This window comes from Dasypus novemcinctus, chromosome 14, assembly GCF_030445035.2.
Source record: "Dasypus novemcinctus isolate mDasNov1 chromosome 14, mDasNov1.1.hap2, whole genome shotgun sequence".
Taxonomy (NCBI): domain Eukaryota; kingdom Metazoa; phylum Chordata; class Mammalia; order Cingulata; family Dasypodidae; genus Dasypus; species Dasypus novemcinctus.
This window is the reverse complement of record NC_080686.1, coordinates 10,173,584-10,245,672: the sequence shown is the minus strand read 5'-3', so window position 1 is coordinate 10,245,672 and position 72,089 is coordinate 10,173,584. Positions and strand designations below refer to the sequence as shown.

At 37.2% G+C, this 72,089-nt stretch overlaps 1 protein-coding gene across 1 annotated transcript; it reads right to left on the bottom strand.

Annotated features, from left to right (window-relative positions):
• Positions 1-18,471: 18,471 nt before the first annotated feature.
• Positions 18,472-71,810, bottom strand: UBE2V2 (ubiquitin conjugating enzyme E2 V2). Its single transcript, XM_004454033.4, has 4 exons — positions 71,735-71,810; positions 47,364-47,512; positions 41,367-41,492; positions 18,472-23,069 (listed from the first exon to the last, which is right to left on the bottom strand). The coding sequence occupies exons 1-4, from the start codon at positions 71,748-71,750 to the stop codon at positions 22,923-22,925; spliced, it is 438 nt and encodes a 145-aa protein (XP_004454090.1). The 5' UTR covers positions 71,751-71,810; the 3' UTR covers positions 18,472-22,922.
• Positions 71,811-72,089: the final 279 nt, after the last annotated feature.

The window sequence follows — 72,089 nt, the reverse complement described above, 5'->3', positions numbered from 1 at the left end:
TAACAGCATTATTCATGATTGCCAAAAGTTGGAAACAACCCAGGTGTCCATCAACCAATGAATGGATAAAGAAAAACTGTGGTGTATTCACACAATAGAATATTATACAGCTGTAAGAAGAAATGAAGTCATAAAGCATATGACAACATGGATGAACCTGGAGGACATTATGTTGAGTAAAGAAAGCGAGACACAAGGACACATACTGTATGATTGCATTACTATGAACCAAATATATTATGTAACATACTGTATGATTCAAAAAAATTATATGTGTACAGTATTTGAGAAATGTTTTTATTCAACTGTTTTATTTTTATTTTTTAATTACTGTTTATATTTTCAATTAAATGTACAAAGTTTTAAAATGTAAAAAAAAAGTATTTCCCTAGTTTTAAATGATGTTATTAATACATTGAGTTATCTTAAACAACACCAAGGGTAGGTAAATTGTTTTTATTCCCATTCAAGGTCACAGACCACAGCAAAGTAAGCATTACTATAATTCTTCATAATTGAGGATTTAAGACCATTGTGATGTAAAAGTATAATAAAACTCAGGATTTTGTTATCTGCAAGAGTATCTCATGTTTCCATTTAACCAAATAAATAAATGTATTTGTGTGTGTGTATTTTTCTAGATCAGCTGAATAAACATCTTAATCTCAAAAGTCCAGGAAATTTCAGTACCTATGTGTTTGATATTGAAACAAGGCCAAAGCAGTACTTTTAAATTCTCTGGCTAAGAAAAAATAACAGTGGTAGGCTTTATACATAACTGTATTTGTACCAAATTCATAGTAGTTTGGCAAGAGAAAGGGGGTGGGAAAGTTTGAGAGGTCCAGCAGCAAACAGTAGTATAGACATAACAACAACCAAAAAGCCAAAGGGAAAGAGGATTGTGGGAATATGGGAGAAGTAGGAATCCCCAGGATTGAGTCCTTTAATAGAAAAACTATTAAACAGGTAGGAACCATCTGAAACCACTATTTTCAAATTCTGGAGTCCAATATAACACAGTACAGTACCCAGGGAACAGGGAGAAAGAGGCTGGTAAAGAACAGTAAATTGTCTATTGGCTGATAGTTACCCAGTGCCCAGACCCCACTCTTCCAGCAGCCACCATAGGATGAAGGCCCTGGATAGCTCACTGGCCTAAGAAAGGGACATAAAAATCCTCTTCTCCAAGATTAGGAGTCGGCCCAGCTGATCACTGATCATAGCTATTGAATAGCAACTTCAGATCACTGGAGTCCAGCTCTGAGACCTGCCATTGTTCAAACCAGTCCCTGACACAGGTGGTGTCAGAGGAAATGTAGATGCTATGCTTCCTTGGGGCTGCATTTGGGGGATAGATCAAGAAAGTGCAGCTTTGAGGAACTGTGGAAGAGGCCCCTGATACCCTCCCTGATACCATCCCCCAGGGTTTGGAGCCAGGCTGTGCCCTCTTTGTAGATTCCTGGCCTTGTTCTGCCTGGGAAAGACTGACTTGAGAAATTCCTTTCCATAGTACACTTGCTCTGAGAATTTGCCTTCCAGGTGAAAGAGGCTTGAGACAATGAAGGAATATAAGAAACTTGAGATGGACAGCCTGGGACAAAGGATTGTGTTGGTTCAACTCCCAGGAGAGCAAGGTCTGTCTCCAGAGGGAGCATCTGACCTCTTGTAATCAGGGGAACTACAACTAACTGAAACAAGCACAGGACACAACACAGGCCCAGAAAAGACAGGGAGGACCCTGCACACTGCACTCCCTTGAGCAGACTTCCCGATAGGAGAGATGACACCCACGAAAATCTCTGTCTTATCACAAGCTGGTTACAAACTCAAGAAATAGGTATCTCAGGGAATAAATCCCAGAGTTAAAATTTTAAAATATTAAAACGTACAATGTGCAAAAAGGGTACAAAAAAAAGAAACAGGAAGAAGATAAAAATCCAGAAAACACCAATGAAGGAAGACGAGAATGTGGACAGAGTGAACAGGACCTTTAAAAAACTAATCTTGAAAATGCTTGAGGAAATGAAGGAAAATACAGAGAAAGAACTAAAGGGTATCAGGAAAGCAATGAATGACTAATATGAGAATCTTAGTAAAGAGAGAGAAAATTTTAAAAGGAACCAATCAGCACTGTGGCTGAAGACCACAATATTTGGAATGAAATTTCTCTAAGAGGATATCAACAGCAGATTGGAGCTGGCAGAAGAATCAGTCAACACAATACAAATATAAGACAATGGAAATGAGTAAGGCTGGGAGCTGAAAGAAAAAATAATTATAAAAAGTAAAAATAGCATAAGAAAGTCCTCTGGGACACCATCAAGAATACCGATATACGCATTATGAGATTCCAAGAAGGAGAAGGAAGAGAAAGGGACAGTAGGAATATTAAAAGAAATAATGACAGAGAACTTCACAAACTTAGCAGATGTGAATATGCATACCCAAGAAGCCCAGAGAACACCAAAGAGGACAAAAATGAAAAGCAATATACCCTACCATATAGTGATCACACTACCAAATGCAAAAAGATAAGAAGAGTTCCAAAAATTGCAACAGAAAATGGAGTTCCAATTATATTGAGTGCCAATTTCTCATCAGAAACCATGGAGGTAAGAAAGCAGTGGGTTGAAACACATAAAATGCTGAAAGAAAACAATTGTCAATCAAAAATTTTATCTGATGAGTCTTTCAAAGATGAGAGAGAGAGCACATGTGGATCAAGCAGTTGAGCACCTGCATCCTACACAGGAGGTCCTGGGTTCAGTCCCCAGTACCTCCTAAAAAAAATAAAATAAAAAAATAACAAGAGAACAAACAAAATTTTTTAAAAAGCCAACTCAGGGGAGCCAATGTGGCTCAGTGGTTGAGTGCTGGCTTCCCACATATGAAGTCTAGGCTGGTACCTCAAAAAATAAATAGGGGAGCTGATATGGCTCAAGCAGTTGGGCGCCCACTTCCCACATGGGAGGTCCTGGGTCCGGTTCTCAGTGCCTCCCAAAGATGAGCTGACACAAGAAGATGACTCAATGAGCTGACGCAACAAGGAGACACAATGAGGAGACACAGCAACCAGGGAGCAGATGTGGCTCAAACAACTGGGTGCCCACCTCACACATGGGAGGTCCCAGGTTTGGTTTCCTCTGCATCCTAAAGATGAGCAGACACAGCAAGCGCAATGAGCAGACAGACAAGGGAGTTGGCTCAGGGAGGGGGGGAATAAATACATCTTTTAAAAAAATAGTTAATTTTTTAAATGAGGGAGAGATTAAGACATTCCCGGATAAACAAAACTGAGGAAGTTCATCACCACTACACAAACCCAACACGAAATGCTAAAGGGAGTTCTCACTGAAAGGACAGGGTAATAGAGAGTGATTCAAAGTGGCATAAAGAAATAAAGACATCAGGTAAAGATAATCATTTGGGTAATTATAAATGCCAGTACTATTGTGCCGTATTTTTGGTATGCAATACCATTTCTTACTATATGTGATGAAATACAATTGCATAAAACGTTATGTGGGAAATGGATGTGGCTTAGCTGATAGTGTCCACCTACCACACAGGAGGGTCCAGGGCTCCATTCCCAAGCCCTCCTGACCTGTGTGGTGAGCTGGTCCACGCGCAGAGCGGCCACGGGCAAGGAGTGCTGTGCCATGCTGGGGCGCCCCCGTGTGGGTCCCAAGGAGTGCGCCCTGCAAGGAGAGCTGCCCTGCATGAAAAAAGCACAGCCTGTCCAGGAGTGGCACTGCACAGACGGAGAGCTGACGCAGCAAGATGGCGCAACAAAAAAGAAATGCAGTTTCCCAGTGCCACCGAGGGTGCAAGCAGGCACAGAAGAACACACAGCAAGTTGACACAGAGAGCAGACAACACGGGGGGGTGGAGGGGTGGGAGAGGATGGGAAGGTGGGGAGAGAGAGAAATAAAATTAAATCTTTTTTAAAAAGTTATGTTAAATATATGGTTTTGGACATGCAGTGTACAAAAAAATGATTGATAACAAGTACAGAAAAGGTGGGAGGATAGAGAAGAATAAAAAAAGTGTATATGTGCTATTGAAGCTAAGTTGGTATCAAACCAAATATAACTGTTTTATATATATATATGAATGTTAAATTTTAACAAGATGGCAACCACAAGGAAAACATAAAAACTACATACATATAGAAATGAAAAGGCTCAAACTATGATAAAATATGTAAAAATCAAACATAAAAGTAGGCATTAATGGAAGAACTGAGGTACAAAAATAGATAAGACTTACAAAAACTAAGTAGCAAAATGTCAGAAGAAAGTCCTGGATTATCAGTACTAACTTGCAATGTAAATGGATTAAGCTCTACAGTCTAAAGTAAGAGATTGACAAAATGGATAAAAAAGCATGACCCAACCATATGCTATCTTTGAGACTCACCTTCAGTTCAAAGACACAAGCAGGTTGAAAATGAAAGGATAGAAAAAATAGATCATGCAAGTAATAACCAAATAAGAGCTGGGGTAGCTATACTAATGTCTAATAAAATAGACTTAGAGTCAAAAAATTACAACAGAAATGGACAGACATTATATGTTGATAATTTACAGATTCACTGCAATCCCAGTCATAAGGCAAACAAGCTTCTTTGCAGAAATGGAAAAGTCAGTCACCAAATTTATACGGAAGGGTAAGGGGCCCTGAACAACTAAAGTCATCTTGAGAAATAATGAACTGAAGGATTCAAACTTCTTGATCTTAAAACTTATTACAAAGCCACAGTAATCAAAACAACATGGTACTGGCACAAGATCAGATATATAGACCAATGGAATTGAGTTGAGAGCTCAGAAATCAAGCCTCATTTATGGCCAACTGTTTTTGTAAGGCAACGAAGACCACTCAACTTGGAAAGAATAATCTCTTCAACAACTGGTGTTGGGAAATTTTGCAAAAGGAAGAGAACCCCTACTTCATACCATATACAGAAATCAACTCAAAATGGATCAAAGATTTAAATATAAGAGCCAGAAATATAAAACTCCTAGGAGGAAACATAGGGAAACATGTTCAGGACTTTGAGTTAGGCAAGAGCCTCTCAGACTTTAGAACCAAAGCACAAGCAATAAAAGAAAAAACAGACAAATACAACTTCATCAAAATTAAAATCTTTTGTGCCTCAAAGAACTTTATCATGAAAGTAAAATGACAACCTACAGAACAGGAGAAAATACTTAGAAAGCACATATAAGAGAAAAGCATAATATCCAGCATAAAAAGAAATTCTACATCTCAACAAAAAATAGACAGCACAATGAAAAAAAAAAAAAAACAGGCAAAAGACTTGAATAGGCATCTCTCTAATGAAGATATGCAAATAGCGAAAAGCACATGAAACACTGCTCAACATCATTAGCCATCAGGAAAATGCAAATCAAAGCCATTTGAAAAGATACCAAAATTGAAACTTAGCTAGCAATATATAGTACCTAAATGTCACCTCCTGAAAGCATCTTTGTTGCTCAAATGTGGCCTCTCTCTAAGCCAAACTCAGCACATAAATTCACTACCTTCCCCCGCCCCCCCCAATGTGGGACATGAGTCTTGGGGATAGGCCCACATGGCACCAAGGGATTAATAACAAGCACCAACTAACAGTGTACTTGAAGAAAGACTCAGGGGAAAATATTAAATACAAATGAGTTTTTATGGCTATAAAGTTTCAAAGTGAGTTGGGAGGTCATCCCAGTGGTTACGCTTATGCACATCTCATGAGGATTTCACTGACTGTCCCAATAAACAGTGCTTCAGGTAGGAGTGCTCCTGAGGGCTCTAGAGACATCTAGACACTACAGATAGGGCAAATGATCCCAGGAAATTGGTATCCCATCAGTGGGCCTTATCTTGGAATATATGATAACCCATCTCCCCAGTGTATCACAGTTAGACTCATTTATAATTTTCCTATACATGGTTCTTCTGTCCCATTTATTTGAGCCTATAATTAGTCCTCTACCATTAAATATATGTCCCAGAGACTTAAATCTTCTAGCTGTTCATATGCTGGGTGAGCCCCGATTCTCAACAGAGTTGAAGTCAACACCTGCTCTCCAGTTCATTGGACTCACCCAGGACAACTAACAAAAAGGATAATGGAAAACACCCATTCCAAAAAACAGAGTATCTACAACAGCAAGCAAAACAGTTCAATCCTTCTGCATGGGATCTAAGTCCCCTCTCAACTGGAAGCAAATTGGGCATCACCACCCAAAATCCTCAAGATAGAGGAACAAACAATATAAAGGGGGAATGCAACTATGGACTTATTATTATAGTAATATTATATAAAGATGGTGGTCAGCAAGAGTGGGAGGGAGCACAAGAGTGGGAGGGAGCATGAGAGTGGGAGCCGCTGGCGTGCGGTTAGTGCCTGTCCTCAGGGCCAGCAAGGGAACTCTACCGTTTACAGTGAGCCAGGCCGCTAGGAGCAGGGACTCCCACCCTGCAGTCCCCCGCAGCCCCAGGAGTGCATGTGCGAGCTGGACACAGGGCCTACCAAGGTCCTGCCGGCTGACTAAAAGGCATCCACACAGCTCTCCACGAAAGACCACGTGGACCCCAGGACCAGCCAAGGGTGATGAGATCCTACCGGAGCTGTTTCAGGAAATTACAAAGTGTCTGGATGTTGATCTGGAGAGACTGCGACAAAATTAGTGCTTCCTCAAGGTAAAACTGTGGGTTTCTAACACTGAACTCGGAAGCTGTGGAAAGGTGAATCCCTTTCCCCAGGGCAAAGGGCTGCAGCTTTCCCTGAGAACTACCGGCCACAAGGCAGATTTCCCAAGCCCTGTGTTCCCCTAAACACTTGAGCCCTAAGCCCATGTTCCTGAACCCCCACAACCCACATCTCACAGACCCATGTACCCCGAGTCCACAGTCTTCCAGGGCTCTGTTTCTCAAACCCAGTACTCCTGGAAATCCAGCATTGCCATAGCCCACTGGGCTAACTCCGAGAGTGGGAAGGTTTAGGGGGGAGGTACAGAAAGGCCCAAGGAGTGCAGGTTCAATTTTCTGGTGCCCTCCTTTTACTGAGTGTGGAGGAGCTTACCAGCTGATGTGGGGAAAGGTGTATCTGCTGAGGGAGCCCAATTTTCCTAAACGCCCTGGGGTAGGAAGCTTGGTCTGGGAGAAGGTGGAGTCAGAAAATTAACCAGCCCTCCAGTAGCACATCTAAGGGAGAGGGACAGTAGGACATGCTTTGCAGGCTTCCAATAGCATATTTAGGGTTCCTGGCAAGGGGTGGGTGCTCTCTCTCAAGAAATTAAAAGACTACTCTCTGAGGAGAGTTGGTTCACCAGGGACCCATTTGAATCTCTTCCAGGAGCCTTCACACAGCCTTCCTCCTGCCCTGGGAAAGAGGAAAGCGAGGAAGGGAGAAAGTGGGAAGGTCAGATTCCTAAGCAGTTTATTCAATTGCAAAGAGGATTCCTTCCTTGAGGACTTGTCTGGCCTTTATTGTTGGCTTCTTTTCTTGTTTCTCCTTCCTCTTTATTCCCCACAACCCTTTTATTTCTTTTTTTCCTTTCTCTTTCTCTTGTTTGCTTTTTTCCCCTTCTTTTCTCTTTCTTTTAATATTAGGTGCTGCAGGCAACAACTCTTATTTGCTGTGCTTCCTCATCCTTAATTTCCTACTTTCTGTGTGTACTGATTTTGGCAACCAACTCTATCCTCTTTCCTGTACACATTTCTATCCTCCATCATTTATTGTTTTTCTTACATTCCACCTCTTTTCATTTAGCCCCCAATATTTCTGACTTTTTATCTCTAATATCTCTATTCTGTTTTCTATCTATTATTCACTCTTTATATTATTGTCCTTTATTTTCTCTATACTTCTCTCCAGACCACACTGGCCTTTTAATTCATACTATATTCTTCCCCATATTGTTTACTATCCCATTAAATGTGCTCCACACATTTAACCCCACACAGCTTACATGAGTTCAATATCCATTCTCCTAGATCTCACATTGTTCTTCTGCTAACATCCACTATCAATACTACTACTATCTTTTCCTTTTCTTACCCCTTTTGCTGTCCCTGGCCCTAATATTTTCCTTCAAGGGAACTTAGGCAACAACAAGGAAATAGAATAATAAGAATAAAGTGACAAAGGGAAGACTTAACATGCATGCAAAAACAACTAATAATTGAGCCCTGACAAGAAAAAACTGATCAACTGAATAAACCCATCAAGAGACAATGATGACCAGACAAAAACAAAAAACTGCAAACCATACCAAAAATCAGGAAAACATAACCAATCCAATGAAAAAATTAAAAACAAGGAAGAGGAGTGGAACACCAAACAAGTAATTAAAGCTCTCGAAACATGTATCATGGGCCAATTTAATGAAATGAAGGAAGAGGTTAAGGATATTAAGAAAACACTTGGGGAGCACACGGAAGAAATTGTAATCATGCACAAAAAGATCATAGATATGATGGGGATGAACAGCACAATCCAAGAAATCAAAAATACACTCTCAGTCAATAACAGCAGATTTTAAGAGGCAGAGGAAAAAATTAGTGATTTGGAAGACAGCACATCTGAAATCAAACAGATAGTAGAATTGATTGATAATAAGATAGAAAAACTCCAGCAGGGCTTCAGGACCTGAATGATAATGCAAAATGTGCAAACATATGCATTATAGGCATCCCAGAAGGAGAAGAGAAGGGAAAGGGAACAAAAGGGATATTGGAGAAAATAATGGCTGAAAACTTCCCCAATCTACTGAGGGAGATAAATGTACATGTCCAGGAAGCACAATGCATCCCAAATAGCATAAATCCCAACAGGTCTACCCCAAGACATATACTTGTCAAATTATCCAATGCACAAGACAAAGAGAAAATACTAAAAGTAGCAAGAGAAAAGAGAACCATCACATACAAAGGAGTCTCCATAAGATTAAGTGCTGATTTCTCATCTGAAACCATGGAGGCAAGAAGGCAGTAGTGGGAAGTGGACTTGAACCAGTGGTTAGGGCATCTGTCTACCACATGAGAGGTCTGCAGTACAAACCCTGGGCCTCCTTGACCTGTGTGGAACTGGCCCATGTGCAGCACTGATGCACGAAAGGAGTGCCGTGCCAACGCAGAGGTGTCCCTCACGAAGGGGAGCCACACACGCAAGGAGTGCACCCTATAAGGAGAGCTGCCCAGCACAAAAGAAAATGCAGCCTGCCCAGGAATGGCACTGCACACACAGAGAGCTGACACAACAAGATGACGCAGCAAAAAGAAACACAGATTCCCATGCCGCTGACAACAACAGAAGCGGACAAAGAAGAACATGCAGCAAATAGACACAGAGAACAGACAACTGGGGCAGGGGGAAGGGGAGAGAAATAAATAAATAAAAGAAAACAAAAATAAAAAAGAAGGCAGTGGTATGCCATAGTCAAGGTACTAAAAGAAAAGAAATTCCAACCAAGAATACTCTATCCAGCAAAACTAGCATTCAAAAGTGATGGAGAGTTGAAAATATTCACAGGTAAACAGAAATTGAGAGAGTATGCCAAGAAGAAACCTACCCTTTGAGAAATACTAAAGGGGGTTCTGCAGGAAGAAAGAAAAAAACAGAAGAGACAGAGTTGGAGGAGAGTGTAAGAACAACTAAAACAAACAAAAGAGATTTTTAAAAAATCAAACAAATCCAAAGAAAATATGGCTGATATAAGTAATTCTTTGAAAGTAATAAAACTGAATATAAATGAATTAAACTCATCTGTTAAGAGACACAGATTGGAAGATTGGATAAGGAAATATGACCCATGTATATGCTATCTACAAGAAACACATCTTGGACACAGGGACTCAAGGAGATTGAAAGTGAATGGCTGGGACACAATCTTACAGGCAAAAAAGGGCAGGATTAGCTACATTAATATCAAACAAAATAGACTTTAAATGCAAAACTATTGAGAGAGACAAAGATGGACACTACATATTAGTGAAAGGGATAATCTTTCAAGAAAAGAACAATCACATTTATGTGCCTAACAAGGGCACTTCCACATATGTGAGGCAAACACTGCAAAAACTAAGGGAATGAACAGATGCCTCAACAATTATACTGGGGGACTTTAACACACCGTCACCATTGGACAGAACATCTCAAAAGAGAATCAATAAAGAAACAAAGACTTTGAACAATGTGTTAGAGGATCTGGACATCATAGACATATATAGAATATTACACCCAAATACAACAGGATATACATTCTTCTCAAGTGCACATGGATCGTTCTCCAAGATAGACCACATGCTAGGCCACAGAGAAAGTCTCAATGAATTCAGAAAGATTGAAATTATACAAAACAATTTCTCTGATCACAGTAGAATGAAGCTGGAAATCTGCAAGGGCCAGAGGCCCAGATTTGGAACCAAAATATAGAAGGTAAACACCACATTCTTAGAAAAACAATGGGTCAAAGAAAAAATCTCAACAGAAATCAATAACTACCTTGAAACTCATGAAAATGATAACACTATACACCAAAACTTATGGGATGCAGCAAAAGCTGTATTGTGAGGGAAATTCATAGCCATAAATTCATACCTCAAAAAAGAAGACCTAAAATTGGAGAATTAACTGCACAATTGGAGGAATTCATAAAATAAATAAATAACCCCAAGAAAGAAGAAAGAAATAACAAAGATCAGAGCAAAACTAAATGAAATAGAAAATAAGAAAGCACTTGTAAAAATAAACAAAAGAAAGAGCTCATTCTTTGAGAAGATCAATAAAATTGACAAATCCTTAGCTAAACTAACACAGAAAAAAAGAGAAAATGCAAATACACAAAATAAGAACTGAACAGAGGATATCACCACTGGCCCCACTGAAATAAAGACTATCATCAGAGAATAGTTTGATAAACTATATTCCAACTAGAAAGAAAATTTAGAGGAAATGGACAAATACCTAGAAACACATAAGCAGCCTATATTGGTGAAAGAAGAAATCAATGATCTCAACAAACCAATCACAAGTCAAGAGATAGAATCAGTCATTAAAAATTTCCCAACAAAAAAGAGCTCTGGGCCAGATGGTTTCACATGTGAATTCTACCAAACATTCTGGAAAGAACTAACACCAATCTTGTTTAAACTTTTCCAAAAAATAGAAATAGAAGGAATATTGCCTAACTCATTTTATGATGCCAACACTACCCTAATACCAAAGCCAAACAAAGACTCCACAAGAAAGGAAAATTACAGACAAATCTCTCTAATGCACCTAGATGAGAAAATCCTCAACAAAATACTTGCTAAGTGCATTCAACAACACATTAAACACACTATACACCATGATGAAGTGGGTTTCATTTCTGGTATGCAAGGTGGTTCAACATAAGAAAATCAATTAATGTAATACACCACATAAACAGACAGAAGGAAAAAAAAAACATGATCATATCTATAAATGCAGAAAAAGCATTTGAGAAAATACAGCACCCTTTTTTCATAAAACCACTGCAAAAGATGGAAATAGAAGGAAACTTTCTGAACATGATAAAGAATATATATGAAAAACCCACAGCTAATATCATTCACAATGGTGAAATCCTAAAATCTTTCCCTCTAAAATCAGGAACAAGATAAGAATGCTCACCATCACCTCTTCTATTTAATATTGTGTTAGAAATACTTGTTTGAGCACTGGGGCAAGAACCAGATATAAAAGGGATCCAAATAGGAAAGGAAGAAGTCAAAATTTCACTATTTGCAGATGACATGATCCTATACATAGAAAGCCCTGAGAAATCTACAACAAAGCTTCTAGAACTTATATATGAGTTCAGTAAGGTCACAGGTTATAAGATCAATGCACAAAAATCAGTAGCATTTCTGTACACTGATGACGAGCAATCTGAGGAGGAAATCAAGAAACAAATACCATTTACAATAGTAAATTAAAAAATCAAATACCTAGGAATAAATTTAACTAAATATGTAAAGGACTTATACACAGAAAACTACACAATACTGTTCAAGGAAATCAAAGAAGACCTACATAAATGGAAGAATATTCCCTGTTCATAGATAGGAAGACTAAGTATTATTAAGATGTCTATCCTACCAAAATTGATCTATACATTCAATGCAATTCCAATAAAAATCAACAGAGTATTTTTTAATGAACTAGAAAAACTAACTATGAAATTTATTTGGAAAGGAAAGAAGCCCTGAATAGCCAAAGACATATTGAAAAAGAAAAATGAAATCGGAGGAATCACACTACCTGACTTCAAAACATATTTCAGTAGTGAAAACAGCATGGTATTGGCACAAGGATAGACAAACTGACGAATGGAACCAAATTGAGAGTTCTGATATAGATCCTCATATATACAGTCATCTGATATTTGACAAAGCCATCAAACCCACTCAACTGGGAGAGAATGGCCTCTTCAACAAATGTTGCCTAGAGAATTGGATATCCATTTGCAAAAGAAGGAAAGAGAATTACCATCTCACACCTTATACAAAAATCAACTCAAGATGGCTGAAAGACCTAAATATAAGAGCCAAGACCATAAAAACCTTGGAAAACAATGTACAGAAGCATCTACAGGACCTTGTTATAGGAAATGGCTTCATGAACTTCACACCCAAAGCCTGAGCAGCAAAAGAACAAATAGATAAATGGGACTTCCTCAAAATTAAAGCCTTTTGCACCTCAAAGGAATTTGTCAAGAAAGTGAAAAGAGAGCCTACCCAAAGGGAGAAAATATTTGATAACCATATATCTGATAGGAGACTTATATTCTGCATATATAAACAACTCCTATACCTTGAAAATGAAAAGACAAAAACCCACTTGAAAAAGGGCAAAAGACCTGAACAGATGCTTCTTCTCCAAAGAAGAAATACAAATGGCTAAAAAGCACATGAAAAAATGCTCAAAATTACTAGCTATTACAGAAATGAAAATTAAAACTACAATGAGATACCATCGTACTCCCGTAAGACTGGCAGCTATCAAAAAACAGAAGACTACAAGTGCTGGAGAGGATGTGGAGGAATGGGAACACTAGACTACTGCTGGTGGGAATGCAGAAGGATCCAGCCATTCTGGAGGACGGTTTGGTGGTTTCTCAAAAAATTAGCTATAGATTTGCCATATCACCCAGCAATTCCACTGCTGGGTACATACCCAGAGGAACTGAAAATAAGGACAGAAACCAATATATACACACCAATATTCATAGCAGCATTATTCACTATTGCCAAAAATTGGAATCAAACCCAAATGTCCATCAACAGATGAATGGATAAATAAAATGTGGAATATACATACAATGGAATTCTACTCAGCTCTAAGAAGGATTACAGTACAAACACACTTGATAACATGGATGAATCTTGAGGACCTTATGTTGAGTGAAACAAACCAGGCATTGAAGGACAAATACTGCATGACCTCTCTGATATGAAACAAGCAAACCAAGCTGTCTCAGAGAGCTAGAGACTAGAAGATAGGCTTAAAGGAACTTTGTTGGGGGAGAGGAAGGTTGCGAGCTGATGCCTACAGGGTGAAGACTATGATAAGCTGGAGGTAAGTATTTGTACAGGGAAGAGATAAGATGGGGGCGTAGGGATACCACTGGGTGGAGCTTTGTGGGCTTGAGGGGGACTAGGGCTGGAGGGATGGGTCAGATGATCTAAGGAATTGGGGGAAGGCTGGGGGGAACAGTTGAATATGGGAGAATTTCAGGTATATGGTTGAAACTATAAAGTTGAGAAAATTCTTTAGAAAATACAATAAAGAAGGATTACATGTTTAAGGTCCTTACGGGGGAGAGGGCATCTGGCACAGGGGCAGGCTGCTAGGGAGTGTGTGAGTGCTCAGTTTGTCATAATGTGTTAAAGCATTGAGTGGATACCATACAATGAGTGTGAAGATATGCCCACACCCTGGGGAGACCTGATGTTCTCAAACGGAGAGAATTGTGTCCCTCAAGAGAACTGGTGGCTCCCGACGGGTTAGGGCAGTCTAGTGTGTCAAGTCCTCAACATTGTTGCAAGTATCTATAAATCTGGTCCCTCAAGTAGTGAAGATTGATTGTCACTGTGGGCCCTGAGGGGAGGGGGAAAGAGGAAAAGAACAGATGGAAGCAGGGCAACTGGAGGGCAATGGAAGTGTTCCACAACATCATGTAACAATGGATATAGGACATGTTAATGTACACCAAAAAGGTATACAAGTCTATAAGCTAAAATGTAAACCATAATGTAATACATCAGGAAACTAAAAATTTAGAAAATTGTAATGTCTAAATAAAATATAAACCATAATCTAAACCAAAATGGAACCATATTTGAAAGCTATGTTTCAAAATCTGTACATCAGCTGCAGCAAATGTAACATGGACATGTAAAAAGATCATTGCTGGGGAAGGGGAAAAAGGTTTGATATTGGATATATGGGAGTCCCATATATTGTATATGTGAATTACTGTGATCTAAAACTTTTTTGAAGACAAAATTTAAAATTAGAAAACAAAATTTTAAAAAAGGAATGGATGTAGACACTGAGGATGAAATGAAAGAAAGTGCCTTGCCACTGTACATCCAGGGCAACACCTATTACAGTGATGAAAGGCAAAACGTTAAAAACAAATCTATATAATATTGTTCATTCTCATTAATACATCAATTTATTTTTATTTTAACATATCTAAATTTGTATACTTCTAATCTTTAAACCCATCACTATATTTCATTTTCCTATTAATTGAATTTGGCAATATATTAGGCTTCATTGTTGAAGAAGTTTTGGGCCACAGAGAGGTTCAACTATGGCAGGGGAGGAACACTGGTGTGGGGTGTTATTGATGGGGGGGCACATGGTTGGGAGGGAGTTCTCCAGGGCATGAATATAGGGGACATAAAAATGTTTGGATAACAATTACAAATGACAACTGAGGGAGTGCTGAGTTCCTAGTCAGGGGAGCTCTCACATTCCTCAATGAAAAAGCAATGATCTCCCAAGTGCAATGGCAAAGACCAACAAAGAAGGATTTTCCAACAATGAGTCCTTGATACTGAAGAGTATGCTTATGAATCTGTGTGCCTGAAATATGAAATAGGCCTAGAGCAGCAGGGTGCCTAAGAATTACCTCCTGAGAGCCTCCATGTTGCTCACATGTGGCCACTCTCTATGACAAACACAGCATGTAAATGCATTACATTCCCCCCAGCATGGGACATGACTCCTGGGGATGAGCCTTCTGGGCACCAAGGAATTACTACCATGCACCAGCTAGTGGTGTAAATAGAAAATGACCTTAAATAAAAGGGTCAACTTAGAATATCTCAGCCCACATGTAGGATCATGTGTTAAAAACTGCTTTTTGACCTTGAACAAAAGGGGGAAATGGCAAAGACAACTGAGTTTATACAGCTAAGAGTCTTCAAAAAAGAGGAGGTCATCAGAGGGTTTATGCTTATGCATTCCTCAGGAGGACCCAGAAACAGCCAAAGTGAATACAACCCCAGGTACTGGTTCTCCCGAGGGCTACAGAGTCCCACAGGGATATGGTCATGGCAGATAGCTCTGGAGCTCAGTACCATATCAGTGGGCCCTACTTTGGAATTTGTGTCCCTGAGTGTGATGGAGTTGTACTCAGATGTGACCTTTCTACACATGCCTCTTCTGTCACTTCTACTGTAACTTTGGTTGGTGCTAGCATTGGTATATACTCAGGAGACTTGAATCTCTGGACTGTCTGGAGCCTCAGCAGAGTTCTAACTCCTACTCTCTGGTTTGCTGGACTTACGCAGCTCAGCTAACAGGGAAGTGAAGATGGTCAATCGCCACATCAGGGAACTGAGAGTGCCTACAACTGCAAGCAGAATTGCAACCATCATCCATGTGGAATCTAAGGCCCCTCTCGATATAGAGGTGGAGGGGACATCACCATCCCAGGGCCCACAGAATGGAGGAATAAAATATGGATTAGAGTGGACTTACTGATACTCTATTAAAAACTTTTGTGGCTACTAATAGAAGAAAGTGTATCATTGACGGGGACAATGTGGCCACAGTAGTTGCTAAGGGCAGGGAGTGGGAAGAAGAGATGTGATGAGCGGGCATTTTTGGGACTATGGAGTTGTCCTAGATGATATTGCGGGTTCAGGTGCTGGACATTATATACCCTGCCATAACCCACTGAATGTACTAGGGGACAGTGTGATCAGGGTAAACTGTTATCCACATGGTACAGCAGTGCCCCAAAATATGTTCAGTGTGATGAGTGTGCCATAATGATGGGGGAGGTTGTTAGTGTGGGAGGGATGAGGTGGGGGATAGGGGGTATACGAGAACTCTTATGTTTTTTATAATGTTACCTTTTTTGTGATGTATGTATCTTCACAAAAATACAATTTACAAAAATAATGGGAGTGGGGGATGGGGGGTTCGTTATATGGAAACCTCTTATATATGTTTTTAATGTAACATTCTTTGTGATCTATTAACTTTAGCAAAAATTTAAAAATAAATTTAAAAACTGAAGAAAAAATAGTGGTCACCGGAGTTTCTGAGGGAGAGGGAAGAATCGATGTAAAATGGGTCATTTTTGAGATATTGGAATTGTCCTGCATGATACTGCAATGACAGATACAAGCCATTTTACATTTTGTCAAAACCTAAAGTCCAGTGGAAAGTGTAAACCATAATGTAGACCATACTTAGTAGCAATACTTTAATACATATTCATCAATTTTAACAAATGTATTGCACTAATGAAAGTATGTTGTTAATATGGGAAAGGATAGGGTATATGGAACCCCCCCCCCCCCCCATATTTTCTACGTAACATTTATGTACTCTAAAGCTCCTTCAAAATAAAATAATCAGTGAGAATCATTTCACCCTCACTAGAATGGCTACTATGAGAAAAAAGTTACAAGTGTTGAGGAAGATGTGGAAGAAATAGATCATTCAGTCATTACTCGTGGGAAGGTAAAATGGTGCAGCTGCTGGAGACATCTTGGCGGTTCCCAGTTACATATGACCCAACAATCCCAGAACTAGATATATACCCAAAAGATTTGAAGCAGGGACTTTCAACTTGTACACCAATAATTCCAGTGGCATTATTCACAATTGCCAAGAGGTAGAAGTAACTCAAGTGTCCAACTAATGAATGGATAAACAAAATGTGGTATATACACACAATGGAATATTATTCAGCCACTAAAATGAAGTTCTGACACATCGTCACATAGATAAACCTTGAAGGCATCATGTTGAGTGAAATACCAGACACAAAAGGACGAATATGTATGATTTGGAACAATTAGAATAAATAAGCAAACTCATAGAGCCAGAACCTAGAATATAGGTTTCCAGGGAACAGGTTGGGGATAGGGAATGAGAAGTTAAGGTTTAAAATGTACAGGGTTCCTACTTGGAAAGGTGGAAATGTCTTGGTAATGGATGGTGGTTATGGAAGTACATTGTGAATATAATTAACATCATTGAAACATATCTTAATGTGGTTAAAAGGGGGAAATGTTAAGCTGTATATATGTGATGGAATAATTTTTTTAAATTCCTGGAACTGTACTAAACAGTGAACCTTAAATTAAACCAGAGTATATTTAATAGCACAATCATAAAAATGTGCTTTCACCAGTTGTAACAAATGTACCACACCAATGCAAGATGTTAATAATAGAATGTTATATGAGAATCATGTATTTTATGCACTTGTTCTGTACACCCTCAACTTCTCTAACAAAACATTTTTCAACAGAAAAGCCAAGAGGGGATAGCAGCAATATTTACATTCGAGCAGATTAATGCAGTAAAACATCCTCAATAATAAATAATTTTTAATTTAATCTAGCTATGTATAATTTATAATTCTGTAAGGGCTAAGGACCTAAGTTTATATAGCTTATGCATTAATATAGTTTTATTCATTAATAAAATCATAACAAAAATAGTTCAATATTGAGAGTCCAGAAGAATTGCTTTTCTCCATAAAGAGATCCATATAAGAAACTCAGATAATTAGATCTATTTTCCTTTTCCTGTAAGTTCAATTTTCACTGGAGTATTAGGATAATTGTAGAACTATCACCCACTTTAAATTTTCCTGAATTATACCATTCCTAGTACTCAGAATTTTAAAATTATAGCAATGGAAAGATGATTTACAATAATAGACATAATCTGGACAACTTCCCACCATTACTTACTGACCAACTATTTTGAGAAAGAATAAAATTACACAATTTTTGGTTAGTTATCAATAGTGAAGAAAATCAACTTTTTTCTACCTCAAATTAAGGGCTGAAAAACCTCATAGGTTATATACCCCACACTGTAATAAAACATTTACAATCATTAATGCTTGTAAACATAAAAGGATGAATCTTAGAACAACCCAAAAAAGACATTAAACATTATAACTAAATTTACATTTTAATGCGAGAAGGTCCTGTTAAAATCTCATTTCACATTACACTGATAATTTTCCAGATTACTTTGAAAAGTTAGCTCTTGTTAAATCTGCTTAAAAAAAAAAAAAACTAATACATTAGAGGTAGGAAGATACACTCCACTGTTAAGTTTCCTCATCTTTGAATATTTTTTAAATTGCTCAACTAATGTGCTCAGCAAGAGACTGAAGGTTTTCACTATCAATAAACTCAATAATATTTCTTTACTGACCACAGGTTTCCTATTACTGACTACTATTTTCTTAGTACCAACAATTAGTCCTCATTTGTAGGCAGAATATTAACTTTGCTTTTGTACTGCCAAAATTTCTAGGTAAACTTAAAGTAGCTGATCAAGGACAAGAGTAACAGATACAGGCCACTGTATATTTTGTTGTAACCTACAAAACTGTATGGGACAGAGTGTAAAACTATAATGTAAACTGTAATCCATGGTTAGTATCAATGCTTCAGTGGGTGTTTGTCAACTCTTAACAATGTACCACACTAACAAGGGGTATTGTTGATGTGGGAAAGTGTGGGGGGAGGGAGTGGGGTATATGGAAATCCCTTATTTTTTTTATGTAACATGTACATAACCTAAAGCTACTTTAATAATTTAAAATTTTTAATTGAAAAAAAATCTGTTTAAGTCAACATTTGGCAGCAAATGCATCATTGCACAACACTCACATATTTATGGTCAGTTATTCACTTGAAAAAATGATCCCTGGAAACTTTCCAGGTTAAGAAAGTGAGCACTATATAGCTATTATCACTGATTTCATAAATAAACTTGAAAAAATCTTGGCTCAGCCTTGTGGACTATATGTAAAAATGAAATGAAGAAGACTGCTTTGAATTTTTTTAGATGAGACTATCCTCCTAAAGATATAAAAACCATATCTAATGATTTTTTAATCATGTATTGATTCCATTAGTCTCCAAAACTCCAGTATTTCAAAAAACAATGGGTTTGACTTCATTGTCATCTATTTTCTGTATCAAGTGATTCATATTAAATTTCTCTTTAGAAAACTTTCAAGAGTACCTTTCAACACACAATACTTTTAAATAACCTAAAATTTTCAATAAGAGTATGCTCATTGCCATATTCTTTAGCAATTTCTGTATTAATTATAGCATAAAAGGTATTGCATTCCCATCAATTCTATAATACATAGTATCCATTCTTTTTTATGATGTTTCTAGTTTATATACAATATAGATACACTTTTCCAAAACCTTCAGAGTTGGAATCTTTTTGTGAAAATAATCATAAGTCAATTAAGTTGGTATTGGCAAATTAAATGGATACTTATCAGAAAAGTAAAATCTATACTTTTATATCCCTCCCAGAAATAAATACTATGACTCTATACATGTTTCTAAACAGTACACTTATAAAAGTACTTATATTCTTTAAATTATACATAAGAACAAAGCCATGTAGTAATTAAAAGGGTTAATATGGTTTTGACCAAACTATGTCTGTAAATTTATTGCTTTAAGCCTTTCCATGCTGCACCCAACAAGAGCCACCCAAAGCTATACAGGTCAAACCTCTTAAGAAAAAGAGCATTAGCATTTTCCATTTGAGCCCTTTAAATTTTCTAAAATTAATTTTACGTGTATTTATCAATAACTGTATATATTTAGTGGGCAGATGACATTAAAAATGCCTTGGTATTAAGTAATCCAGACTTTTTTTCTTATGAATTGCCTAATAAAACATGTGAACCACAGAATTTCACTCTGCAGTTACTCAAATTTGAAGAATGATAAATTATTTTAAAAGGATAATTTTACCTCATAAATTTTCTCTATTTTTACACTGAAAAGATTTAAATACCATTGACTACCCTTACAAATATTCCATGTTCCAAAATACTATAAAGCCAGCCCATATAACAAATGCCATTACTTTAAAATACTAGAAAAATATTTTTACTTTTCAATTCTGAAAATGAAGTAGGCAATTAAAACCATTAAAGCATAACACTGACCTAATAGGACAATAATTTTATTTTTGTAAGCTTTTATTAATAGATGATCATCCTCAAGGGTCTCACCTGTTAGCCTTTTAAACCAATATCTAAGGCAATTTTACAATTCATTTAAAAGCTAACACCACACACTCCTACAACCTTAACCACTTTACAAAACAGTTGGAAGGAAAAATTGCTTCAGAACTGCTCCATCTTAAATGTTACTATAATTAGTTCTATTTTAGCCCCCTTATAATCAATCACTGTGTCCTATATTGCCAGAAACATCTTGATTGTGACATGCAAAATGGATTCTGCTTTGAAAATTGGCTAACTGGCATGCAGATCTCTGCAGAGTTCTGTAATCTCAAAAGCAAAACAGGGGAATTTAACACTATAGGGCCAACTCAGACAACATATACTTGAGGGGATTAAAACAAAAAAAAATTCTCAATGGTGGATAAGGGGGAAAAGGAACAAGAGGTTAATGTACTCCAATTCTCAGCCCACCCATACACAGCTCATTTAACAGTGTTCAAATGTTACTAGACTCCCTGTATGACCAGATAGGTTTTTAAGGTGGAAAAGAAGTCATCAGGAGACTAATTCAGACCATCCATTACCATCGGACTCTTACAGTGTGAAAGTAATTCAACTTTATCTCCTTCAACCATTTAATATTTTGTATTTCAATTTTAATAAATTACACGTTTTGTCATTTTAAAGCACTTTCAAACATCGCTGATAATCTAAAATAGAATAGCCATGTTTAAATTCTTAAGATTAGACTAAATGTCACTGACTTTAATGTACTATTAACTAAGAAAAGGTAGCTGAAAGCTTTAACTTTGAATGAGCTTGATAAAAGTATGTCGGGGGTATATTTGAGATATTTGTCTTTATAGTGCTATAAAAGCAACTAAAACATTTCCACATATATCTAAGGTTTATCTTTTTCCCCCACTTTATATGTAAAATATCAGAGTATCTATTTTGATATTTTGACTATCCTGGTTTTGGTTTTCATATATTGGGGGTAAAATATGAGACAAATAATTAAGCTTTCAAAAATTAAAGGAGACTTTACTGATCACCTATTTTTATCAGTGAATATATTATAAACCAGTATTTTCTACAAAGTAGTATACTCAGTCCTTTGAAGTGAAAAACAGTGGCCTAAAGCCTCAAGTCACTTTGGTAAAAATGTAAACATAACAAACTTTCAACTTCATAATGATATATTTGCTAAAGCAGAAGTTGAGTGGTATTGATAAAATTAATCCTGGCTAGTGTTAAAAACATTAACTAGGGGGAAATGTGACCAATCAGTTCAATCTATTAACTTCCTGTAACTTCACAAAAAAATAAAGATGTTGTAAGAAAAAAGTGGAATTTATATGTGGATAATTTGTAAACTATAATTTTATAATAATTGCAAAAACAAACATCTTTTTAATATTACTGGTTAAGTCAAACTCAAAATATAATACCTGGGATTCCACCTCCTCCAAATAAACTAATTAGGTAATTTTTTCTGTGAAATACTCCACAAAATTCTAGGTGACAAAAGTATACAAAATAGGTTAAATAATAAAAGGTTTGTATAGGTGGAAAGCTACAATAATTCTGATTTTGCTACCTCTGCAATGTACTATACATATATTACATTAATATAATAGAAATGGCACAGTCTCTGAGGACACTTTCCACATTTTATTTACATTTTAAGACTAACTTTTATCTCAAAATCACATATCCATACACCTATTTCCTTTTTGTTGGTTTCACTTAAACTTAAATGCATGGTTAAACAAAGACTGTAAACAAATATTTACCATGTCTGTTACATGTAACACACAAACGGCTTTTAACAGAAATTCATCGACACCCCCCAACTTTTTTTATTATAAATACAGGTATCAAAACAATCCTGAACATATTTTTGATACTACTAGTAGTCAGCACCCACACTGCTTCAAAAATTAACACAATTTGCAACAATATTCATTGTACCTGCTACTTTAAACAATTTAAACTGCAGCTCTTTCCCTAAGCAAGTGGATAAAGCATGCCATTTATGTTTTTTTCCTTCTTGAAATTAGTTTTCAGACACACATATTCTTCCACAGTAATGTGACACTTCTTGTCATTTCATCTTGCAAACCTGAATTCTACTTTGAGTACTCGAGGTTTATGCTTAAATGACAGTGCCGTGATAAGAAAAAAGAATTGTGCTGCATTTTTCTTCCTTTTACCTGAAAACATAATGGGTGTACATATATTAAATATATTCTTATAAATGTCCAGGTCATATTTACCAGCTGGAATTCTTTTACTTAATGTGTGGGTATTTTGCGTTGTGATACTTAATCAAGACATTAACATGAGTAGAAGGTTGATTTAAGACAAATTTGAAATCCACTAAAATTAATTATTGTATGTTTGTCCTTCTGGTGGCTGTGGAAGCTTCATATTTTCTTTGGACATCATTAGACGCCTTAGCTCTTGAAGTACAACTTTAATGCTATATGAATTTTGCCACTTTGCTAACACCGGTATGCTCCGTGCATCCACCTGAAAGGGGGAGGAAAAAAGAGTAAAATTAAATACCATGTTTAAAGTACTGTGGCATCCATTTTTAAAACTATTTTAATAAAAGGGCTTTTAAAATTTAATAACCTGTATGAACATTGGTCTGCAGATGTCTGTTCGTGTCACTGTTCTCAGTTCTTCTGGGTTATATACCCAGTAGTGGTCTTACTGGGTCACATGGCAAGTCTATATTCAACTTCTTTAGGAACTGCCAAACAGTCCTCCACAGTGGCTGTACCACCTACATTCCTACCAACAGTGAATAAGCATTCCTACCTTTCCACATCCTCTCCAACACTTGTAGTTCTTTGTCTTTTTAGTAGTGGCTATTCTAATAACTGTGAAAGGATATCTCATTATAGTTTTGATTTGCATTTCCCTAATCACGAGTGATGTTGAACATTTTTTCATGTATTTTTGCACCATTTGATTTCATCTTTGGAAAAATGTCTACTCAAGTCTTTTGTGCATTTTTTAATCAGGTGGTTTACCTTTTTATTGTTGAGTTGTAGCATCTCTTTATATATTATGGATATTAAATGCTTATCGGACAAGTGATTTCCAAATATTTTCTCGCATTGAGTCTGCTACCTTTTCACCATTTTGACAAAGTCCTTTGAGGTGCAAAAGTGTTTAACTGTTATTCAGGACTGTCAAAAGATGGGAGCAACAAAGGTGCCCAGACGGAATACGCAGGTATAAGAAGAAATGAAGTCATGAAGCATATGACAACATGGATGAATCTGGAGGACATTATGTTGGATGAAGCAAGCCAGGCACAAAAGGACAAATATGGTATGCGTGTGCTAAATCATACTATATTGTGTAATCCTGCGTAATTAATAACTTGAACATGGATCACCAGAAAATAGAATGAGGTGAGAGAATGGAAAGCTGAGGGTTAACTTATGCAGAACTGGTTTTTAAAAAGGGGGTGTGTGTTTATCTTTGGAAATGAATAGAAAATGCAAAAGCAAAACACAATGTTTATAATTTATAACTAGCAATGCTATTATTATATGGATATGACAGTGGTTGAAAGGGAAAGTCTAAGGTCATGTAGATTACTAAAAGGAAAACTAAAAAATATAACATGGGCATGTAGAGCATAGTAAAACCTTACGTGAAATATGAATACGGGTAGTACTGCATATATAAGACTTTTTCTTTGAAACTGAACAAATTTTTGTTAATGTTACAAGATGTTAATATCAGACAAAAAAATAACACTATGCTAAGTGAAATAAACCAGACACAAAGAACTACATATTGTATGATGCCATTTATATAAAATGTAAATATAAATTTATAAATTTGAAATTAAATTAGTGGTTATGCATAGCTGGGGAAGGATACAGCTTGAGATGTGGTATCTAAGGGACGTGGAGTTTTTCTTTTTGGAATAATGAAATTGATCTAAAATTTTTTGTGGTGACGAATGTACACTGTGACTATACTAAAAGTCATTGAGTAAACACTTTGGATAGACTGCATAGTATGTGAATATATCTCAATAAAAATGCTTTAAAATAAATAAATATGCAAGAATAGCCAGAAATAGCAGCTATGTACAGCAGGGAAAGCAGTGATAAATCTTTTTTTTTTGTTGTTTATTATTACTGAAATAATGAAAATGCTCTAATGATGACTGAAGTGATGTATGTACAACTATGTGATTATACCAAATACCACTAACTATACACTTTGGATGGATTGTATGCTTTATTAATATGTATCAATAAAACTGATTTGTTTTTTAAAAAATTCATAGCCTTGCCCTTTTCACAAAAAGTACTTTATGAAACTAAGACATTCATAGTAAGAATAATATTTAAGGAAAATATTCCTCTTTTAAAAGGTATTTACTAAAAATTTGGGATTTTTATCTTTTTGTGCTTTTCAATATTTTGCAATAAACATGCAAAGAACTCTCATCATCAGAAAAAATAAGTTATATTAAATAAGCATTTTGTAACCATATTCTTAATGAGATCAAGTCAGAAGGTTCCTCTCCATTTCCAATGCCACTACTCCAAGTTTAAGCAATTATCTCAGTGAGATTTAGATAAAAGCCTCAAATAAACCTGATGTCCCTGCTTTCAGATGTTTCTCTCCAATGTATTCTAGGCCCTACACCAAATTAATCTTCCACTCTATTCATGCTATACTTCAGTTTAAAAATCCATGCTGGCTCACTGCTTGTGAAATACAAATGCTTCACCCAGGGTTCCAGGCACTGTATTAACCGGCTTCACCTTTCTTAGCCAAATACATTAATCCCACTACTCGTCAGTACAAACCCTCGGTTTTGATAAGGCCCATTTCTTCATACTCCCTAATAACAGCCACTGTTTCTCCTGTTCATCAATTACTAGAACTCAACACAATGGAGACATGTTTAGAAAATTATATCTCAAAAAGAAAATATGACATTCAGAAATCCATTTATTTTTCCTAACCCCTTTCTAATTATCTTAAAATAAGTTCTTCCTTGCCCAGATCTATTCAAATATCTTAAAAATCCTCTATTCTTTCCTCCCTGAATCTTTATACCAGTGAGAGGTAAAGGTCTGACAGAGAATTGACAGAGAAAAAATAAAAATAGTAAGTTCACCTCCACATATTTCTATAAATGAAGATGAAATAACAGAACAGCCTCTAACTGGGAACACAAATAGAGGGGATGAGATACAAAACTAAGCCCCTCTTGGATACTCCAGGATTCACAGCTAAATTCTACTAAAGAAACCCTTCTCTAGAAGCAGAGTAATATTTTTAAATGCAAATATTTTTACATCACTCCCCTGCTCAAAATAGTTAAATGGTTTTTAAGGCTTTAAAACAGTGCTGTCCAACAGAAATATTAAGCAAGCCACCTATGTAATTTTTAATGATCTGGTAGCCACATTAAACATATTTTTAAAAAGAGGTAAAACTAATTTTAACAGTACATTTATTCAACTTAAATCCAAAAGTTATTATTTCAACATGCAATCAATGTTTTTTAAAAAGTCAGCAGAAAGACTGGAGTAAAGACCTCTGAGAATGCTATCTTCCATAAAATCAACAGGAACAATGGTAAACACTGTCAAAACTCAACTTTTTCAGAACTCTAGAAATTAAACAAAAACTTGCAACAAACTGGGAATCATCTACTCAAGAAAAATGACTGAATCCTGACAACAGGGAGCTATGAGACCTTCTAACTTTCTGTTCCTTCCCCGCCTCTTACGAGCCCTGAGGCAGCAGCCTTTAAACAACCCTCTTCATCCCTGAAAACCAGCCACCTGGCGACTACTAGAGGCACCAGAAAGAAGCTGTAGCTGCTTCAAAGCCCCATTACCAGGTATTTGTTATTTTCTGGCCTGTATTGTGCTTCCTAGAAAATCCCACTCTATAAACGTTTTCTTTAACTGACCTCAGAGCTCAAACTCACCAAATAGGTACAGCCTTTTCCTCTAGGTGATTTGTCAAAAATAACGTGTCAGACAACTAGCAAGATGGCAGTGGAGTAAGGAGCTCCAAGAGTCAGCTCCTGCTACAGGGCAGTTAGCAAACACCCAGATTTCTCTGGAGCTAGCTGAAGCACCTGTTTGGGGGCTACAGAAGACCAGAAGAGCATCCTGCAACATCCTTGAAGGATTAGAAGGAGGAGACTACCCATCTACAGAGAAGACTCGTAAGTAGAGAGCTCCACGCCCCAGACGCCAGTGCCCATCCTCCACTGGAGACACAAGCCGCCTCCGGAGCTGTTTCGCGGATGGAACTGAAAGCTCCACTTCTCCAAAAATGGGGGAGGACGAGACAGTTGGGCACTAACTTCAGCTACTGATGAGTAAATTCCACGGGCTAAAATATAATCCTGAGAACAGCTAAAGCTTGAGCCTGTCCAAGTGAAAAAGAGGCCAGGAACCACCACCTTAACTCCATGCCTGGCACAGGGGAAGCAGGGCCAACTGAGAATCCCAGTGCTGGTGGGACACGCTTCTTTCCATCCAGGTCAGATTGCAGGTCAAGCCTAAAACCCAGTGCCACCTCCAGCAGGGAGGAAGCTGCGGGGACCTGAGACAACCTCCCCTGGAAATTACCAGCCAAGCCATGGAGGCCGGTGATCATCCTACTCTGGTGGCACGAGCAGCCCCAGGAGCTATTCTGTGGCTGGAATTGGAAGCTCCATTTCCCAAAAACAGAGGAGGAGACTGTTGACTGCAGAATTCAGCTAATGATTGGTAGACTCGGCTGGTTAAGATATAACCCTGGGAACAGCTGGCGTATGAATCTGCCCAAGTCAGAAGGAGGCCGGTGACTGCCATTTTCACTCCACCCCCAGTCTGAGGGGAAGCTGGGCTGACCAAAAATCACAGTGACAGTAGGAACCAGTTCCTTTTACCCAGATCAGCCTGCAGCCCTAGACTAGGCTTCAGCCTTGCCTCTGGCAGGGAGGAGTCTGAGGAGTCCTGCACCAGCCTACCCAGGTAACTGCAGATACCTTTGTCTGGCACAGACTGAAAACTGGAAGACTCCCGGGGCAACTGTGATCATCTTGGAACTGCACAGCATAGATTGCTGCCCACACCTGCAGCTCCAGCCCCGCCCCAAGCAGGGGAAAAAAGGGCATGAAGCTTCATAAGTCTCTCTGGGCAACTACAGTCTAGGCCTGCACAACTTGGATTATTCCACACAGCTATGACTCTGTCCCTACCCCTGGCAAAGGAGAAAGTTGAAAGAAGCTTCACTGGTCCCTGGAGCAATGAGGGCAGCTTGAGCCTCTACATCATAGAGCACCAATTACAACCTTGGCTCATTCTGCACAATCAGCAAGGGAGAAAGGGCAGGAAGCCCTAAACTAAAAAGAAAAACTGCACCCAGAATAAATACTCTAGCAATCCAGATACCAAGACACCAACCAAAAATTACAATCCACACTAAGAAACAGGGAGCTGTGGCCCAGTTAAAGGAACAAGATAAGCCTCCAGATGACATAAAGGAGTTGATCATAGATGCTCAAACAAATCTCCTTAATAAATTCAATGAGATGGCTAAATAGATTAAGCATATTAAGACAACACTGGATGAGCACAAAGAAGAATTGAAAGTATATAAGAAAAATAGCAGATCTTATAGGAATGAAAGGCGCGATAAATTAAATTTTAAAAACATTGGAATCATGTAACAGCAGATTTGAGGAGGCAAAAGAACGAACTGGTGAGCTTGAAGAAATGGCCTCTGAAAGTGAACATACAAAAGAACCGACTAAAAGAATGGAAAAAATTGAACAAGGTCTCAGGGAACTAAATGACAGCAAAAGGCATGCAAACATACATGTCATGGTGTCCCAGAAGGAGAAGAGAAGGGAAAAGGGGCAGAAGGAATATTTGAAGAAATAATGGTAGAAAATTTCCCAAACCTACATAGATATCCATGTCCAAGAAGCCCAACATACTCCCATCCGGAAAAATCCAAATAGATCAACTCTGAGACAAATACTCATCAGAATGTCAAATGCCAAAGACAAAATGAGAATTCTGAGAACAGCAAGAAAAAAGCAATGCATAATATATAAGGGATACCCAGTAAGATTAAGTGCTGATTTCTCACCAGAGACCACGGAAACAAAATGACAATGGTCTGAGATATTTAAGATACTATAAGAGAAAAACTTTCATTCAAGAACCTTATATCCAGCAAGACTGCCTGTCAAAAATGAGGGCAATGCAAGTGCCACAGAGTGCCACCCAGGCTGCAAGCACCACGAGTGCCACAAGCACCACCGGCCAGCAAGCACCACAGAGAACCAACTCAGCAAGGTGATGCAACAAAAAGAGAGACAAGTAAAAACACAGAAGAGCATGCAGCAAATGGACATAGAGAGCTGACGACAAGCAAGCTGCAAGGGGGAGAGGGAAAAAATAAAAATAAATACAGACACACAGAAGAACGCACAGCAAATGGACATAGAGAGCAGACAGCAAGTAAGCCATGGTGGGGGGGGCGGGGGGGATAAAAAAAAATGAGGGCAATATTAGAATATTCACAGATAAACAGAAACTGAGAGAATTTCTAAGCAAGAGAACAGATTTCCAGGAACTACAAAAGGGTGTGCTAGAACATGAAAAGAAAAGATGGGAGAGAGAGGCCAGGGGAGAGTCTAGAAATGAAGATTATATCAATAAAAGTAACAAGTGTCAAAAGAGTGGTGAGAATATTCTGTGGACAGAATATCCCTGTCTACATATAATAACATGACTTTAAAATGCTGTTTGACATAATGTAAGGGGGAAATGGAAAGGAGAAATGAGTTTATATGGCTACGAGTCTCTAAAAAAGAGTCTGGAGGCTTTCAGAAGGATTGCCCTTAAGCACAACTGAGCAGAGTCTAAGAGACAGATAAAGTAGATACAACCCCAGGTAATCGTTCCTTTGAGGGCTAAAGAGACCCACGGGTTCTATGGTCATGGCAGATGGGGTTTACTGCCATATCAGATGGCCCTTCTTTGGAGCTGGTGTTTCTGCGTGATGGAGCTGGACTCAGATGGGATCTCTCTGCACAAGACTTTTCATGCTACTTTACTGGAATTGTAGTTGGTGTTGGGGTTTAAGATATATTTAGGGGATTTGAATCTCTGGACTGACAATATGATAGCCAGGCCCTGAGCCCCAACAGACTTCAGCTCCTACAATCTGATTTATTGGACTCACCTCACTCAGCTAAGATGGAGTTGAAGAAGGACAACCACCACACCATGGAGTCTAGAGGGCCTACAACTGAAAGCAAGAGGATTGCATCCAGTATCCATGTGGAATCTGAGCCTCCTCTTGACATAGAGGTGCAACGGACACAACCAATCCAAGGTCCACAGAGAAAAGGTGGCATTGGAGTGGGAAAAGTGGACATGGTGGCTGATGGGTATGGGGAATGGCAGGAAGAGATGAGAGGTGGAGGCGCCTTTGGGACTTAGAGTTGCCCTGGATGGTGCTTCAGGGGCAATCACCGGACATTGTAAATCCTCCCAGGGCCCACTGGATGGAATGTGGGAGAGTATGGGCCATGATGTGGACCATTGACCATGGGGTGCAGAGATGCCCAGAGATGTACTTACCAGGTGCAATGGATGTGTCATGATGATGGGAGTGAGGGTTGCTGGGGGGGAGTGGTGGGGTGGGGGTGGTAGGGTTGAATGGGACCTCATATTTTTTTAATGTAATATTTTTACAAAATCAATTAAAAAAATAAATAAATAAATAAAAGAGTGATGAGAATAAATAATGACAGATAAAACTCAAATAATCAGGTATAAACTTAAGCAATGATGTAAAGCACTTGTATTCAGAAAACTCCAACTCAATGTTAAAAGTAATCAAAAAATGCCTAAATAGAGAAATGGTTGTGGCTCAACTAATGGAGCATCCGCATACCATATGGAGAGTTCAATACCCAGGGCCTCCTGACCCGTGTGGCAAGCTGGCCCATGCATGCAAGAGTGTCATGCCATGCAGGGGTGTCCCAGCATAGGGGTGCCCCATGCACACGGAGCACACCCCGCAAGGAAAGCCACCCCGCACGAACAAAGCACAGCCCGCCCAGAAGTGGTGCCGCACATACGGAGAGCTGATGCAGCAAGACGACCCAACAAAAAAAAAGCAGTTTCCTATGCCACATGACAAGAATGCAAGCAGACACAGAAGAACTCACACCAAATGGACAGAGAGAGCAGACAACAGGAGGGAAGGGGAGAGAAATAAATAAAATAAATCTTTAAAAAAATAAAATGCCTAAATAACTGGAAGAACATTCCATACTCACGGATTGGAAGACTAAATATCATTAAGATGTCAATCCTACTCAAATTGATACAGAGATACAATGCAATCCTGATAAAAATTCCACCAGCATTAAAAAAAATAAAATTAAAAACACAATCATCAAGTTTATTTGGAAGAGTAAGTGGTCCTGAATAGCCAGAAATATCATAAAAAGGAAAGGCAAACCCTCATCTCCAGACTTAAAATCGTATTACCTAGCTATAGTGGTAAAAACAGCATGGTACTGTCATAAAGACAGACACACAGGCCAATGGAACCAAATTTATGGTTCAGAAACAGACCCTCACATGTATGGTCAAGTGATTTTTGACTAGCCTGTCAAACCCACACCGCTCAGGCAGAACAGTCCATTCAACAAATGGTGCTGAAAGAATTGGATCTCCATAGCCGAAAGAAGGAGGACCCCTATTTCACACCTTATCCAAAAATTAACTCAAAATGGACCAAAAACCTAAAAATAAAAGAACCATAAAACTTCTAGAAGAAATTATAGGAAAAGACCTGGTGGTAGGTGGTGGATTCTTAAAGGAGATAGGAGGACTGAGATAGATTAACTGATGTTTAATAAATGCAGAAGTTTTAATTAGCTTTACTGTAAAAGTGTGGAAATGTATAGACTGGACAGTAACATATAGTGAGTAATAGCTAGTTTATAAGTGGGGATGTGGCTGAAAATGGTAGTCTAGGTATATAAATGCCAACTGAAAGAATGCTAGAGAATAATCTAGGAACTGAATAGCAAAATAAACCAAGAGGTTGATGAGAATTGTGGTTGATAAATGTGGAGAAGCATGAGAAAAATATGGCTGGAGTGACCTATGGACTGTGGTTAGCAATAATAATATAATAGTCTTGCATCTATGCAAAAGAGGTACTATGTTGATCCTGAGGCAGTATGGAAAATGTGAGCCAAATGTACACTATGGACATGGTAACAATCAGATGATATGTATGGGACCCCTGTATGATGTTATGCATGTTTGCTTTGTAAGTTCACAACTTTAACTATATACTTAATTGTTTATGTATATATAAATGATATAAAGATAATAATAATAGGGTTGGTTGGGGAAAAAAATACTTTGGATAGTAGAAATATTTTGACAATGCTCTTTAAAAAGGTTTAATAACAATGCAAGTTATTGGTGGTGGGGTGAGTTGTGAGAGTCCTATATGATGTTATATATGTTTGTTTTGTAAGTTCACAACTATTACTATACACTTATTGTTTATATATGTTTATGTATGAATACATCAATAAATTAATATAAAAAGTCATAATAATCAGTGTTGATTTTTAACATCTCAGCTGCCATAGGTGGTAATAACATTTGGGGCAAATAGAAACCTGACCAGAATACTTAAAGAGTAAAAGTTAGGGAATGAGATATCCACAGAGGTTTTGAAAAGTTCTGATATATTCCTGGGAATCCAGAAGGCCACATACATGCACAGCACTGTCACACTGCTGAGCAACACATAAAAAGGATTATACACCATAACCAAGTGAATTTATCCCAGAAATGCAAGCTGACTCAACACACAAAAATAAATATAATAAACCATATTAAAAGAACAAAATAGAACAAAAACCACATGATCATCTCAAAAGAGGCAGAAAAAGCATTTGACAAAATCCAACTCCTTTTCATGGTAAAAGCACTCAACAATCTAGGAATAGAAGAGAATTTCCTCAACCTGCTCTATAAAAATCCCACATGTACTATCATATCATAAATAATGGTGAAAGAAGATCAGATGAAAGACAAGGATATCTGTTTCTGCCACTTCTATTTAATATTGTACTCAGGGATCTAGCCAGGGCAATTAGGCAAGAAGAAGAAATTTTAACAACCATCCAGGGAGCAGATATGGCTCAAACAGTTAAGTGCCCGCTTCCCACATGGGAGGTCCTGGGTTCAGTCCTGGGTGCCTCCTTAAAAAAAAACAAAAACAAGCTAACAAAAAACCCAACTCAAGGAATTGGCTCCACGGCTGAGCACTAACTTCCCACATACGAGGTTCCAGGTTCAATCCCTGGCCCCAGTACATAAAAAATAAAATAAAAAAATAAAAATCCCTCCCAACTGAAAGGAATAAGTAAAACTATCTCTATTTGCTAACAACATGATTTTGTAGATAGAAAATCCTAAAGAATCCACTAAAGATATTTCAAGAATAAACAGTTCAGCAAGGGCGTAGGATACAAGATCAATATACAAAAGTCAATTATATTTCTATATAATACCAATGAGCATTCCGAAAATAAATTAAGGCATCTACACCTGCAATAGCATCAACAAGAATAAAATACAGCAGTATAATTTAATCAAAGAAGTACAAGGCTTGCACACTGAAAACTACAAAATATTGTTGAAAGAAATTAAAGACAAGCTAAATAGAAAGACATTGTAATGTTTATGGATCAGAAAGCTTAACATTAAGATGGGAATACTACCCAAATTGATCTACAGATTCAATATAACCACTATCAAAATTTCAACTACCTTCTTTTTGCAGAATTGACAAGGTGAACCTACATTTTATATGGAAATGCCAGGAGCCCCAAACAGCCTAAACAACCTTGAAAAGTAACAACAAATAGGAGTACCCATGCACCCCGGTTTTAAAACTTACTACAAAACTAGAATAGTCAGGAAAATGTGGTACCTCCATAACAACAGACATACCCTCTAACTAGGAACACAAAAATAGAGGATGAGATACAAAACTAAGGCCCTCTTGGATGCTCTGGGATACATGGCTAAACCTAGTAAAGAACAGACTCTAGAGTCCAGAAATAAACCCATACATTTATAGTTCAGTGATTTTTTTTTTAAGATTTTATTTATTTCTCCCCAACCCCTCGTTTTTTGCACCTGCTGTGTCTGATCATCTTCCTTGTTTCTTTAGGAGGCACTGGAATTGAACTAAGGACCTCCACTGTGGGAGGGAGGTATGTAATTGCTTGGGCCATCTCCGTTCCCTGCTTTGTTGTATCTCTCATTATGTTTTTCTTCTTGTGTCTCTTGTTGCATCACCTTATGTCAGCTTGCCACACCTGCCCATCATACCAGCTCACTGTCTTCTTTAGGAAGCACCAGGAACTGAACCAGGGATTTCCCATGTGGTAGGTGGGAGCCCAATCGCTTAAGCCACATTCACTTCCTAGTCCAGTGATTTTGTTTTTTAAGATTTATTTATTTATTTCTCTCCCCCACCCCCCACCGCCAGTTGTCTGCTCTCTGTGTCCATTCGCTGTGTGTTCCTCTGTGACCACTCCCATCCTTATCAGCGGCACCCGGAATCTGTGTCTCTTTTTGTTGCATCATCTTGTTGTGTTAGCTCTCCACGTGTGCGGCACCATTTTGGGCAGGCTGCACTTTCTTTCACGCTGGGCAGCTCTCCTTATGGGGCACACTCCTTGTGCGTGGGGCTCCCCTACACAAGGGACACCCCTGCATGGCACAGCTCTCCCTGCACGCATCAGCACTGTGCATGGGCCAGCTCCACATGGGTCAAGGAGGCCCAGGGTTTGAACCGCGGACCTCCCATGTGGTAGGCGGACACCCTATCCATTGGGCCAAGTCCACTTCCCAGTTCAGTGATTTTTGACAAGGGTGCCGACATAATTCAGTGGGGGAAAGAATAGTTTTTTTCAACAAAGGTGCTGGAACAATTGAATTACACATGGAAAAGAATGAAGTTAGGTCCCTACCTCACACCATATACAAAAATTAATCAAAATGTATCACAGGCCTAAATATAAGAAAACTATAAAACTTCTAGAAGAAAACAGATTTAAATATTTGTGATGTCAGGTGAGATAATGGCTTCTTACATATGACACCCAAAGTATATGCAGCAAAAGAAAAACTGATAAGTTGCTTATATCAAAATTAAAAATGCTTACACTGCAAACAATACCATCAAGAAATTGAAAGGACAACCCACAGAATTAGAGAAAATATTTGCAAAGCATATATCTGATAAGGGGTTTACATAAAGAATTCTTACAATTCAATACCAAAAGTCCAGATAAACCAATTTAAATGTGGCCAAATGGCAGACTATGGCAGGCGGCTTTCAGGTGGCTCCCAAAGATTCCAACTCCTGAAATTCATGCCCTAACTAATCCCTTTCCTTGAATGTGGGCTGGATGTAGCGACTTGTTTCTAACAAACAGAATATTGGGATGTCAGTCATAAGACTAGATCACAAAAAAAAGACTTCTGCCTTCCATCTTGCTCCCTCTTGTTCTCTCATTCTCATTTCACAGAAAGAAGCCTGCTGCCCTGCTGTAAACTGCCTGATCGGGATGTCTATAAGGCACAGAACTGAGAGAGGCCCCTGTACAATAGCCAAAGAAGAACTGAAGCCATCAGTCCTACAACCCACGAGAAACTGAATCCTTCCAACAGCTGCATGACGGAGTTTAGAACTGGATCCTTCCTCAGTCAAGCATTCAGATGAGACTCCAGGCTTCATCTTGATTGCTACCTTTTGAAAGACCCTGAGCTATATGACCCAGGCTAAACAGCACCCACATTCCTGACCCACAGAAGTTGTGAGATAATAAATGTTTGTTGTTTTAAAGAGCTTAAAAAATAGGCAAATGATCGGAACAGACATTTCTCCAAAAAAGATATACAAATGGCCAATAAGCACGTGAAAAGATGCTCAACATATTAACCATAAGGGAAATACAAATCAAAACCACAATGAGACATGCCACTTCACACCCACTAGCATCACTAACATTAAAATAATAATACCTTGGAATATATAATAACTCCTCTCCTAATGTATCAGTGCTAGACTTATTTATAATTTTCCTAAACATGGTTCTTCTGCCCCATTTATTTGAACTTATAATTAACACTATACCCACTAAATATGTCCCAGAAACTTAAATCTTCTGGTTGTTCATATGTCAGTTAAGCCCTGAGTTGAAGCCAACATCTACTCTCCAGTTCATCACACTCACCCAGAATATCTAACAAAAAGATGATGATGGACAACACCCATCCAAAAAAGAGAGACTACCTACAACTGCAAGCAAGAGAGTTCCATCCATCTGCCCTATGGGATCAAAGCCCTCTCTTAATTGGAAACAGAGTAGGCATCACCATCCCAAAATCCTCAAGATAGAGGAATGAACAAACATAAGGGGGAAATAAGACTATGGACTTACAACAATATAAACTAGAGACCTTTCTGAGTAGCAATGCTTCAATATGTGTTCATCAATTGTAACCAATATACCACACTAATGAAAGATGTTGTTAATGAAAGACATAATATTTATGGAATCTAAAAGCTCCATTAAAAATAAAGGAAAAAAACCTAAACAAAAAAATAATAGTAACAAGTGTTACAAAGATGCAGAAAAATAGGAACTCTTATACAATGTCAGTGGGAATGTAAAATGGTGACAACACTATGGAAAACAGTTTGGCAATTCCTCAAAGTTAAACTTAAAATTACCATAAGACCCGGCAAAACCACTTACAGGTATATACACAGAAGAACTGAAAGAAAGAACTCAGTTATTTGTGCATCAATATGAATAGCAGCATTATTCACAATAACCAAAAGGTGGAAGCAACCCAAGTGTCCATCAACAGATGAATAAATCGATAAAATGCGGTATATACATACAACATAATATTACTCAGCAGTAAAAAGGAATAAAGTTCTAATATATGCTTAGAACACACACACACAATGAAATATCACTTTATACTCACTATGATGGCTGAAATCATAAAGACTACAACAGGTGTTGGCGAGAGTGGGGAGAAATTCAGAACCCTTATGCAATACTGGCAGAAATGTAAAAAGGTGCTACAACTTGGAGAAGAGTCTAGAAGTTCTTCAAATGGTCAAACATAAAGCTACCATATCACCAGGTAATTCCACTCCTAATTATATACCCAAGAGAACTGACAAGTACACACAAAATCTTGTACATGGATATTCAGGGCAGCATTTTTTATGATAGCCAAAGTGGAAACAACTCAAATGTCCAACAATTAATAAACAGATGAACAAAATTTGATATATCCATATAATGGAATGTCATTCAGCGATTGAAAAAAAACTGATACATGCCCCAATTTGAATGAAGCTTGAAAAACATTATGTTAAGTGAAAGTTAATCATAAAAGAAAACATACTGTATGATTCCATCTATATGAAATGTCCAGAATAGGCAAATCTATAAAGGCAGTGATTGCTTAGGTAGGGAAGAGTGGATGGAAAGTGACAGCTAATAGGTACAGGATTTCTTTTAAGAGGAATGAAAATGTACTAAAATGGGACTGTGGGTAGTTTATAAACCTGTGATTATACTTAAAAACACTGAATTGTACACTTTAAATGTCAATTTTATCTCAATAAATCTGTTAAAACAGGTAAGAAAAATGATTTTAGAATGATATTTCTCTTATGAGTAACTGAGGAATGCACCTGGAACCAACTATGGACTGCAGTGGACAGTGGTATATTAATATTCTTCTATCAATTGTTAAAAAATAAAGGAGAATGTTACAAAGTTAAGACGTACTTAAAATGCTTCTTTTATATTTTAAGAAGTAGCAACCCCCTTAGCCTAACTGAAATAGACTCCATAAATAAAGAGTAACAACTTAAGTATAGATAATACCAAACCTTTACAAAGCAGAAACACTTCTAGCTGTAAATGGTAGTTAAATAAACATAAGTAATTGCGAATCATGTGAAATACCAAGAGTGCACAAAAATTTACTAAAAAAAAAAAAAAAAAAAAAGATCAAAATAAGGGAGGGGAGAAGAGAGAGCATGGAAAGTAAATATGTCAGAATAAAATCTGCATCTTATCAGGCTGTAATACACAAAATCTTCCCAAAAAAGACCTCACACACACACACAAAAAGACCTCACAGCACAAAGCACTGTGATTTATGCTTTGCTAACCACCCATAAAGAATAATTTTGCCAAACTGTATTAAACAGATGTAAGCCAAAAGCAACACACCCACCAACACTGCTTGTGAATTATACTTCATCAGATAACTTAAATAGCCTCAAAATATATACAACTATCCTGGCACAATCACTAATGGTCAACAAGAAATGCTGTGTTATTAACTAGTTATGAAAATAACAAAATTCTTCAAATTTTAAACGTTAAAACCTGATTAGTAATCAAATTCTTAGATACCAACAACCAAGAGAAAAACTAATATCCAATAATCCAATATACTCACCATACCTTAACCCTTCTTAAACCCACCTACACTTCAATAATAATTAAAATCAATTATTTATTTTTCTAATTTCACATACCCATTGCTGACTGACAGTATGAAGAGTTAGTGAGAATGCAGATTTACAGTGTAATCATAAACTACTAGCAGGACATACATTGATACAACCCTGTGGAAAGCATCTTGGCAATATTTAGTCAAGCCAAAGATAAGCCTAACAGCTCAGAATATATTCTAATTATAAATGTATCCCCTAGAGTAGTGCTCTTCAAAGTGTGTTCCACGGTATGGCATCAGTCTGTGAACTCTTTTTTTACTGGACAAAGTAAATGCAGAAACTGAGAGTAAGCATTTAAAAACTTTTACAGCAATATGACAGTGAAATCTTTATTTCAACATTTGGGGCTTGCATTTTGTATGTCTTTTATTTTTTTGGTAACCCATTTTTACTGCATTTTACGAAAGTATTGATCCACAATAGATTAGTAACAAACAAAAAACACTCAGTTCTCATCACAAATAGCTTGAGAAGCACTGCCCTAAAGAACTCTGACACATATGCACAAGAATATTTGTTCAAGAATATTCATTGCACTGATCTTTTCAGTGAAAACCCAAAAAATGCTCAGCCAGTGGGGAATGGAATGTTAAACAAATAAAATGAATAATCCAATTTTCACGACTCAACATGGATAATCTCAAAAATTACTGACATGTGGTACCATATAAAAGTGATACAATGTAGGGGCATGCACACATGTGCTCAGAATAAAAGCACAACAATCACACATGAAGATGATAAATACCAAATTCCAGGTGGGGATTCCTCTGAGGAAGAGGAAGAGAGCTATACACAGAGTTAAGTCTATATATAGTGCAGACTTTCTACTAAAAAGCCATGATCTATTAAAAATAAGACAAAAACATTAACATATGGGTAATGATTACATCATTCTCCTCGCCAGTATGTTAGAAACATTTCCCTTAAAAACACGAAATATGAAAACAAAGAAAAATAAGTTTATAATAAGTATTATAAAAGAAAAGAATAGAGAAACTACAACAGAGTAACTGAAAGGACTTAATCCAGATTGAGGAATCAAGAAAGAACTCTCTAAAAAGTGCATTTAGACTGAGAAGTGAAGGAACCATTGGAAGGAGCCACACTGGACAACATGTAATGCAATGCAAACAGGAAAATAAGACTTGACTCAAGTTACATTTTGAACTTAAAAGGAACAGAACTTAATGATAAATAGGATGGGAGAGGGAGGGAGAGGAGACAAAATTTCAGCAAACAGACAAAAAAGACCATGAGATGAGATAAATTTCTTAGAGGTGGGTCTCAAACTGAATCCTGAATTCCCTAGCTCCTACATGTCATTTTGGTTTATTTGTTTTAAACCACGGGTGTTTGAAATTCAAAAAAAAAAAAAAAAATTCTTGTGGGGGGGTGTGTTGGTGCAGGTGTGATATAGTTATTAAATAAAGCAGGGTATAGTGTAGACTTAATAAAGAGTCCATGGTTTTCATCTGACAAAGGGGTCCGTGGGGGGGGGGGGAGAAGAACTCCTGTTTTAAGCAGACAGCCTTGTTCAACCATGACTGCTTATTCCAGTATACACATACCTGTTCCTCAAAGAAAAGTGCCTTCATAAAGTTATCCTTTTAATCCCACCAAATATACCTTAATCCTAAAGAAAAGTAACACTCAAAGAAAAATAATGAACATCAAATATATGATTACAAAGCAATTAATAAAACCTTATGAGTGGGAAGCAGCTGTGGCTCAATCAGTTGGGCTCCTGGCTACCATATGGGAGGCCCTGGGTTCGAGTCCCGGGGCCTCCTTCTGAAGGCAGGCTTGCCTGCACGCCATGGAGTCCCACCTGGCCTACAAGTGCCATGGAGAGCCAACTCAGCAAGATGACACAACAAAAAGGGAGACAGTAAAAACACAGAAGAGCGCACAGTGAATGGACACAGAGAGCAGACAACAAGCAAGCCACGGTGGGGGGGGGGAAGTGTAATAAATAAAAATAAATACAGACACAGAAGAACACACAGCAAATGGATACAGAAAGCAGACAGCAAAACAGCAAGCAAGCTGCAAGGGCAGGGGGAACAAAAAAAAAACAACCTTATGAGTCCCTCTGGAAAGAAGGAGAGGGAGGGAAGATGGTTTACATCTCAAATGGACAAGTGTTGGATAGTCAGTCAGTCCCCATTGAAATTATCTTTGATAACAGATTTCTTTTGGGGAATAGCTGAGTTCATTTTTTGTCTTTCAGAACCCTGCTTCAGCAAGACGTTAAAAAAAAAAAAAAAAGAGGCTATGCAACCTGGAAACTCATCTGATTCGAGATGTGATGATGGAAGAATGGGTCACAGATAAACGGGTTGAATCAATCATCTGCGTGGTCCTAGTCCTCCTCCAATGGCTGGTGGATGAGGAAGGTAAATGCCTACTCTAAGAAGCCGGCAACCAAACATACACATTCACAGCAGAAGGAAACCAGCAAGAAGTGGAGGGCAGACCATGCTGGGCAGTAGATGAATGTGTATGTCTAAACAAAGATCGCTCTGTGTCCTCACAGATGACTGAGGTTGTGCTGGGAATTCCCTCTGCAGGGATCTGGCCTGACTGACTTGCAGTTCTATAAATGAACATGTTTGTCTCATCTTTCTTGTACAGTTTATTAAAGTATTAATATAGTTTTAATAAGTAAATACATTCAAGCTGCAGGACTCCTCATCTTTATATAATTAAAACACAAACTTTGAATCTGAAGAAAATAAAGTCTGTGTATTTGGTATTAAGAAAAACCTTATGAAAAATAAAGTGTTAACCACATCTATCTAGTCTGGTGTATTAAAGTTTTTAAGGATAGGTTGATTTAAAAAGAAAAACACAAGACACACTTCTTCAGACTTTCAGCTAAACAAAGGTGATTTGTTTTTTAACTTACTTCAGACTATATATTATACATTATATAAGAATTAAATGATTCTTTTTTTTTAATTCATTTTTTAAAAAATATTACATTCAAAAAATATGAAGTCCCATTCAACCCCACCACCCCCACCCCCCACTCCCCCACAGCAACACTCTCTCCCATCATCATGACACATCCATCGCATTTCGTAAGTACATCTCTGGGCATCGCTGCACCTCATGGTCAATGTTAAATGATTCTTAACTTACCATTCCACTGGAATTATTTATTCCATTCATATTAATTTTTGTTACAAATCTAACTGATGGAGGAGCTTCTGGGTATTTAGGTCCACATTCTACTTTCAGGCTATATATTCGGTTTTCGTAATTTGTCTGCAAAGCAAAAAAAAGGGGGGGAGGGGAAACAGTCAAAATTACAATGTTGAAAATAATAATGTCTAAATGGTAATAAAGAGAAAAAAGTAGAATATGAATGCACTTGATATGACTATGTTTATGGCCAAGAGTTTGCTTTTCCACATTTACATTTATCTGACCTATAGGGTTAGGAAAAAATGTAGCAAGCATACTTCAAAGTAATGATTTTATAAAATTAAAATTCCACAAAGTAATATCAATATGATCAAAACTTGCTGTTTTGAGTACAAATAACAAATGAAAAGGAAAAAAGAAAAAACATTTGCCAAAAAGTTTACATTGTGGGGGTTGGGACTACTTGATTTGTGCCACTCACAAGTTAAAGGTTCCAGTTTGTCCAGAAACTATAGAACACTACTGTACCAGCACTAACTATTAAGTGTCCCTTTTTCATGCTCAACTGGGTCTGGATGGATAATAAACTATATAGTCACCCTACTTATATGACAATCAATAACTTCAAGAAAAGGGAAAACACCATATTATACCATCTTACAGCATGATAACATGGTTAATGTCTATTACTTATATTTATATTATTAAATTCCATTATCTGAATTCAAGGATACAACAGTAAACTTTATATGTACATATAATTTAAAAAAAGAGTTCCTTAATCATTAAGTTTAATTATATTACCAAGTATTTTTTTTAAAGTCATTTTAAAGTAAAACTCCAGATTATTCAGGGCTTATTTGCATGCATATAATTAACTCTTTTTCCGCTTTATGGCTTTTGTTCACTTGGTCACTAATTAGTATACCATTAAAATAGGAAAGTGATCATGTTACTCAAATGTGGCCAGTCTCGAAGCCAAACTCAGCATGTAAATGCAATGCCTTCCCCCCAGCGTGGGACATGACACCCGGGGATGAGCCTCCCTGGCAACGAGGGACCACTATCAACTACCAACTGATGATGCAACTGGAAAATGACCTTATACGGAAGGTTCAATGCGGATCAGCAGAATATCCATGTCTACATAAAATACCATGACTTTAAAATGCTGTTTGACCTAAAGTAAGGGGGAAATGGAAAGGAGAAATGAGTTTATATGGCTACGAGTTTCTAAAAAAGAGTCTGGAGGCTGGCAGAAGGTTTGCCCTCATGCACAACTGAGCAGAGTCAGAGAGACAGATAAAGCAGATACAACCCCCAGATATTGGTTCCTTTGAGGGCTAAAGAGACCCATGGGAGTTATGGTCATGGCCGATGGGGTTAACTACCAGGGCAGATGGCCCCTCTTTGGAAATGGTGTTTATGTGTGATGAATCTGGACTCAGATGGGATCTCCCTTCATAAGACTTTCATGCTAGTGTGCTGGAGGTGCAGTTAATGTTGGGGTTTAAGATATATTTAGGGGATTTGAATCTCTGGACTGACAATGTGATAGCCAGATCCTGAGCCTCAACAGACTCCAGCACCTACAATCTGATTTATTGGACTTACCACACTCAGCTAAGATGGAGGTGAAGAAGGACAACCACCACACCATGGAGCCTAGAGTGATTACAACTGAAAATGGGAGGATTGCATCCAGCATCCAGGTGGAATCTGAGCCTCCTCTTGACATAAAGGTGCAATGGACACAACCAATCCAGTGTCCACATAGAAGAGGTGGCATTGGATTGGGAAAAGTGGACATAATGGACAAAGGGTATGGGGAAAGGCAGGAAGAGATGAGAGGTGGAGGCGTCTTCGGGACATGGAGCTGCCCTGGATGGTGCTTCAGAGGTAATCACCGGACATTGTAAATCCTCACAGGGCCTACATGATGGAATAGAGGAGAGTATGGGCCATGATGTGAACCAATGTATATGAGGTGCAGAGGTGCCCAAAGATGTACTTACCAAATCCAATGGATGTGTCATGATGATGGGAACGAGTGTTGTTGGGGGGGGGGAGAGGGGGGGTGGGGGGGTGGGGTTGAATGGGACCTCACATATATATTTTTAATGTAATATTATTACAAAGTCAATAAAAAAATAAAAAAATAAATCAAAAAAAAAAGAAAAAAAATAGGAAAGTGAAAAATAAAAGAAAGTGACAAATTTAATACCTGCTGGTCCTTGTATAAAACCAGGAAAAATAAGGTAATTTAGACATTTCACTTACCTTTCACATAAATAAGAGCTATTCCCAAACAGAAGTCAAACTTGGTATATCAAACTACAATAAATTTTAAAAGTATGCCAGTCTTGTATATATGCTATTAAATATTTCACTATTTTTTTAAAAAGCTGTATAAATCTCATCCAACTTTAAAAACAAATATTAATAAATATACCTAGAACTTTGGATATGTATAATAAGGAATAAAACAAGCAGACAGAGCTCAGGAAATCATCTAGTTTTGTGGTTCTCCAATTTGGATGCACATCAGATTCTCTACAGAACTAGCATTTAAAGAAATAATAAAAATAAATAAATGAAATTTGTCAGCCCCCAGATATTCTGTAATGTTAAAAATACTCAAAGTACATGAAACAACCAGAATTCTCACACTTTGTTGTTGGGAGTGGAAACCTACTTTGGAAACAATTTAGCATTTCCTTATCAAGATAAACAAACATAAATCTACTCTAACATGTAGCAATTCCAACACCTAGGCATTTACCCAAAAGAAATGAAAACTTATGTCTACAAGACTTGTTCACTAATGCTCACAGCAGCTTTATTTGTAGTGGCCAGAAACTAGAAAAATTCAAATGTCCATGAGCAGGAGAACTAACACATTACAATAGATTCACATCATACAATACTACTTGGCAATAAAAAGAAACAAACTACGAATACATGCAACAACACAGATGAATATCATACACTATGCTTATCAAAACGAGCAGAACCCAAAGCTTACACACTACATGATTCCACTTGTATCAAGTTCTGCAACAGTCAAAACTAATCTACAGTGCACAAGAACAGTGTGAATGGGAAATGGGAATAAGGGAACTTTCTGGGATGATGAAAATGGTCTGTGTCTTGTATGGGTAACAAGATTATATATGGGAGAACAGATGTAGCTCAAGTGGTTGAGCGCCTGCTTCCATGTATGAGGTCCTGGGTTCAATCCCTGGTACTTCCTATAAAAAAATAAAATTATATATGTGTTTGAATACACACACATACACACACACACATATTTCAAAACCCATGGAAGATCTGTGCACTTCTTTGTATATGCAGTATATTTCAATTTTTTAAGTTAAAAAAAATGTCTTCTAAGCTACTCTATAGATCTAAATTAAATGCTTAAAGTAAACAACTAACTTTTGACACTTTTGATTAATTTGATGACCTCTAAATTTTAAATTAACAGCTAAGTCCTTCTGCTGTCTAATGAAAGCAAGAATAAAATAGAAAAGAGAGAAAGAGAATAGCAAAAAGAACTAATATTTAGTAAGTATCGACTATAGTCAGTTACTTTCTTAATGTCTAATTATTTACTGCTCACAATCTTCTAAAAATGAGTCTAATAACCCTATGAGGAAATTTGGAAAAGTTACTAAACCTCTAATGCTCATAAATATTGCTTTGAAAAACTCAACACATAAACATATACGGAAAAAAAAAAAATTTCAATCACATATAAATGAAAATCCAGGGATCTCAATAATGTCAAATAAAATTTTTTAAAAATCAACCAAGTAACTGTGTGTTAAAGTAGCTTTCCATTAACCTGACTGGCTGTGGAGACCCGAAGCTGGTAAGCAAAATTGCTCAAAACATCCCACATTCTAAGGAGAAAACAACTGGGGTCAGCCACGAACTTCTGCAGTTTTATTAACAGGCAACTGGAATGAGCACTGCAATCAGCAACTTTCATCCAGACTTCACCCAGCCCTACACAGGCTCCCTACATATGCAATACACAAGGTCCCGCACACACTGTACACGCCACCCACAAAACCCATATGCCCCACACATGCCCCCACATACCACACTCACCCCTGCACACACGCCCCATATGGCTGTACCCACTGCACATGCCTGCACACACACCCGCACACACCCTGCACACAACCCAACAAAGGAGACAAATGAAGAGAGTGATGTCCAGAAAACCATCAGATGGCAAACAGAATCCAGCTTAGGAAGAATGCTGACATTTGCAGGGTACTCCCCTCCCCACCTTTCATAATACCCAAAGTAAAAGCGCACTCCAAGACAGCCACGGTGCACAGAGACTCAAGGACCCACTAGGAGAAGAGGTGGCAAGGCAGCATGGAAAAGATGTGCATATTTGCCCCATGATCCCTGAGCAGCGAACAAGGGACTGGAGAATGAGCTAGAAGGAGAGAGGAGCCACAAAGGAGGAGACTCCTCCCCTTCTCAGCACAACATCCTGCAGTTCCTTGAGGAGTCCTGTTGGTGATTCCCAATTGGGTAAGAGGGCAAGCAGGACAGCTGCTCTCCCACATCTGGGGACTGTGCTACAGGAGAGCCCGCGAGTTCACACACAGTCCCAAGACATTCTTACCATATAAAGTTCATTAGAGGCAATGGCTGAAGAAAAACGAAATACTTTCAAATTTAAATCCCATCTAGTTTAGACTGTTAAATCTTAAACCACTCATTAAATCAGAACATTCATAACTTAGAAGCACTATTTACCAAGCAATACTGACCATAGGCAGTGAAAATCAAGGTTTACATTACAATACCAGGTTATAAAACACATTAAGGAGTCTAACTATCAATATTCCACTGCTTTCCTAAAATGTCTTTAGGAAAGTTGTGGGGCTGAGGGGTCTCCTGTTAGTTTAGTAGTACGCATGAAATTTACAAAGGAATACCTGAAAATATCATAAAGCATATACATTAATTCCTTCTCTGAAGTTAACATGGCTAATTATTCCATTTTTCTTTTGTAACCCAAAGGTAATTTAAACCCTACCCAAAAGCAACAGTTGAAACGCTGTCACAGTAAGATAGCAACTAATATATGAAACTTCGAATATACACTCTTTTCAGCACATCAGATACTATGCAACACATATTTTAAAGATTGACTGTTTAAGTGCAGGAAATGGGAGCTTCGAATAAGGAACGCAATATAGAAAAAGAATTCCCAATCTAGAAAAAGAAAAGCGTAAACATAAAAGACTTCATAGCCTTGAGGAAGACCTAAAAAATAAAGTACCATTAGCAATACTAGAAAATATGTAGGATCATAAACTTTTCATTTATTTTTTTGATGAAGAAATTGAAGCCTGAAATGATTACATGGCATGTCAAACGTTAGAGAGCAAATAGCAATGCGTACTCAATACAAATCAATTTTAAAAATCTCATTTATATTCAAGTCAGTTAATACATTAGGTCAACGTAGACTATTTGCTCTTCCCAAATGTATCCCCTTCATTTCCTCACCTTTTCTCCTCTCTATCTGGAATGTTCTCCATTCCCATCACCACCTTCTGAAATCCTACCAGTCAGTCCTGTAAGGCTCATTCCAAAGGCAACTTCCTCCACTGTTCAGCCTTCCTCAATTATTCCAGCTAGAAGAAACATATTCTAAAGTCCCATAGTGAACTTTCTCTGCCATATTTAGCATCTGTCATTTACATATGTTTTTTCTCCTTTACTAAACTGCAAACACCTTAACAGGAACTGCCATATCAATCTTTCCCCCCAATCCTCCAGGTAATCAGGCAAGATACCTGCACACAGGAAACAGTAATAAGTGCATTCAAACTAAATAAGGGAGGAATTATCTCAGAAATTATCATAATTATTTTAATATGAACATTACCAAACAAAACTGCTTACTTTAAAATTACAATAAATAATAAGAAAAAATATAGAATGTATAGCACTGACCCTTGGTGGCCCAATAATCATGCCTGTCCACCTTGTAAGTGTCATATCTTCATCATCTTCAAGGCCCCAGCTAACAGTACCATCGCCTACTCCTTTTTGTCCTTCTTCAAGTTCTTCCAACAAGCGAAAATTACGAGGAACTTTAACTCCTATACAAGAGAATGTCAATATATATGTAAAAAGCTCAAAATAAGAGCTACACATATTCAAATTCAGCTTTTTCCAAATCAACCTTTACAAATCATTTCCCAAAAAAAGACAAAAATTCCCTTGAAAATGCTGAATCTAAAAACTCCTTAAAATGAAAGCACTAAAAAAATAACATTAATAGCTGTGAACATGGATATAAATTCTTATTCAAGTTTATACTGGCATAAAGCAATCATAAAGAAATGATTGTAAAGGGCGTATTTTCCCTCACTCAGGTTGCTATTTCTAACCAAGAGCATTGCATGGACTAAACAGGCATGATCGTAAAGTTCACAACCTAAATTCCATCAGCATATACTCTAAAGAAGTTTAAAGAATACAATTATGTTCCTTCCTTAAAAATGCACAAAAAGGTACTAGTTTTCAAGAATGCTGACGCAGGCACCCCTAATCCTGGTCTGCCTTTTTTCTGTTCTCATCCCAACCCAAAGGGGTCTAACCGCTCCCTACACAGCATCAGCACTTGGGGAGTTCATCTGATTTGAGAATGTTATTTCCTTTATATTCCTAACAGTTTCCTAAGACACTTCCTTTACCTCCATACCTAAAACTAGCTAATTTTCACAATCTCTTAACCTTTTTTACACCTCCACTCCACTGCATTTAAGCCTTAATCACACCTTACTTTATTTCTAATATATTAACAAAGAAATCGTCTTCTCTGCCTAGACTCCCCTATTCCATCACAGTTCCCATTCCTTCGATCTCACTGAATCTGGTCATTTCCGTCACTGGCCCACCAGTCTCTCAAATCCAATCGTAATGTTTCCTAGGATTACTGGCCTAGCCTCTCTAACCAAGAATGGGCGCACTATGGTCTTCCATGTTCTCCAAACCACAGCACAGCTCCTATTAAAAATACATAATTCCCTCGGAACCTTCTTTCCCCCTCAAACACACACACACACACAAATTATGAGGTAAAAAGAAAAAGTGACATTTGATGAAAAGCAAATTATCATTTTGTGTAATTTACCTCTCCTGCTGAACCTAAAACATCTACTTCACCTAATAATTCAAAATAATCTGCCTGAATATATAATAAAGATCCAGCAACTATTGTAATTAAAAAGCAAAAAAACCTAGCTACTTTGTGTATTGTGCGTCTTTAAAAAGACTTGAAAATCATGGTCTATAGAAATGGGAGTTATTATATAATAAATCACAGTAACAAGTATAATCACTATTACAACTACTATAATTATTAATATCCCATTTTATCCTAAAAACACCCATTTTATACTTGTGGAAATTGAAGTTTAGACAAGTTGTGTGAACTACTCAAGGTCAGCTGTTAACACTTAACAGCTGTTAAGAGGCAGATCCAATATTAAAATATAGTTTTTAGACCAAAGCCACTCTTTTAAGCATTCCCAAGGATTCTGAACACAGGCCTAGGAGTCAGTCTGTCCAAATTTCACTCCCATTTCTGTTGCCGATGTGATTTATGATCCCAGGCTCAGTTTCCTCATCTGTAAAACTGGAACAATAGTTACTACTTGGTAGGATCATTGTGAAAAATAAGGTAATCCATCATAAACAATAAATATTGACTATTTAGCTTCTGTAATAAATAGAAGTATATAAGCCTTCTAGTCACCTGATATAGAGTGGTCACTGGAAATTTTATCCTAGGCTATAAATTTCCATTCACATAATACTTGGGTAACTGAGTTTTCTTATATCCCTGTAGATGTATAGTCATATTCTCCACAATATATTGCTTATTGAATTGCTTCTGAAAGCAATTTTTAACAAGCTTGATTGTCCTTGCCATTATAAAGACATCCCCCCTGCCAAGAATAATTCTAAATTTGCATTGAATTTGTCTCCTTTTTATAACCAATTTAGTTAAGTGACCTTTACAAGTCTCTAAAACTATAAATAATGTAAATTTAGTATTTCTTGTTAGCTAAATGCTGAAGTTGCAAACCTAGCCAAACTATACACCATCTCACTATACAGCATTTTGAAAAATATTTCTAATATTAACAGATCAATTATTGGTAATACTAATATTTAAACAGCTATACTATTTTCTTTGAGACTTAAAAATAAATAAGCTATGTTTTTAAATTCAGCACTGGAGTACTCTAGTTTATTTCACCCAACTACAAACACCTACAGAGAGAAGAAAGTCAAAAGATGGGGATACTGCTTCATGAATGTTGCAGTGTATGCACTGTTGTGTGTATTTCTTGCCATCTATTAGCCCTTTTCTGCAGTTCTTGTCTTTTTCCTGTGTGTCTCCTGTTTGCTTTTTAATAGTTTTAAATATAGTAATCCCCTTAAGCTGGAACCTTCATATAAAAAAAAAAAAAAAGGCAGTATAGTCACCCATCCCTATCTGTTTAGCCACAACTCTTTTAAAAATGCTGATAGTTTTTAAGTCTAGAAGACTCTCAGAGATCATCCACTACAAAATCAAATACTTTAAAGTAAAGAAAACAAACACCAGGAAAAGTGAGGTGACTATCCTAAAGTCACAGAAATACCAGTCACTAAATCAAGTAAGAACTCAGGTCCCAACTACCAGGAAGGTGGTAGACTAGAAATACACAGTACTCTCTTCTCCAGAAAAATACCTAGAAGACAGCTGAAATGGCCTGGAAAAAGATCTTCTAGGCTTTAGGACACCAGATGAAGGCTGGACACCATCCAGAAGTGAGAAGGACAAAGGAGGGAAATAAAGACAGCAGAACTCACACACAATTCCACCAGGCACTGACCAGACGGTTGCCAGAGAGTGCCATCTGCTGGCAGATCAAGGACATGCACATGAAAAAAATTAAGAGGTTTTTTCCTGCCTTTATAGCCTCCCTCGCCAAGACTGTAGGAAGTGGGTCTGCAACCCATTCCTGAGTCCAGTGTCCAAGTTTGAGCAACCAGCAGGACAATCCTAACAATCTAGGTCGAGCCAAGAATCAAAGAATAGTGGTAACATACAGCCTTCTGCCATTAAATCTCTACGAAAGAGAAAGAAATTGAGCGTCTGAGTAAACTACATCCTAATCAGATACCTAGATATCAGCAAAAAATTAGGAGCCATACTAAGAACATAGAAGACATGGTCTTTTTTTTTTTTTAATGGCACTGAAATCTGTCAGTAAATGAATACTTCCTAAATTGGTTCTAATCATATTCCCAGAGAAAGATTTAGGTAAACAATGATTTTTTTAGCAACACAATCTTCTTTAGAACATAATGATATAGCTTATACTATACCAAAAAATGTGTAACTTTTTTCCTGTTAAATTCTCACAACTCAGTAAGTATTATGACATCTCCATTCTGCATACAAAGACATAGTGACTTGCTCCAAGTAATCCAGGAGATAAATGGCTAGAATTTGAACACTAAAGCTATGCTTTGCTGCCTGTAAGGTTTTCTAGAAAAAAATCATGAACCTTTTTTTGTGTGTATTTTGCTCACTTGTTCCTCAGGGAAAGAAGCTATTACAGATGTGGAAACAGTTCTGGATAACTAACTTGCCTAATGTTTATAGAGCTGAACCCAGACTTAATGCCAAATCCTTCAAGTCTGACCTGAAAACTTCCCTAACCTGTATATCTTTTGATACTCTCATGACTGGATATTGGGTATAACATTTGCTTCTATTTTATGGCTTTGGTCACTTCACTCTTCAGTTTATCCCAAGTTGTAATCCACTTGGGACAGAAGTATCCAAATTTAGTTACAAAACAGTGCTTCTTTAGTAAAGTATTGAGAAAACAATACACATACAAACAGAAACTCAGAAATATATCAAAGCCCCAGAAGAGATGCAGAATTTGAGAGAACTTATCAGCAAAATGTACAAAAATCTCCAAAATCAAATTAATGAGTTGAAAGACAATACAGTCAAAGAGATAAATGACATCAAGAAGACACTGAGAGAGTGCAAAGAAGATTTTGAAATCGTGAGCAGAAACCAAAGATTTCATGGGAATGAAAGATACAATAGATGAGATCAACAACACATTTGGGGCATACAACTGCAGATTTGAAATGACAGAAGAAAAAATAACTGATACCAAAGACAGAACAGCTAAAATTGAAGAGAGAGAAAAACAGGGAGAGAAAAGAATGGAAAAAACTGAGCAGGGGTTCAGAGAGTTGAATGACAACACAAAACACAACATACATGTCATGGGAATTCCAGAAAGAGAAGGGAAAGGGGGCAGAAAGAATACCTGAGGAAATAACAACTGAAAATTTCCCAACTCTCATGAAAGAAATGAACTCATGTGTCCAAGAAGTGCACCGTACCTCAATCAAAATAAATCCAAGTATACATACTCCAAGACACACGCTACATAGAATGTCAAATGTCAAAGATAGAGAAAATTCTGAGAGCAGCAAGGGAGAAGCAAACCATCACACACAAGGGGTGCCCAGTAAGACTTAGCAAGGATTTCTATCAGAAACCATGGAGGCGAGAAGACAGTGTTATGATACAGTTAGGATACTGAAAGAGAAAAACTGCCAGCCGAGAATTTTTTATCCAACAAAACTGTCCTTCAAATATGAGGGTGAGTACAAAATATTCACAAACAAACAGAAACTAAGGGAGTTCTTAAAACAGAATTCACCTTTGCAGGAAATATCAAAGGGAGCCTTAAAGCCTGAAAGAAAAAGACAAGAGAGAAAGCTTGGAGGAGAGTATAGAAGAATGGCAGAAAGGATAACCAAAAGAGTAAATAAGACAGATGAAAATAAGACATGACATATGAAAAACAAAAACATGAAATGGTAGAAGTAAATAATGCATTTATAGTAATATCATTGAATGTGAATAGATTAAAATCCCCAATCAAAAGATACAGGATAACAGAATAGGTAAAAAAAAACAACAGCTACCCATATGCTGCCTACAAGAAACTCACCTTAGACCAAGGAAACAAACCAGATGAAATTGAAAGGCTAGAAAAAGATACTCCACACAAATAGTGACTGAAAAAGAGCAGAGTTAACTATGCTAACATTGGACAAAACACTTTAAATGCAAAAGTTATGAGATACAGCAGGTCATTATATATGAATAAAAGGGACAATCCACGAGGAAAGTATAATAGTCATAATAGCTATGCACCTAACCAGGGTGCCCCAAAATACATGAGACAAATTCTGTCTGGCAAAACTAAAGAGAGAAACAGACATCTCTACAATAATAGTTGGGAGATTTCAACACCCCCACTCACATCATTAGATAGAACAACTAGACAGAAGATCAACAAGGAAACGGAGAAATTGAACAAAATAATAAACAAGTTAGACCTAGTAGACATATATAGATATTACACACAAACTCAGTGGGTTATCCATTTTTCTTAAGTGCCCATGGATCTTTCTCCAGGATAGACCATGTTAGGGCACAGTGCAGCTCTCAATAAATATAAAAAGACTGAAATTATACAAAGCAACTTCACACATCATAATGGAATGAAACTGGAAATCTATAGACACGAAAAAAGGTAAATTTGCAAATATGCAGGGGCTAAAAAACATACTCCTAAATAATCAGTGTCAAAAAAGAAATTGCAAGTGAAATCAGTAAATATTTTGAGACAAATGAAAACAAGGGGAGTGTTTGCAGCTCTGTTGAGCACCAGCTTCCCATATGGGAAGTCGCAGGTTCAGTTCCCAGTGCCTCCTAGAAAAAAAAACAACAACAACAAGGGAAGACAATGTGGCTGAAGTGACTGCACTGCCGCCTACCATATGGGAGGTCCTGGGTTTGGTTTCCGGTGCCTCCTAGAGAAGATGAGCACGACAGCAAGCTGGTGCAGTGGGCAGGCCTGGGAAGTGATGCAAAAGATGACGCAACAAGGAGACACAAAGTGAAAACAATGAGAGAGACAACAAAGCAGGGAGCACGGGTGGCGCAAGCAACTGAGCGCCTCTCTCCCACACGGGAGATTCCAGGTTCAGTTGCCGGTGCCTCCTAAAGAGAAGACAAGCAGACACAGAGAGAGCGCACAGCGAATGGACACATACAGCAAGTGTAAACAAGGGGAGGGTATTTTTTTTTTATCTTTAAAAACAAACAAACAACAAGCAAAACAAACAAAAAAACTAACTCAGGGGAGGTGACATGGCTCAGTGATTGAATGCCAGCTATCCACATACAAGGTCCCAGCTTCAATCCCCACCACAGTACCTCAAAAACAAAAACAAAAACAAAAAAAAAAAAAACCTAATGGACACAGCATAGGCAGTCTTGAGGGATATTTATACTCCTAAACACCTATATTAAAAAAGAAGAAAGAGCTAAACTCAAAGACTTAACTGAAGCACTAGAGAAACTCGAAAAAGAACAGCAAACCAATCCCAAAGCAAGCAAAAGTAAAGAAATAACTTTTAGAACAGAAACAAATGAAAGTGCAAAAATAGAGAAAATCAACAAAACCAAAAGCTGATTTTTTTTAGAAGATCAATAAAATTGACAAACCCCTAGCTAGACCAGCAAAGAAAAAAAGATGCAAATAAATACAATCAGAAATGAAAGGGGGGATGTTATGACTAACCCCACAGAAACAAAAAGCATAAGAGGACATTATGAGAAACTGTATGCCAACAAACTATACAACCTAGATGAAGTGGACAAATTCCTAGAAAGGCACAAACAATCTACACTAATGCTACAAGAAATACAAAAAACTAACAAACCAATCACATTTAAAGAGATTGAATCCGTCATCAAAAACCTCCAAAAAAAAAAAAAAAAAGTCCAGGACCAGATAGATGGCTTCACAGGCGAATTCTATGAAGTATTTAGAAAAGAATTAACATCAATCCTGTCTCAACTCTTCCTAAAAACTGAAGAGGAGGGAAGATTACCTAACACATTTTAGAAAGCCAACATCACCCTAATACCAAAGCCAGATAAAGACACTACAACCAAAGAAAATTACAGACCAATCTCTCCAATGGACATAGACAAAAAAATTCTCAACTAAATACTTGTGAATCAAATCCAACAGCATATCAAAGACTTACACATCAATGAGACCAAGTGGGATTCATTCCTGGCACACAAGACTGGGTCAACATAAGAAAATCAATCAACATAACACATTAAAAAATTGAATTATCCTTTCTTAATAAAACACTTCAAAAGATAGGAATAGAAAGAAAATTCCTCAATATGATAAAAGGCATATACGAAAAACCCACAGCCAATATCATTTTCAATGGGGAAAGGTTGAAAGCGTTTTCTCTAAGATCGGGAACATGACAAGAATGCCCAATGTCACCACTGTTATTCAACATTGTACTAGAAGTTCTAGCTAGAGCAGTTAGACGAGGAAAAAAAAATTAAAGGTATCCAAATTGGAAAAATTGAAGTAAAATTCTATCTGCAGATGACATGATCCTTTAGAAAATTCTGAAATGTCTAAAACAAACCTACCTGAACCAATGAGTTCAGCAAAGTGGCAGGATTCTAAATCAATACACAAAAATCAGTAAGGTTTTGTACACTAGTATTGAACCATCTGAGGAGGAAATCTGGGGGGAAATTCCACTTACAAAAACCTCAACACCTAGGAATCAATTTAACCAAAGAAGTACAGGGCCTATATGCAGAAAATTACAAAATGACGCTAAAAGAAATCAATGAAGATCTAAACAAATGGAAAGACATTCTATTTTCATGGATTGGAAGACTAAATAACGTGATGTCAATCCTACCCAAATTGATGTACAGATTCAAGGCAATACCAATTGAAATTCCAAAAGTCTACTTTACAGAAATAGAAATGGCAGTTACCAAATTCATTTGGAAGGGTAAGTGCACCTGAATAGCCAAAAGCATTCTAAAAATGAAGAGCTACATGGGAGGAATTTCATTGCCTGACCTTGAAACATACAACAAAACTACAATGGTCAAAACAGCATGGTACTGGCATAAAGATAAGACACATTGGTCAGTGGAATAGAACTGAGAATTCAGAAATAAACCCTCACCTCTACGGTCAATTGGTTTTTGACAAACCTACCAAGTCCATATTAATAGGACAAAACAGTCTCTTCAATAAATGGTGCTAGGAGAACTGTTATCTATATATAATCAAAAGAATGGAAGTGGACTCCTATCTCATTTACTATACAAAAATAACTCAAAATGGATCAAAGACCTAAATACAAAAGCCAGGACCATAAACTCACTAGAAGAAAATGTAGGGAAACATCTTCAAGACCTTGCAATAGATGATGGTTTCTTGATTTTAGACCCAAAGCACATGAAACAAAAGAAAAAAGAGTTAAATGGGACCTCCTCAAAATTAAACACTTTTGCACCTCACAGGACTTTATTAAAAGGATGAAAAGGCAGTCCACTCACTGGAAAATATTTGGAAACCATGTCTGAGAAGGGCTTAATATCCATGATCTATACAGCAATGTTACAAATCAACAATAAAAAGACAAATGACCCAATTAAAAAATAGGCAAAAGACTTGAATAGGTATTTGTCCAAAGAAGAAATACAAATGGCAAAAAACACATGAAAAAAATGTTCAACATCATTAATGATTAGGAAAATGCAAATCAAAATTATGAGATATCATTTCACACCTATCAGAATAGGGACTACTAAAAAGTCAGAAAACTGTAAATGCTGGAGAGGATGTAGAGAGATAGGAACACTTATTCACTGTTGGTGCGAATGCAGAATGATATAGCCACTGTGGTAGTTCCTAAAGAATTTGAATATAGACTTGCCATGTGACCCTACAATACCACTACAGGGTATATTCCCAGAAGAACTGAAAAGCAGTGACACAAACAGACATCTGCACACCTATGGTCATAGCAGCATTATTCATGATTGCCAAAAGTTGGAAATAACCCAGGTGTACATCAACCATGAATGGATAAACAAACTGTGGATAAACAAACTGTGGTTTATTCACATGGTGGAATATTACGCAGCTATAAGAAATGAAGTTGTAAAGCATATAACATGGATAAACCTGGAGGACATTATGTTGAGTGAAGCAAGCCAGACCCAAAAGGACAAAAGACATTGTGTTACTGTGAACTAAATATATTGTGTAACATGCTGTATGATTCCATTTACATAAAATGTAAATATAAATCAATTTATAAAGATGAAATTTGATTTGTGGTTATGTAGGGATAGGGAAAGCATACTAAGGGGCATGGAACTTTTCTTTTTGGAAAAATGAAATAATTTTTAAATTTTTTGCAATGATGAATGCACAACATTGTGACTAAAAGCCATTGATTATACACTTTACATAGATTGTATGGCATCTAATAAAACTGCTTAATAAATAAATAATTGGGCAAGAATACACAGAAATACCAGCTATGTACAGCAGAGGAAACAGAGATTGAGAAGAATTTTGTCTGTTTTGTTAATTATTACTATTACTGATATAATGAAAATGCTCTAATAATGATTGAAGTGATGAATGCACAACTATGTGATTATACCAAATACCATTAATTGTACACTGTGGAAGAACTGTATGTTTTATTAATATGTATCAATAAAATTGATTTGGGAAAGAAAAAAAAAAAAGAACTCAGGTCCCCAGCCTCCAAATAATTGAATTTCCTGTTTACTATCTATCACTGCGAACCTCCACTGATGAGATATGAGATCAAAAACAAAAATAGTATTTATAAGCAAAACCCTGAACGCTAACAACCTAGAAAACATGCTTCCAGTTTTTAATCTGAAGGATATCAGATTCTTAGTCACTTGCCTTATACCCATGACATGAAAATAAGAGGAGGGAAGCGGACGTGGCTCAACTGACAGAGCATCTGTCTACCATATGGAGGGTCCAGGGTTCGATCCCCAGGGCCTCCTGACCCATGTGGTAAGCTGGCCCACACACAATGCTGCCACACGCAAGGGGTGCTGTGCCACGCAGGGGTGTCCCTCACGTAGGAGTGCCCCATGTGAAAGGAGCGTACCCCGCAAGGAGAGCCGCCCCATGTGAAAAAGGCGCAGCCTGCCCAAGAGTGGTGCTGCACACACGAAGAGCTGACGCAGAAAGATGACGCAACAAAAAAGAGACGCAGTTTCCCAGTTCCGCCTGATAATGCAAGTGTACCCAAAAGAACACACAGCAAATGGACAAAGAGAGCAGACAATGGTGGGGAAGGGGAGAGAAAGAAATAAAATAAATCTTGAAAAAAAAAATCATGTTCTTAAAATGAAAAAAAGAAGACTATTGTAGCAATTTGATATGGTTATGAATTCCAAAAATAAATATTGGATTATGTTTGTAATCTGGTCTGTACCTGGGCACGATTAAGTTATGATTAAGGCATGGCAAAGGACAGAGGTGAGGGTTCTTAATGTTGGAGTTTTGATGTTGGAATTTGATGCCGAAGCCTTAAGCTGGAGCCCCAGGAAGTAAGCTCACAGAGGAAAGAGAAGCCAGCCCAGGAAGAGAGGAACCCAGGAAGCCTGAATCCTTGCAGACGTCAGCAGCCACCTTGCTCCAATATGTGAAAATACTTTGGTGAGGGAAGTAATTTATGCTTTATGGCCTGGTATCAGTAAGCTCCTACCACAAATAAATACCCTTTATAAAAACCAACCAATTTCTGGTATTTTGCATTAGTGCCCCTTTGGCTGACTAATACAACTGTCAAATAAATAAAAGGTGAATGAGTCTTACTATGTTGTGCAATTTTAACCCAAACTTTTATATTTTTCAAATCACAGGGGAAAAAGGCACACATAGGACCTCAAATTGTGCTAAATCTATCAGTAAATTCACACAAATGAGAGCAAAGCCAATTTAATGGCAGTTCACAGCAAATCATCTAAATTAAGAAAATTCTGCAGTAACATCTTTGAAAAGTGAGATGTGGACTCTGGTTCTAGATTGTGACATTGGGTCTGCTTCCTCATTTCTAAATTGAAATACACCTATTCTGTAGGATTGGTCTGAGGGAAATATGAGGAAATAATGAATATCATGTCTTTAATACAGGTCTGATAATTACACACAAATTCAAAAGACATAAATCAAATTCATACCACTATCTGCCATTTATCCTCTACTACTCAAATAACCTATACATCACCATTTTACTATGTAATTTACCTTAAATTATTAGGTTGAATCTTACGAAACTGCTGATATTCAGAATTTTTATTTTAAGGAGGTACCAGGGATTAAACCAGAGACCTCAAACAAGCGAAGCAGGCACTCAACTTGAACTACACTTGCTCCCCAGACTTTTTAACCAACCAAAACAGCAATTTCATAAGATTCAGTTAATAACATGGAGAATACATGGTAGAGTCTGGGTTGAAAACTGGATTTCAACACCCACATTGCAGTCATTCTTCTTTATTGCCTCTTATGGAACCACCAGGATCCTCAATGGCACTTACTTCCTCTAGCTTCTAGCTAAAGTAACCCCTGCAAACCTAACCAGTACAGGAAATGCACCTTAGCTAACTGAAGGATCACTTTAGCAAAATAAATTCTGTTCTGAACTCTTAATAGGAACCTTTCCATTAAGTAAAGCATACCAAATTAGCACTTTTTATACAAATCCCAATTTTCACACACTGGGTGTACTCAAAGCAAAATTTAGGGAAAAAAACACAATTTTATATTTTTCAAGTACTTTCACATACAGCCATACTATCTAGAAATACAGGAAAAATCTTTTGAGTTATGATAGACAGATATATTCACATTTTACAAAGACCAAAAACATAAAGTAACCTGTTCAAGATCACAGCAAGCTAGTACCTGAGTTTAGACTAAGATTCAAATTCCTAAATAAGATGTAAAACACTTTCTATCACTGCATACTGCATCTCAAAATCCAAAAGATAAAGAGGGAAAAGAAGGGAGACTACAGGTTGTATAACTTAAAATACAGACGTTTCAAAAGATACCATTGTTGCCTTCACTATGTAAACAAAAGCACTGTAAAGAAAGTTTTAAATTTTAATTTCAGTCCAAAAAATAGAAAAATCTTTCTGGTTTTGCAGTGCTTAAATTAATATACTAATAGGAACATTTTTTTAAGGTTTCTATAAGCAATATTTTCTAATTTTTCATAATTTTAAAACTTAAAACGTGTTTAGGGACAAATACACTCTTATTTGAAATACTTAGAATAAGCAAATTCACAGAGATAGAAAGCACAATAATGGTTACCCAAGGTGGTAGGAGGGGGAAAGGGGGAACTATTGCTAAATGCCTTTGAATCAAAGATTAAATGCAGTTTTGTTTAGGAAGATGAAAAGTCTTAAAATAGCGGTAAGAAAGTTACATAGTATTGTCAATATATTTAATGTCAAAGAACTGACCACTAAAAATGGTTAAAAGATTTTTAATGTATAGTTTTAAAACAATTAACCGTAAATTTTTTTTTTTTTATCTTTCCATTAAAAAGAAACGGGGGAGTGGGTATTATTGCCCAGAAAAAAAGAGAGTGGTAAGCAATGCTTGGGACAGAGGTTGAGTACAGAGAGCAAGGAGCCAAAACAAAGTATGAAGGCAGGGCTCAGCACAGGACAGGGTGTGCTGACAAGCTCACACCTAACCCGGAGGCAATGAGGAATGAGGAAGGGCTTGAAGCAGAAACTTCAGTTTGCTCCATTGGGAGGGCTGGACTTTGAGGAAAAAGGAATAAAATAAACATCAGTCATAAAGACCAATTAAGGAGGAAGATCACAGAAAAAAAGATTACGTGTCTAAGAAAGCTGTAGTTCATTTTATTGTTTTTATACTGTGGTTTTATTTATTTCCATTTAACCAACTTTTACTAAATGTGCACTAAGCTAGGAATGATGTTAAACCACTGATAGTCATCAATCCTGCCTTCATGAAGTTCACAATTTAACAGAGAAGCAAGACACAGAAACTGCAATTAAAGAGCTTGAGATGTGCTAAGATGAAAAAAAGACGACATGAATTTTCATAACCTGATAGCTTTGCTCTATCAAAAGCTAGCCAGATGACTCTGGGCAAAGAGTGTTTTTTTTTTACACTTCACATACTTTAATGAAAAATGTAGATGATCAGTGAGTAAAACCTTTGTCCACCCCAACATATCTCAACAACCCAACACATAAGAACCTACTACAGTAAAGAGATTCACTGGAATGGAGAGGAAGAGGCAATGGGAAGGAGAAGCCCTATCACCTTGCCTCTTCCTCTATCCCCTGGTTGAGAACTCGTGCTGAGCCACTTTATTTCTAAAGCCCCTTTCAAACTTAGAATTCTTAAGCTCCATGAATGGAAGCTATCATAGATTTATTTGAAAACAAAACAATCTACCTATATACCTGAAATGCCTTTTGAATCGATGATTAAATGCAGTTTTTAGAGTTGTGGTATTTATGGATTTATATTATATTTCCTAAAGATTCATGGCTTTTGTATAAGTTAACTGTCACTTAGTCAAAAAATAGTCAAGAATTCACCCAGTCTTAGATTACAGATGGCCATGAATTCTTTACTATTCCTCACAATGAGAGGTAGCACATGATTTTCCTCCCCACTTACTCCTCCTTCATTTCACTTAGAGCACTGTTTTAGAACATCAGATGTGACCTTATCCCAAAAAGTTAAAAAAAAAAAAAACACTTTGATAGAACTGTGCAGAAGCATATTTATGGCACTATAAATTAATTACATCTTTTTGAAGCAATTGGTCAAAAGAAAATAAGAACATTTAAATATTCACATGCTTTGACTTAATATCCTACTTTGTGAAATTGACCCTAAAGCAACGCAAGGGGTGTGGCAGATTTAACTATGACCAATTCTTCCCATTCCTCTATACCCAGGCCCCTCCTCTCAAGAAATGTCTTTTTCCCCTCCCCTTGAATCTGGGCTGGAATGTCACTTGTATGGATCAAAAGATGTGTTGGAAATGATACTGGGCCAGTGCTGGGCCTTTTACGAGGACCAATAGTTTCTGCTTTAGTTCTCCTGAAATTCAATCACCACATAAGGCATCTGACAACCCTGATGCCGCCCTGATGTGAGGAAGTCCCAACCAGCACTTTAAAAGGCTGCATGGAGAATCCAGCCCAGCTACCAAGTGACTAGAGCCATGCAAGAGACGCAACCAAGACAAGCAGAACAATCAGCCAAGCCAAAATCATGAAAAATAATGAATCACTGTTTTAAGCCACTAAGTTTTGTGGTGATTTGTTACACAGCAATAGATAAATGAAAGGAGGAGGGGTGGGGGGGTGGGTGGAAAAGTAAGTTGAATAAAAAATGTTAAAGCTGTGCAGAAACTGAGGAAAGAGGCCAAATGGAATATGTTAAGAGTAAACCATGTCACATATATTAAAGCATTATATAAAGGCATTTTTAAAAACATGGAACATATTAACTGTGCACAAGTGAAAAATTAGACCGAAACAGCAGCTTACATATATTGATAATTATCAAAAACATTCATATGTACATTAATATGGAACCAAAAATAACTTACAGCTGATGTTTTAAATTCATCAAGCCCTTTTCCCCCATAAAATTAGTAGTAGTCAAATATTTTAGAACAAAAGAAAAGTCTTCTCCAAAAGTAAATGAAATCATTCTGTATGACTGTTTTCCTGCCCTTTCTTCTGGGCTGTACGTATGATCCCCTTCCAAGCACCATCACTGGAATTCCTAGCTCTCTGTGTCAGCTATCTTCTTAGCCCTGACACTCATTCTGTAAGCAACAAATTTGTAAGTAACAAATTATTAACCCCTATGCACAGTTCTTGACTTGGAAAAACCCTGTTCTATCATCCTAACTGGGTCCATATTCCCACTGTCCGTCTCAAAGGCATCTATTACAGTCCACTATTAAAAACATTCAAAACACTTGACATTGAGGGAAGTACTCTATGCTGGAAAAAAACACAAATTGGATTATATCCATCATTCAGATACTGGAAACTTATACAAATGTTGATTTAATATGAAAGCTTTATCTTTATAATTCACAGAAAAAAGAAGATAAAAACTCTTGTTGAAACGAAGGTTTAGCAGATACAGCAACAGCTGTGAAATTTTAACTTTAATCTCAAAAAAAATTTTTAGTTACATGAGATTAAAAATATATTTCACTAGGGCATATTTAAGTTTAAATTTATAACAAGTGCTTATTCATTTAATAAATGAGAATATGTATTAACATGTTACTAGAACTCAATATTTTAAATTCTGGTATATATTCACCTTACTGAGTGAATTTTTAATAGATTTTTAAATACTGTATTTCATCAAATCTAAGATGGAATCAACCATAAGATAGACCATTATTTTAAGAAATTTAAAATATGCCAATCTAACTATAAGACATATACCCATTTCAAATATTAAAATGTCTTAGAATTGATGAAATATGGAAAATAAAAATATCCTTTTAAATATTCTAGTCAAACACTGTAACATCTGAAGCACCTATACTATACCTTCAAGTACAAGTTGTAAAACCTCTGGCTTTAAATGATTTGCGAAGTACCTCAGTCCTGTAGTGCAGGGATACATTACCTATAGACTAAGTCACAAGAGCCACCCTGCCCCACAGCCCAAAATTCTGTGATCATATGGAGAGCCCATTCAGAAGTCTACTTGCTAATGAAACCCACCAAGATAAGAAGGAAATAAGCAGTTCAATGTGTTTATATTTAATGAGTAATATTTAAACATAAAAGTCTTTTAGTACTGTTTCACTTCACAAAAGTAAACTAAAAACAAAACTTACAAATAAAATATTATAATGTACAAAGGGGAAAGCTAGATATTTCTTGAGCCATTTCTGATGATCCTTCTCTGGTCTCAAATTCTCACTAAATCACTTACCTAGACATTTTACCATAAAAGAATGCTTATAACACAACAAGCACTCAATAAACACTTGGTGAATTTATCACAGATCCTTCTTTTTCTCAACATTTAGGAACCAGTCTTGTAACAGGAACTGTTGATACTGAACACAAAGAATCCTTTCCCCAAGATCTGACAATTTATTGGGGAAGACTAACTGTATAAGTGAATACATTCAAATACAATGTAGGAAGTGCTTTAAGTTGCTGGAGAAGCTTGTTTGGACACACTATAAATCTCTCAATGAGACAGAAAGGCCAAGGGACATTCTCCAACATAGCAGTGAACACATATCCATGAAGAACACTTCCCTTAGAATAAACCAGGCTGTGGAGGAAAGTTAGATATGCTACCAATTTACTCTGGTTACTTTCTAGTTTTAATTTCTAGGTAAAATTATGAATGGCATAAACTCTAAAACATGTGGGGACTTCTTGTGACACGGTGAGACCACTTAAGTATAACTGCTCTCCTTTGAGTTCAGGAAGCTGCAGTTAGCTTCAACTGTCAGAAAACCATATTTAAAAAGTAAATAAATACTCCTCTAATCTCTGCTTATAAGGTAAACAAGGAAATAAATATCCCTCTAATTACTGCTTATAAGGTAAACATTCCAGAAAATTTAAAACTTTCCAATAATTTAAGAATTTCCTCTGAGGAAATAACTTCCTTACATCAGTACTGTTTTAGGTAGCAGGTGATACTAACATGAACAAGAGTACACCAAGTTATGTTTTGTTTATACTTTTCAATAACATCACAATCACTAAATTGAAAAACCCAAGGCATGACTACAGTACTTCCAAAGAATAAACTGTTTGCAGTCTGCCTGATCTCTAGCTATAACTTTTTTATTTTAACAAATCAATTTTATTAATACGTATTAATAAAGCATAAATCCACCCAAACTGTACAATAACAGTATTCGGTATAATCACATATTTGTGCATTCATTACTTCAATCATTCTTACAGCACTTTCATTATTCCAACAATAAACAAAAAAAAAACAAAACTCATCACCTCTCAATCTATGCTTCACCTGCAGTACATAGCTATTCTTTTCCTTTATCTCTAGTACATTTGTATTTATATTTTGTAAAAACATTCTTTTATATGTAATACCACCCATATTCATGTTTTACATGAGGTTTTCCTATCTTATATTGTCCCAAAGTTACAGTTTTAGTTTTCATTCTAGTAATATACATGACTTTAGAGAGGCAGATGTAGCCCAAACAGTTGGGCTCCCGCCTATCACATGGGAGGTCCCAGGTTCAGTTCCTGATGCCTCCTAAAAAAGACAAGCAAGATAGTGAGCTGACATGATGGGCTGGCGCGGCAAGCAGATGCAACAAGTTGACCCAAGATGAACAGTGAGATGACACAACAAAGAGTCAAAGCCAGGAAACACGAGAGACAGAACAAGCAGAGAGCAGAGGTGGCTAAAGTGACTGGGTGCCTCCCTCCTACATGGAAGGGCCTGGGTTCGGTTCCCGGTGCCGCCTAAAGAAGACAAAAACAGAGCAGACAGCAAGCACAAATGAGGGAGTAGGGGAAAAATAAATAAATCTTTTAAAAATATATATTAAAAAATATATATATACACATGACCTTAGACTTTCCCTTTCAATCACTGCCATACCCATATAATAGCTTGGCTAGTTACAAATACCATGATGTGCTTTTACTATTTCTACTCATTTCCAAAGATTTACAAACAACTTTTTACCAGTTCTGCACAGATGAACCCTCAGCTTTCGATTCTCTACTCTCTACCTTTGATTCTGGCGACCTATATTCTAATTATTAACTCCATGAGTTTACACAATATATTTAGTTCAAAATTAGCTATAACTTTTTTTAACGTGAGGTGAACTACCCAGCAAGGTGGAGCTCAGACTCTGCCATATGGTAATCATGTAAAATAATCATAACCCAATTAACCTTTAGATATTTATGTTATGTCAACAAGACGTTTATAAAACAAAGAACTAGCTAGAAGATGGTACATATCAAGAGCCAGACTCTGCATTTTAATAAAGTAGGAAAAACAGCTCCCTGAAACCCGAACTTAATATTCATTACAGCTCCATCTACCTCAGGCTTAAACTTTCTTCTGACACATCACTGAAAAGTACAAAGATCACTCAAAGGCAATGGGCCTTTTCTGCAGGACTCTGGATTTCAGTAACTATTTCAAAGGTCCTAAAAATAAAGATCACAAGTTATGCAGCTGTTGCCCAGTCTTCCCAGTCCCACAAATCTTGTGACCAAGTTCTTCCTACCTGACAAGCATACACTGTCTTGTCCAGAGGAACTCTATTTGGGAAAGTGGGTAAGAAGACAACTCAGAAGGGGGGGTGGGAATGAGAAAATGTCTTGAAGGGCCACTTTAGGAGTTATGGATACAATACCGGAATTTTTAAGATCATCCATTTGGTTGTGATTTCCTTCTTTAAACAGAGATAAGCTTCTATATGCCATTCACAGCATTCCCAATAACCTCCCACCCCTTCCCCAAAATAACCTCAAAGGGAATGTAAAATATAAGAAACAGTAAGGGCAGTTACTATAAATACACATACATATATATATACATATAAATACCAAATTTGTGCTCACAAAAATACTTGCATGAATGTAGAAAACTTAGCCACTAAAATAAGTTTTCCTAAAAAATTAATAAACCCCAAACCCAAAATCCTAAAGCCCCATCTCACACATCATAAGACTACAAATACAATTACTCTGAGAAAGTAGTCAACTACTTTTGAAACTTCAAACACTGAAATTTATTCCATTTATTCTAGTCTACATGATTCATATCTACTTTTTTGAAATTTTGTGTCAAACAGCTCCCAAAATAGTTACTAAGTGGACGTTTCCATATACAAAGTCCTTACTTTGCATGGTCCCTATATACACAAATTTAGTTCAATAAACCAGTCCCCAAATTTCAGTAATTTCAATTACCTTTAATTAGAAATATTGCAAACTTCACTGCTAGCTCCTCAGTCCAAAAATTACTAAGTGAATAACAGAGGCACATTGTGATCAGTGACCAACCACATCACCCCTTTCAAGATGTTGGTGACTGCTCATCTGTCACTTAGTTCCTACACAAAGCATGTTGTTGTGTTGCCTCCTTGTCTACCAGTGATAAGCCCACAAGACATTTTACAAAAATGGATGCTTGAGGCAGGAACAGGTAAACAAAGATGAAAGTGAAGCAAAGAAACAAAAAATGTTCATGATAGAAGGGAAATCGGAATCAAATGTAAATGGTTTATAGAAGTAGCTGACTATAGAGGAAACAGGGAACACTGCCATTGCTGCCACGCAAGAAACTCCAGAAAGGCAGCCAGAGAAAACTTACGAAGGTGAACTTACTGATGAAGAATGAGGAAAACAGCGATGATGAGGATGACACTATTATCTCAGAGGAAATGAAACTTTCCCATAAAAGAACTCTCAAAGATATTTCATGATACTCAAAGCAAAAAGGACACCATGTTGGAAACCGATCCAAAAACAGAAGAGTATGACAATTTTCCTAAGCATAGAAAATATGCTTGCTCTACATTGTGAGTTACATGACAAGAAAAAAACAGGTATTATTCGAACTACTCTTGACAAGTTTTACTTTAAAAAATACATTTTAATTCTCAACATCTCTAATGGTTCAAATTACAGAGTACTAAAAAGTAGTTTTATCTTTTTCCTATACATTTTATAACAGTAAGCAAATATTCTCACATTTTTATAAGTCATTTTAAAGGAACAATCACAATTTTCCCCACTTATTAGTAAGATCACTTTGAACAGTTTCAGCTTACAGGGTCACTTTTACTGCCCAACACTATCATGCAGAAGCAGACTGCCATATAGTGGGATTGTATTATTTAATCAAATTATCAACAAGCATACACATATCAAGAGCATCCACGTTTCTAAATGACCTAGAAGCATCTACCAGGCCACTTATTAAAAGCCTCAAGAAGGACATATGCTGGGAAACTACAGTTCAGCTCTTCCATTGCTTTGCTCCCAGGATCCATGTTATGATTTACATATGAAATTCTCTTCTATCACTACTTCCATATTCTGCTGAACCCCATTACAACACTGGTATAACCTAAGTGATAAAAAAACTTTTTAAATGTTTCATGTTACAACATAATGTGATATCCTGGATGGAATCCTGGAACAGAAATAGGACATTAGCTAATATCCTTTTTCCAACTAAGGATGGACTTAAGGTAAAAACTAAGGAAATCTAATAAAGTATGGACATTTGTGACAAACATACCAAACTAAATGGAAGCTGTTAACAGAGGAAATTGAATGCGGAATATGTGGAAGGTTATATGGGTACTCCCTGTTCTATGTTCACAATTTTTCTGTAAATCTAAAACTATTCTAAAATCAAAAGGTTATCCATACTTTTATCTAACACTAATTCTCATAATAATGCTGGGTCTAATGAAATTTTCAATCACAGATACTAAATACAATTAATAAATTTCCATTCTTTACAGTAGTGCTTCTTGAGCTATGCGCAGTGAAATCCTCGAGAACCCAAGAAGACTCTGCCTCTTAGGAAGAGGAACCTACCCCTGGGGTCTGGAACCACTGCAGTTCTGCTGCCATCAGGGGGAGTGCTAAGTCTCTGAAATAAGGACTCTGCCAGGAAGGCAAGCATGATTCAGAAAGTCACCCTCTAGCCAAAAAGAGAGGAAAATCCATGTTTTGAGGAACAGTCCAACTTCATAGTTCAGCATAATGAAGAGAACACTATTACCCTGCTACATATAATCTTTTATCTCTTCAGGCCTCAGTTTCCTCATCCATAAAAGAAGAGCACCAGACAGGATGACAAACTTCCAGCTTAAACATCTTAGTCTAACTAGATTTTGTTTCCAATTTTTTTTTCTGGTAAGAGAAAATGCATATGACTTAGATACCATATATTAAAATATAATACTTTAATGAAGATCAAAAAGTATTTGAAATGTTAAATCCTTACCTCTATGATCAAATGATTTTTCAATAAGCCTACCAAGTCCACTTTTCTGGGACAGAACAGTCTTTTCAATAAATGGTGCTGAGAGAACTAGACATCAATAACCAAAGGAATGAAATAGGACCCTTATCTCACTCCCTATACAAGAATCAACTCAAAATAGGCCAAAGACCTAAACATAAAAGCCAGGACCATAAAACTCCTACAAGATAATGTAGGGAAACACCTATAAAGACCTTGTAGTAGAAATACAAATGGCAAAAAATGCATGAAAAAAATGCTCAGCATCACTGGCTAATAGGGAAATACAAATAAAAGCTACAATGAGATATCATTTCATACCTACTAGAATGGCCACTATTATTAACAAAACAGAAAACTACAAGTGCTGAAGAGGATGTGGAGAGACAGGAATGTTTATTCCCTGTTGGTGGGAATGCAGAATGGTACAGCCACTGTGGAAGTCTATCTGGCGGTTTCTAAGGAAGCTAGATACAGATGTACCATGTGACCCGGAAATACCACTACAAAGTATATCCCGAAGACCTGAGAGCAGTGACACGAACAGACATCTGTACACCAATGTTCATAGTGGCATTATTCACAACTGCCAAAAGATGGAAACTCAAGTGTTCATCAACTGATGAATAAACAAGCTGTGGTAGATACACATGATGGAGTATTGTTCAGCTGCACAAAGAAATGAAGTTGTGAAGGATATGATGACATGGATGAACCTGGAGGACATTATGTTGAGTGAAGCAAGCCAGGTACAAAAGGACAAATACTGTATGATTTTGCTATGAACTGAAAATAATGAACAAACTCATGGAGTTAATAGTTAGAATATAAGTCACCAGAAAATAGAATGTGGTTAGAGAATGGAAAGCTAAGGTTTAATCTGTGCAGAATTGGTAAAAAATTGTTTGTAAATGTTGGAAATGAATAAAATGGTGAAAGCACATCAGAGGATGTGTAATTAGCAGCACCAACATATGGGTATGATAATGGTTTGGTTTCTTGTTTTGGAGTAATGAAATATTCTAATGATTGAAATGATGAAAGTACAACTCAGTGATTATAACGAATGCCAATGACTGTACACTTTAGATAAACAAAGAAAAAAAAAATACGGTGGGTTGGGGGTAAAATACACCAAATGTGAGATACAAACTATAGTTAGTAATAACACTTTGAGGATTCTCTTTCATAATTTGTTACAAATGTTTTATAACAATGCAAGTGGGTGATGTACAGGAGCCCTGTATGATGTTATGCATATTTGTCTTCTAACTTTATAATTTTTACTATACACTTACTGTTTATGAATGTATGGATATACTTCAAAAAATTGTTTAAAAAGTATGATTCTATGTAACATGTAATCCAAGTATCTTTTAAAAAATAAAAATTATTGAAAAAAAATTTTTTAAAGTATATGAAAAGGTTCCTATCAAATATCTATTTTCATCAAGGAAAAAGTAAATTAAAAACATGCATAACATATCCCTCTAGTTCATCTAATTTCAAATTTCAAGCTTTAACATATGTATTTCACAAATATACAGGTACTGGTTCCCTCCCATGCTATCAAAATGTAAACAATACAAAAGTATAACTGACAGAAAGGATGTTTCAAAACATAGTCCCAAACTTCTTTTGCACTCAATGCTGTTCATAATCTAAAGCACGTAAAATGGACTAATCGGTTAATATGAAATTGACCTTCGGAAGTTCTTAGCAATAAATTCAAATAGAAGTTCAGTAGTTTAAGAAAACTCAATGAATTGTCTAAAACATTATTTTTTAAATTACAACAAGGTTTCAAATTTCAGTAAGTCAAAAAACAGTGAAACTGTAACAATGTAAAATACAGTTTTCCAATGCACAATTAATATGCTAATCTCAACAACCTCTTTATAATTTATATTTACTTCCAAAAACAACTAGACAAGATTAACAAAAAAGTATTTGCTATTGATAACATCGACTCGTTTTTTTTTTCCATAGTATTGTAACATTCTTTGACATGTACGGTGTCAGAAAAAAATGTCCTGTTTAAATAAACAATGCAATCCACAAAATGAAAACTCAGTCAAATCAAAATGCACAATTTTATTATTAAATTTTCAAGCCCCTATAGGTACTAAGCACAACTCTTAAAAAACATTCGGACAGTCTGATTTCAATAGCAAGTACAATAATTAAAGTTGTTAACACTAAAATGTCATTTTCTTAATAATCCTTGCTTTACTAGTAATTTCTGACCTCGAGTATATTGAAATATTTCCCCAACCCTAGAATTGTTAAAGATTTTATCATGTAGAACACCTGCACGTAATAAAGGTAAAATTTTATAGATATGTTTGATTTAAATATATGTACAATGTATCCTAAGGTATTACCTTAAAAGAACCAATTCTGACATACATTTGAACACTTTCATTTCAGTACATAAAAATCTGAAAATTTCTTTTATTATGCAATAAAGGCATGAAATATTATTCCCTAATGTTTCAATAGATTAGAAAGTGACATACCCATTAACATTTTTAAACCGTATTTAACATCTTTAACAACAATTTTTAATGGTCAGATTTCAAAGACCTCGGCGTTAATGCTTAATTTCAAAGGCTGTGTTAATAAGAAACCGAACATTGTATACAGTACGGGAGAGAAGTTGAACGGCTTAGCTAAGAAACCACTTGTTCTTCAATTATCTTTCATCTTGCTCTGTGCTTTTATTTTGTTTGCACTGCAGTTTTTCACTTAAATGAAAAAAGATAACACGTATTCAGTCAGGTTAAAAAGATCACCTCTCCCTTATTCTATAAGAGCAACTATCAGGTCCTGCTCAGCTCCCGGGTCCAGGAGAACGGGAACCCACGGTCCAGGACGGCCCTTGGCCAGACCCCCTCCCCGGCCGAGGCTAACACCGGCACACCTTAGGCCTAGGTTCCTGGCCACCGAACCTCCTCCTGCGCAGATCTCCGGGCCCCGCACGGTCCTACCCAGCAAGTGTGTCCGCGCCGGGGGACCCCGTCCCAGCCCGCGCGCGCCGCGAACGCGCGAGCACGACCTGCAGCCGTCCCCCCACAGCCGCCGGGCCTCCGCGCCCGCACCGGTCCATCCGAACCCTGCCCAGACCCCGTCCGCGGGAGCCCGGTACAGCGGACGCGCCCTCCGGCCTCTCCCCCACGGCCGGCACCCGGCCTCCAGCAGTAGGCGGAGCGCGCAGGGCCGGGCGGGACAGGGAAAGGAAGGCAGCCCGGCCCGGGAACCGACCTGTGGAGACCGCCATCTTCTCCTGCAGCCCAACGCAGCCGCACGCACGCACGCCGACATCGTGCGTCACTTCCTGGAGCGCGCCGGCCGCCCCGCCTCCGGGCCCCGCCCCGCCCCCTAGCGCCTTAGGACCTGCGACCAAGAGCCTGAGCTAGGAGGTCGGCGGGGAGGGGCGGGACGGAGACGCGCGAGAAGGGAGAACTGGGACGGTGTTCCCGTGAGCTGGCGGCGGGGCACGAAGGCCGAGGGTACGGGAAGGGCCGGGGGCTCGGTCCTCTGACCCTCGCTAAGAGCAAGTGCAGCTGCTCAGGTCCACCTGGATTTTCCACCAGCGAAAGCTGCGGCTCGAGGTCCA

Coding starts and splice junctions, on each gene's coding strand:
- UBE2V2 (XM_004454033.4), bottom strand. Junction 41,493..47,363: donor TGATTATTGGGCCACCAAGG/GTCAGTGCTATA, acceptor TTTGCTTTGCAG/ACAAATTACGAAAACCGAAT. Junction 23,070..41,366: donor TAAATAATTCCAGTGGAATG/GTAAGTTAAGAA, acceptor TCCCCCTTTCAG/GTGGATGCACGGAGCATACC.